Raw genomic sequence first — 72,089 nt, forward strand, 5'->3', positions numbered from 1 at the left:
ATCATAATCACAACACAAACTCCCCAAATGACCCTGATCAGAAGTTTACACACCCCAGTTCTTAATACCATGTATTGCCCCCTTTAACATCAATGACAGCTTGAAGACTTTTGTGGTAGTTGTTGATGAGGCTCTTTATTTTTTCAGATGGTAAAACTGCCCATTCTTCCTGTTGAAAAAAAAAAAATTCCACCACAGTTTTACAGGATTTTTATTTACAACATTTGATATGCAATAAAACTGACTGGTTACTTTTATTCTACAAGTCAGATCGAATCCGGCGATACCTTATATGTATAGTTTTTCTTGCGTTTTAATAGTGATACAATTTTTGATTTTTTTTTTAAATCAGATTTCTTTTTTTGTCGCCATATTTTGACCCCTATAACTTTTTTGTAATTATGTGTACGGAGCTGGGTGGGGGCTCATTTTTTGCAGGGCAATCTGAAATTTTCACTGATATCATTCTGGGGTGTTTAAGACTTTTTGATCACTTTTTATAAAAAAATTTGTAGCAAATGAAGCGACCAAAAACGGCGAATCGGACATTTGGATTTTTTTTTCTTTTCTCTCTGTTTTGCTGTTTGCCGTATGGGGAATATACAGTTGCAAGAAAAAGTATGTGAACCCTTTGGAATGATATGGATTTCTTCACAAATTGGTCATAAAATGTGATCTGATCTTCATCTAAGTCACAACAATAGACAATAACAGTCTGCTTAAACTAATAACACACAAAGAATTAAATGTTACCATGTTTTTATTGAACTCGCCATGTAAACATTCACAGTGCAGGTGGAAAAAGTATGTGAACCCTTGGATATAATAACTGGTTGAACCTCCTTGAACCAAACGTTTCCTGTAGTTGCAGATTAGACGTGCACAACGGTCAGGAGTAATTCTTGACCATTCCTCTTTACAGAACTGTTTCAGTTCAGCAATATTCTTGGGATGTCTGGTGTGAATCACTTTCTTGAGGTCATGCCACAGCATCTCAATCGGGTTGAGGTCAGGACTCTGACTGGGCCACTCCAGAAGGCGTATTTTCTTCTGTTTAAGCCATTCTGTTGTTGATTTACTTCTATGCTTTGGGTCGTTGTCCTGTTGCAACTCCCATCTTTTGTTGAGCTTCAGCTGGTGGACAGATGGCCTTAGGTTCTCCTGCAAAATGTCTTGATAAACTTGGGAATTCATTTTTCCTTCAATGATAGCAATCCGTCCAGGCCCTGACGCAGCAAAGCAGCCCCAAACCATGATGCCCCCACCACCATACTTCACAGTTGGGATGAGGTTTTGATGTTGGTGTGCTGTGCCTCTTTTTCTCCACACATAGTGTTGTGTGTTTCTTCCAAACAACTCAACTTTGGTTTCATCTGTCCACAGAATATTTTGGCAGTACTGCTGTAGAACATCCAGGTGCTCTTGTGCAAACTGTAACTGTGCAACAATGTTTTTTTGGACAGCAGTGGCTTCCTCTGTGGTATCCTCCCATGAAATACATTCTTGTTTAGTGTTTTATGTATCGTAGATTCACTAACAGAGATGTTGGTATATGCCAGAGACATTTGTAAATCTTTAGCTGACACTCTAGGATTCTTCTTCACCTCATTGGGCAGTCTGCGCTGTGCTCTTGCAGTCATCTTTACAGGACGGCCACTCCTAGGGAGAGTAGCAGCAGTGCTGAACTTTCTCCAATTATAGACAATTTGTCTTACCGTGGACTAATGAACAGCAAGGCTTTTAGAGATACTTTTATAACCCTTTCCAGCTTTATGCAAGTCAACAATTCTTAATGGTAGGTCTTCTGAAGGCACTTTTGTGCGAGGCATCATTCACATCTAGCAATGCTTCTTGTGAAAAGCAAACCCAGAACTGGTGTGTGTTTTTTATAGGGCAGGGCAGCTGTAACGAACACCTCCAATCTCATCTCATTGATTAGACTCCATTTGGCTGACACCTCACTCTAATTAGCTCTTGGAGATGTCATTAGTAGAGTTGAGCGAACACCTGGATGTTCGGGTTCGACGAGTTCGGCCGAACTTTCGAAAAATGTTCGGGTTCGGGATCCGAACTCGACCCGAACTTCATCCCGAACCCGAACCCCATAGAAGTCAATGGGGACCCGAACTTTTGGGCACTAAAAAGGCTGTAAAACACACCCGGAAAGGGCTAGAGGGCTGCAAAAGGCAGCAAAATGTAGTTAAATCCCCTGCAAACAAATGTAGATAGGGAAATGATGAGTTAACATAAAATAAATAAAAATTAAACAATATTAATTGGAGTGAGGTCCCATAGCACAGAATCAGGCTTCAAGTCACCCACCAATGGAGAAGGTCACTTACTATTATTTTGACCACAGCACCCAGACAAAGGAGAGAGGTCCCACAGCAGAGAACCAGGCATCATATCACCCACCACAGGAGTAGGCCACCATTTAGTTACTTTGACCCCTACACCCAGACAGAGGAGAGAGGTTACACAGCAGAGAATCAGGCATTTAGATCACCCACCACAGGAGTAGGCCACCATTGAATCAGACCCCGGCAACCATGTCAGATGGCACAAGCATAAGCTTTATATCAATCAGCACAGGAGAAGGTGACTTTGACAGACTTTGACCCCTACACCCGGACGGAGGAGAGAGGTTTCAAAGCAGAGAATCAGGCATTTAGATCACCCACCACAGGAGTAGGCCCCAATTTAATGGGACCCCGGCAACCATGTCAGATGGCACAACCATCAGCTTCATATCAATCAGCACAGGAGAAGGCGACTTTGAAAGACTTTGACCCCTACACCCAGACGGAGGAGAGAGGTTTTACAGCAGAGAATCAGGCATTTAGATCACCCACCACAGGAGTAGGCCCCCATTGAATCAGACCCTGGCAACCATGTCAGATGGCACAACCATCAGCTTTATATCAATCAGCACAGGAGAAGGCGACTTTGAAAGACTTTGACCCCTACACCCAGATGGAGGAGAGAGGTTTCACAGCAGAGAATCAGGCATCATATCAACCACCACAGGAGAAGCCACCATTTAGTTACTTTGACCCCTGCACCCAGGAAGAGGAGAGAGGCACCACAGCACATATTCTGGCATCATATCAGCCACCACAGGAGAAGCCACCATTGAGTTACTTTGACCCCCGCACCCAGGAAGAGGAGAGAGGCACCACAGCACATATTCTGGCATCATATCAGCCACCACAGGAGAAGCCACCATTGAGTTACTTTGACCCCCGCACCCAGGAAGAGGAGAGAGGCACCACAGCACATATTCTGGCATCATATCAGCCACCACAGGAGAAGCCACCATTGAGTTACTTTTACCCCTGCACCCAGGAAGAGGAGAGAGGCCCCACAGCACATATTCTGGCATCATATCAGCCACCACAGGAGAAGCCACCATTTAGTTACTTTGACCCCTTCACCCAAACAGAGGAGAGAGGTTCCACATCAGAGAATCAGGCATCATATCAACCACCACAGGAGTAGGCCACAATTTAATGGGACCCCGGCAACCATGTCAGATGGCACAACCATCAGCTTCATATCAATCAGCACAGGAGAAGGCGACTTTGAAAGACTTTGACCCCTACACCCAGACGGAGGAGAGAGGTTTCACAGCAGAGAATCAGGCATTTAGATCACCCACCACAGGAGTAGGCCCCCATTGAATCAGACCCTGGCAACCATGTCAGATGGCACAACCATCAGCTTTATATCAATCAGCACAGGAGAAGCCACCATTGAGTTACTTTGACCCCTGCACCCAGGAAGAGAAGAGAGAGGCCCCACAGCACATATTCTGGCATCATATCAGCCACCACAGGAGAAGCCACCATTGAGTTACTTTGACCCCCGCACCCAGGAAGAGGAGAGAGGCACCACAGCACATATTCTGGCATCATATCAGCCACCACAGGAGAAGCCACCATTGAGTTACTTTGACCCCCGCACCCAGGAAGAGGAGAGAGGCACCACAGCACATATTCTGGCATCATATCAGCCACCACAGGAGAAGCCACCATTGAGTTACTTTGACCCCCGCACCCAGGAAGAGGAGAGAGGCACCACAGCACATATTCTGGCATCATATCAGCCACCACAGGAGAAGCCACCATTGAGTTACTTTTACCCCTGCACCCAGGAAGAGGAGAGAGGCCCCACAGCACATATTCTGGCATCATATCAGCCACCACAGGAGAAGCCACCATTTAGTTACTTTGACCCCTTCACCCAAACAGAGGAGAGAGGTTCCACATCAGAGAATCAGGCATCATATCAACCACCACAGGAGTAGGCCACAATTTAATGGGACCCCGGCAACCATGTCAGATGGCACAACCATCAGCTTCATATCAATCAGCACAGGAGAAGGCGACTTTGAAAGACTTTGACCCCTACACCCAGACGGAGGAGAGAGGTTTCACAGCAGAGAATCAGGCATTTAGATCACCCACCACAGGAGTAGGCCCCCATTGAATCAGACCCTGGCAACCATGTCAGATGGCACAACCATCAGCTTTATATCAATCAGCACAGGAGAAGCCACCATTGAGTTACTTTGACCCCTGCACCCAGGAAGAGAAGAGAGAGGCCCCACAGCACATATTCTGGCATCATATCAGCCACCACAGGAGAAGCCACCATTGAGTTACTTTGACCCCCGCACCCAGGAAGAGGAGAGAGGCACCACAGCACATATTCTGGCATCATATCAGCCACCACAGGAGAAGCCACCATTGAGTTACTTTGACCCCTGCACCCAGGAAGAGGAGAGAGGCCCCACAGCACATATTCTGGCATCATACTAACCACCACAGGAGAAGCCACCATTGAGTTACTTTGACCCCTGCACCCAGGAAGAGGAGAGAGGCCCCACAGCACATATTCTGGCATCATATCAGCCACCACAGGAGAAGCCACCATTGAGTTACTTTGACCCCCGCACCCAGGAAGAGGAGAGAGGCACCACAGCACATATTCTGGCATCATATCAGCCACCACAGGAGAAGCCACCATTGAGTTACTTTGACCCCTGCACCCAGGAAGAGGAGAGAGGCCCCACAGCACATATTCTGGCATCATACTAACCACCACAGGAGAAGCCACCATTGAGTTACTTTGACCCCTGCACCCAGGAAGAGGAGAGAGGCCCCACAGCACATATTCTGGCATCATATCAGCCACCACAGGAGAAGCCACCATTGAGTTACTTTGACCCCCGCACCCAGGAAGAGGAGAGAGGCACCACAGCACATATTCAGGCATCATATCACACACCACAGGAGAAGGCCTCTTTCAGTGATTTAGGCCTTTGGACCCAGACAGAGGAGAGAGGCACCACAGCACATATTCTGGCATCATATCAGCCACCACAGGAGAAGCCACCATTGAGTTACTTTGACCCCTGCACCCAGGAAGAGGAGAGAGGCCCCACAGCACATATTCTGGCATCATATCAGCCACCACAGGAGAAGCCACCATTTAGTTACTTTGACCCCTGCACCCAGGAAGAGGAGAGAGGCACCACAGCACATATTCTGGCATCATATCAGCCACCACAGGAGAAGCCACCATTTAGTTACTTTGACCCCTTCACCCAAACAGAGGAGAGAGGTTCCACATCAGAGAATCAGGCATCATATCAACCACCACAGGAGTAGGCCACAATTTAGTTTATTTGACCCCTGCACCCAGGAAGAGGAGAGAGGCCCCACAGCACATATTCTGGCATCATATCACACACCACAGGAGAAGGCCTCTTTCAGTGATTTAGGCCTTTGGACCCAGACAGAGGAGAGAGGTCAGAGATTAGCTTCATATCCCCCAGCACAGCAGAAGACCGCTTTATTTGACTTAGGCCTCAGCACCCAGACAGAAGACAGAGGTAGCATGGCAGAGGTTATGGCTTCATGTCACCCGTTAGTTTAACCGGCCACTTTCATCTGGTTAGGCCCCGACGCCCAGACAGAGAAGAGTTTCATTCAACTGTGGGTTTCATAAAATTTGTATCAAATAAAGAAGTGGCCCGTAGCACAACAAGACATGTTTTAGGCAGTTAATAAGGACTACTCTGCACAAGGGAGGGACAGGTCCTGTGGGATCCATGCCTGGTTCATCTTTATGAAGGTCAGCTTGTCCACGTTGGCTGTGGACAGGCGGCTGCGCTTGTCAGTAATGACGCCCCCTGCCGTGCTGAATACACGTTCAGATAAAACGCTGGCCGCCGGGCAGGAAAGCACCTCCAAGGCATAACATGCTAACTCTGGCCACGTGGACAATTTCGAAACCCAGTAGTTGAATGGGGCCGAACCATCCGTCAGGATGTGGAGGGGTGTGCAGACATACTGTTCAACCATGTTAGTGAAATGCTGCCTCCTGCTAACACGTTCCGTATCAGGTGTCGGTGCAGATAGCTGTGGCGTGGAGACAAAACTTTTCCACATTTCTGCCATGCTAACCCTGCCCTCAGATGAGCTGGCCGTGACACAGCTGCGTTGGCGACCTCTTGCCACTCCTCTGCCTTCACCTTCCACCTGTTCCCCTGTGACATGTGGGAATGCTCTCAAGAGCGCCTCTATCAGCGTGCGCTTGTACTCGCGCATCTTACGGTCGCGCTCCAGTTCAGGAATTAAAGTGGGCACATTGTCTTTATACCGGGGATCCAGCAGGGTGGCCACCCAGTAGTCTGCACACGTTAAAACGTGGGCAACTCTGCTGTCGTTGCGCAGGCATTGGAGCATATATTCGCTCATGTGGGCCAGGCTACCCATGGGTAAGGACAAGCTGTCCACTGTGGGAGGCGTATCGTCATCGTCCACCGTATCCCCCCAGCCACGCACCAGTGATGGGCCTGGGCTGCCACCCCGCTGTGAACTTGCGTCATCCTCGTCCCCCTCCACCTCCTCCTCCTCCTCGTCCTCCAGTACAGTGCCTTGGCTGGCGACTTGTGAACCTGTCCTCTGCTGCTTAAACAAACCTCCCTCTGAGCCACTTCGAACAGACTGGCCCGAAAGTGTTAGAAACGAGCCCTCATCCTCCTCCTCCTCCTCCACCTGGGCCACCTCCTCTAACATCATTGCCCTAAGTGTTTTCTCAAGGAGACATAGAAGTGGTATTGTAACGCTGATAACAGTGTCATCGCCACTGGCCATGTTGGTGGAGTACTCGAAACAGCGCAGCAGGGCACACAGGTCTCGCATGGAGGCCCAATCATTGGTGGTGAAGTGGTGCTGTTCGGCAGTACGACTGACGCGAGCGTGCTGCAGCTGAAACTCCACTATGGCCTGCTGCTGCTCGCACAGTCTCTCCAGCATGTGCAAGGTGGAGTTCCACCGGGTGGGCACGTCGCATATGAGGCGGTGAGCGGGAAGGCCGAAGTTCCGCTGTAGCGCAGACAGGCGAGCAGCGGCAGGATGTGAACGGCGGAAGCGCGCACAGACGGCCCGCACTTTATGCAGCAGCTCTGACATGTTGGGGTAGTGGTGAATGAACCTCTGCACCACCAAGTTCAGCACATGCGCCAGGCAAGGGATGTGCGTCAAACCGGCTAGTCCCAGAGCTGCCAAGAGATTTCGCCCATTATCGCATACCACCAGGCCTGGCTTGAGGCCCACCGGCAGAAACCACTCGTCGGTCTGTTGTTCAATACCCCGCCACAACTCCTGTGCGGTGTGGGGCCTGTCCCCCAAACATATGAGTTTCAGAATGGCCTGCTGACGTTTACCCCGGGCTGTGCTGAAGTTGGTGGTGAAGGTGTGTGGCTGACCGGATGAGCTGGTGGAAGCAGTGGAGGAGGAAGCCGAGTAGGAGGAGGAGGCTACAGGAGGCAGAGAATGATGCCCTGCGATCCTAGGGGGCGGAAGGACGTGCGCCAAGGAACTGTCCGCCGGGGGCCCAGCCGCCACTACATTCATCCAGTGTGCAGTTAGTGAGATATAGCGTCCCTGGCCGTGCTTACTGGTCCACGTATCTGTGGTTAGGTGGACCTTGCCACAAATGGCGTTGCGCAGTGCACACTTGATTTTATCGGACACTTGCATGTGCAGGGAAGGCACGGCTGTCTTGGAGAAGTAGTGGCGGCTGGGAACCACATACTGCGGGACAGCCATGGCCATCAGCTGTTTGAAGCTGTCTGTGTCCACCAGCCGGAATGACAGCATTTCAAAGGCCAGCAGTTTAGAAATGCTGGCGTTCAGGCCAAGGGCTCGAGGGTGACTCGGGGGGAATTTGCGCTTCCTCTCTAAGGTTTGAGATATTGAGAGCTGAACGCTGCTGTGTGATATAGTGGAGACGCTAGTTGACGGTGGCGGTGGTGGTGGTGTCGGTGGCACATCCACTGTTTGCTGCTCGGCAGGTGGCAACATTCCTCTCGAGGCGGAAGCCGAGGCAGCAGCGGTAGAGGGAGCAGGGGGAGCCTCAGCGAGTGCCTGGTTTTTAAGGTGTGTACCCCACTGCAGTTCATGCTTTGCATGTAGATGCCTGGTCATGCAGGTTGTGCTGAGGTTCAGAACGTTAATGCCTCGCCTCAGGCTCTGATGGCAGAGCGTGCAAGTCACTCGGGTCTTGTCGGTAGGACATTGTTTAAAGAAGTGCCATGCCAGGGAACTCTTTGAAGCTGCCTTTGTGGGGCTGGGTCCCTGTTGGCGATGTCCAGTAGCAGGCGAACTCTGGGGGCGGCGGCTCGTCTGCTTTGGCCCCCTGCTCCCTCTTTGGCTTCGCTGTTGTCTCGGTCTCACCGCTACCTCTTCCTCTGAACTGTGAAAGTCATCGCCACGACCTTCAGTCCATGTGGGGTCTAAGACCTCATCGTCCTCTGCATCGTCTTCCACCCAGTCTCCCTCCCTGACCTCCTCCTGTTCAGTCTGCACACTGCAAAAAGACGCGGCAGTGGGCACCTGTGTTTCGTCATCATCAGAGAGTCGGTGACTCTGCTGTGGTGGTATTCCCATGTCCTCTTCATCTGGAGACATAAGTGGTTGTGCGTCAGTGCATGGTATGTCTTCCTCCACTGGGGAAGGGCTAGGTGGACGCCCCTGGGAAACCCTGGAAGCAGAGTCTTCAAACAGAAGAAGAGACTGCTGCATAACTTGTGGCTCAGACCGTTTCCCTGATATGCTTGGGGGTGATGTGACAGACTGATGGGCTTTGTTTTCAGGTGCCACCTGTGCGCTTTCCGCAGAAGACTGGGTGGAAGACCATGTGGTGAACGTGCTGGAAGCACTGTCGGCCACCCAATCGATTAATGCCTGTACCTGCTCAGGCCTTACCATCCTAAGAGCGTCATTGGGCCCCACGAGATATTGCGGTACATTCTGCCGGCTAGTTGAGGGAGTTCGTTCCCTACTGTGTGCGCCTGGGGCCGAACGGCCACGTCCTCTACCAGCAACAGAGGCTCCACGGACACCACCACGACCGCGTCCTCGTCCCTTAATAGTATTTTTCTTCATTGTTGCGATTCAACTCGCACCACAATGAAATATATTATTTTTTATAAGCAAAATCCCCTCACTGGAATACTTTCAGTCTTTTGACTGTATGGATTACAGATGGAATGACTGTTATATGTGAGTACCGCTTTCTTTGACAGATTCTAGTATGGGTACATATATGTTTTCCCAACCCCAGCACATTAGTTTGCTAATTCCAGATGTATGAAACGCAGGCCTAACTGTATCTAGTATATTGAACGCCAGATAAACTAACTTGGCCTTTTTTAAATAAAAAAAATTCCCTCACTGGAGTACTTTCAGTCTTTTGACTGTATGGATTACAGATGGAATGACTGTTATATGTGAGTACCGCTTTCTTTGACAGATTCTAGTATGGGTACATATATGTTTTCCCAACCCCAGCACATTAGTTTGCTAATTCCAGATGTATGAAACGCAGGCCTAACTGTATCTAGTATATTGAACGCCAGATAAACTAACTTGGCCTTTTTTAAATAAAAAAAATTCCCTCACTGGAATACTTTCAGTCTTTTGACTGTATGGATTACAGATGGAATGACTGTTATATGTGAGTACCGCTTTCTTTGACAGATTCTAGTATGGGTACATATATGTTTTCCCAACCCCAGCACATTAGTTTGCTAATTCCAGATGTATGAAACGCAGGCCTAACTGTATCTAGTATATTGAACGCCAGATAAACTAACTTGGCCTTTTTTAAATAAAAAAAAAATTCCCTCACTGGAATACTTTCAGTCTTTTGACTGTATGGATTACAGATGGAATGACTGTAATATGTGAGTACCGCTTTCTTTGACAGATTCTAGTATGGGTACATATATGTTTTCCCAACCCCAGCACATTAGTTTGCTAATTCCAGATGTATGAAACGCAGGCCTAACTGTATCTAGTATATTGAACGCCAGATAAACTAACTTGGCCTTTTTTAAATAAAAAAAAAATTCCCTCACTGGAATACTCTCAGTCTTTTGACTGTATGGATTACAGATGGAATGACTGTTATATGTGAGTACCGCTTTCTTTGACAGATTCTAGTATGGGTACATATATGTTTTCCCAACCCCAGCACATTAGTTTGCTAATTCCAGATGTATGAAACGCAGGCCTAACTGTATCTAGTATATTGAACGCCAGATAAACTAACTTGGCCTTTTTTAAATAAATAAAAAATTCCCTCACTGGAATACTTTCAGTCTTTTGACTGTATGGATTACAGATGGAATGACTGTTATATGTGAGTACCGCTTTCTTTGACAGATTCTAGTATGGGTACATATATGTTTTCCCAACCCCAGCACATTAGTTTGCTAATTCCAGATGTATGAAACGCAGGCCTAACTGTATCTAGTATATTGAACGCCAGATAAACTAACTTGGCCTTTTTTAAATAAAAAAAAAATTCCCTCACTGGAATACTTTCAGTCTTTTGACTGTATGGATTACAGATGGAATGACTGTTATATGTGAGTACCGCTTTCTTTGACAGATTCTAGTATGGGTACATATATGTTTTCCCAACCCCAGCACATTAGTTTGCTAATTCCAGATGTATGAAACGCAGGCCTAACTGTATCTAGTATATTGAACGCCAGATAAACTAACTTGGCCTTTTTTAAATAAAAAAAATTCCCTCACTGGAATACTTTCAGTCTTTTGACTGTATGGATTACAGATGGAATGACTGTTATATGTGAGTACCGCTTTCTTTGACAGATTCTAGTATGGGTACATATATGTTTTCCCAACCCCAGCACATTAGTTTGCTAATTCCAGATGTATGAAACGCAGGCCTAACTGTATCTAGTATATTGAACGCCAGATAAACTAACTTGGCCTTTTTTAAATAAAAAAAATTCCCTCACTGGAATACTTTCAGTCTTTTGACTGTATGGATTACAGATGGAATGACTGTTATATGTGAGTACCGCTTTCTTTGACAGATTCTAGTATGGGTACATATATGTTTTCCCAACCCCAGCACATTAGTTTGCTAATTCCAGATGTATGAAACGCAGGCCTAACTGTATCTAGTATATTGAACGCCAGATAAACTAACTTGGCCTTTTTTAAATAAAAAAAATTCCCTCACTGGAATACTTTCAGTCTTTTGACTGTATGGATTACAGATGGAATGACTGTTATATGTGAGTAACGCTTTCTTTGACAGATTCTAGTATGGGTACATATATGTTTTCCCAACCCCAGCACATTAGTTTGCTAATTCCAGATGTATGAAACGCAGGCCTAACTGTATCTAGTATATTGAACGCCAGATAAACTAACTTGGCCTTTTTTAAATAAAAAAAATTCCCTCACTGGAATACTTTCAGTCTTTTGACTGTATGGATTACAGATGGAATGACTGTTATATGTGAGTAACGCTTTCTTTGACAGATTCTAGTATGGGTACATATATGTTTTCCCAACCCCAGCACATTAGTTTGCTAATTCCAGATGTATGAAACGCAGGCCTAACTGTATCTAGTATATTGAACGCCAGATAAACTAACTTGGCCTTTTTTAAATAAAAAAAATTCCCTCACTGGAATACTTTCAGTCTTTTGACTGTATGGATTACAGATGGAATGACTGTTATATGTGAGTACCGCTTTCTTTGACAGATTCTAGTATGGGTACATATATGTTTTCCCAACCCCAGCACATTAGTTTGCTAATTCCAGATGTATGAAACGCAGGCCTAACTGTATCTAGTATATTGAACGCCAGATAAACTAACTTGGCCTTTTTTAAATAAAAAAAATTCCCTCACTGGAATACTTTCAGTCTTTTGACTGTATGGATTACAGATGGAATGACTGTTATATGTGAGTACCGCTTTCTTTGACAGATTCTAGTATGGGTACATATATGTTTTCCCAACCCCAGCACATTAGTTTGCTAATTCCAGATGTATGAAACGCAGGCCTAACTGTATCTAGTATATTGAACGCCAGATAAACTAACTTGGCCTTTTTTAAATTAAAAAAAAATTCCCTCACTGGAATACTTTATGGCTTTTCACTGTATGGATTACAGGTGGACTGGTATTAGTAGGGGTGACACAAGCACACCCAAGTCCCTGATGTAGGATTTCTATGGCACAGACCACTATTACAAGTGATTAATGGACGTTGGGAGAGATTGTGCTGCAGCACTAGTCCCAAGATGGCCGCCGCCTATCAGCCCAGTAACATGTGCCACAAAATGGTCTGCACAACCTTTAAAAAAAATAGCCTTGGACTGTGCTGCTAAATCGCTATTGGTCTGAATCCCAGGTGTAGATGTCTGACTTGTTTGGAGCTTTGGAATGCACACTGTGGCAGCTTCTGCTGCAGCACTACAAGTCGCAAAATGGCGGCCGGCGGTCAGCCCAGGTACATGTGGATGGAAAAATCACTCTGGCCACTCTAAAAATAGCCAATCCCTATCAAAAAAGCAGCTCAGCTGCAGTTGTTCAGATGAATCACAGGTGGAGGAGAGAAATTTGCTTCCAGTTATTCAATTATCCCTGCCTATTCTCGCCCTAGCATCAGCTGCGTCTATCCCTGTTCTATTCACATCGGGAGTGAGCACGTCCCGACGTGCGCACAAGCTTATAAAGAGGCTGAGTCACATGCTGCACTTGGCCAATCACAGCCTTGCCAATAGTAGGCATGGCTGCGATGGCATCTTAGGGCAAGTAGTATGATGCATGTTGATTGGCTGCTTTGCAGCCTTTCAAAATGCGCCAAAATACATGCCGAACGACGAACCCGAACCCGAACTTTTACGAAAAAGTTCGGGTTCGGGTCCGTGTCACGAACACCCCAAAATTCGGTACGGACCCGAACTATGCTCGAACTGTTCGCTCAACACTAGTCATTAGTCTAGGGGTTCACATACTTTTTCCACCTGCACTGTGAATGTTTACATGGTGTGTTCAATAAAAACATGGTAACATTTAATTCTTTGTGTGTTATTAGTTTAAGCAGACTGTGATTGTCTATTGTTGCGACTTAGATGAAGATTAGATCACATTTTATGATCAATTTGTGCAGAAATCCATATAATTCCAAAGGGTTCACATACATCTTCTTGCGACTGTATTTTTATACAATGGGTGTTTTTACACATTGCGACACCCATGATGTGTATTTTTTTTAGTTCTTTTATTTTCAATTTGGGAAAAGGGGGTTGATCTGAATTTTTATGTTTTTTTTACACTTTTTAATAGTTCCCCGGTTACACACACATCTCTGTAACACAGTACACAGCTCTGCTACATGCGGCTACACACACTGCTCTATATACACAGTACACAGCTCTGCTACATGCAGGTTACACACACATCTCTGTAACACAGTACACATTTCTGCTACACAGTACACAGCACTGCTACCTGCAGGTTGCACATACATCTCTGTAACAGAGTACACAGCTCTGCTACATGCAGGTTACACATACAGCTCTTCTACACAGTACACAGCTCTGCTACATGCAGGTTACACATACAGCTCTGCTACACAGTACACAGCTCTGCTACATGCAGGTTACACATACAGCTCTGCTACATGCAGGTTACACATACAGCTCTGCTACACAGTACACAGCTCTGCTACATGCAGGTTACACATACAGCTCTGCTACACAGTACACAGCACTGCTACATGCAGGTTACACATACATCTCTGTAACACAGTACACAGCTCTGCTACATGCAGGCTACACATACAGCTCTAGTACACAGCTCTATTTCATAGCTACAGTTCTGTACACTCTACCAGCTGCTGTGCACATCTGACCCCTACCACACATGTGACTCGTCACATGGTCATGACGTCATCACAGGTCCATTGCCTCTCCAGCAGCTAGCAGCTCCGTCATGTGAAGAGTGTGTGTAGTAGGGCGTATTTTGAGTTAGAGAGGATGGATTTTTGGATGAGGGAGGATGGAGTTTTGGCTGATGTCTGAGGGAGGATGGAGTTTTGGCTGATGTCTGAGGGAGGACAGAGTTTTGGATGAGGGAGGACAGAGTTTTGGCTGATGTCTGAGGTCTGATGGAGTTTTTGATGAGGGAGGACGGAGTTTTGGCTGATGTCTGACGGAGTTTTGGATGAGGGAGGACGGAGTTTTGGCTGATGTCTGAGGAAGGACAGAGTTTTGGATGAGGGAGGACAGAGTTTTGGCTGATGTCTGAGGTCTGATGGAGTTTTGGATGAGGGAGGACGGAGTTTTGGCTGATGTCTGAGGGAGGATGGAGTTTTGGCTGATGTCTGAGGGAGGACGGAGTTTTGGATGAGGGAGAACGAAGTTTTGGCTGATGTCTGAGGGAGGACGGAGTTTTGGCTGATGTCTGAGGGAGGACAGAGTTTTGGCTGATGTCTGAGGGAGAACAGAGTTTTGGCAGATGTCTGAGGGAGGACAGAGTTTTGAATGAGGGAGGACGGAGTTTTGTCTGAGGTCTGATGGAGTTTTGGATGAGGGAGGACGGAGTTTTTTCTAAAGTCTGAGGTAGGAGGGAGTTTTGCCTCACGGGGGATGGAGTTGTGGATGATGTCTGACGATGTCCTAATATGTATGCCGTAACAGTGTATAGCAGTATACAGTGGTATATAACAGTGTATAGCAATATACAACAGGATTTAACAGTGTATGGCACTATATGATACTATATAACAGTGTATAGCAGTATACCGCAGTATTTAACAGTATATACTGTAACACTATGCATCACTATATAACAGTGTATATATATCATATCACTATATATATATCACTATATAACACTATACAGTAGTATATAACAGTAAATCACAGTATTTAACAGTATATAGCACTAAACGCAGCATATAACAGTATATAGCACTATATGGCGGTTTATAACAGTGTATAGCAGTATACGGCAGTATATAACAGTAAATAGCACTACACGGCAGTATACAAAAGTGTATAGCAGTACATAACAGTGTATAGCAGTGTACAGTAGTGTATAGTATTATATAACAGTGTATAGCAGTATACGGCAGTATATAACAGTAAATAGCACTACACGGCAGTATACAAAAGTGTATAGCAGTATATAACAGTGTATAGCAGTATACGGTTGTGTATAGCATTATATAACAGTGTATAGCAGTATATGGCAGTATATAACAGCGAATAGCACTATACGGCTGTATACAACAGTGTATAGCAGTATACAGCAGGATATAACAGTAAATAGCACTATGTACAGCACGATATAGCAGTATATAACAGTATATAGCACTATACAGCAGTATTTAACAGTGTATAGCAGTATATAACAGTGTATAGCACTATACGACAGTATTTAATAGTGTATAGCACCACTATACACGTTCTGAACGGCTGCTGTTGCCATCATACCACTGGCGCTTTCATGCCACTGTTGCCGGCCTGCCAACATCTACTGTCACCACTATTAATGCAAAGCATCTGGCACTACTACCATTACCACCACTACTACTACTACTACTACTCCCCATAGACTGCCGACCTACTGCCTTGTATGTTCCATGCCATACTGCTTCTGCTGCCTCTACTATTGCAGCCACATGCCACTATATCCATACCGTACCCTTTTCACATCCCCGCTGCATTTCTGCCTCATACTTCTCCACATCCATGACAACCACCCCCCATGTCATGGATGTGGAGAAGTATGAGGCAGAAATGTTTAGGATGTTGTCAGATGGAAAAAGAATCCCACAGTTGAGTTTAAATCAGAATTCAACCAGTTTCTGACTAGAGGCTTTAAAAATGAGATCATTAGTAATAAGGAGTTTGAGTTTTTGAATAATAAGTTTCCGGTCACGGCGGTGATATATTTTCTACCTAAAATACACAAGAGTCTGACCAACCCCCCTGGCAGACCCATTGTGTCTGGGATTGATTCCCTTACAAGTAGATTAGGTGAATATGTGGACTTCTTTCTGCAAAAGTACGCCCCACTGATACCCTCTTATCTAAGGTATTCTGGTAGCGTCCTGGATCTGGTTAAAGGGTTTGGTGTGTGCCCTGCTGATATGTGGCTAGCCACGATCGATGTAACATCCCTATACACAGTGATCCCCAAGAACTTGGGTCCTAAGGTGATAGAGGAAGAGTTGAAAAATGACTCCTTGATGACAGAGGAACAGGGGAGGTTTATCCTCGACTGTCTGGATTTTTGTCTCTGTCATAATAAATTTTGGTATAAGGACAGTTATTATCTGCAGCGAACTGGGAAGGCGATGGGGGAGAAATTCTCCCCCAGTTTCGCTAATATATTCATGGGGTCCTGGGAAAAAGAGACCATCAGGCCCGTCCTTAATAAAGTAACCAAGTTTGGTGAGCTTATTATTCAGAAGAGGTTTTTCGATGATTGCCTGATTATTTGGAGGGGAGAGAAACAGGGCCTTTTGAATTTTATAAGTAACCTGAATGTACTTCACAAGTACAGTCAGTAAGAATATCATCAATTTCCTCGATCTAGCTATATTTGTAGAAGATGACCATCTGAAGACTAAAACGTTTTTTAAGGAGATGGATACATAGACACGTCTAGCTGCCATTATAAACCTTGGCTTAAAAATATACCAAAAGGGGCAAATAAAGAGGGTGTATCGCAATTGTTCGAAAGAAGATTTTAAGACGCAGAGTGAGGCTATCAGTGAGCGATTTGTAGGAAAGGGATACCATAGAGAGTATCTAGTGAAATGTAGGAAGGAAATAGAAGGAAAAAGTGAAAAAGAAGGAGGTTCGCTTAAAATAGAAAAAGATTTACGTTTTTCTTTCATTACACAATTTACAGTGCAGGCCGGGATTATTAAAAATGTGATAAGAAAAAACTGGTCAACCCTGAAGAATGATCCGGTGTTGGGGGAAAAATATCCCGGATCAACCGAGTGTGATTTTCAGGGAGGCTCCGAATCTTTGCACTAGACTAGTCCACAGTTCAATACCTTTTGAGGATCGAAGAAAAGGAAATAGATTTACCTGGTACGGGTTTTGCTTGCTGTGTCGAAATAGGAAAAAAGAATAAAAAAGAAAAAGGGATGCACAGATTGTGCATTTGAATCATAAGGATCAGGATTATAAAGTAAAGAGGCTCATCACCTGTGAGAGTGTAGGGGTGGTCTACATGTTGGAGCGTCCATGTGGCCTCCAATATGTAGGCCGGACCATGAAAAAAATTGAAGGTGAGAATTCAGGAACATGTCAGGAACATAAGAAAAGGATTGGAGACGCACAGTGTCTCAATGAATTCTAAAACTATGCACCAGAAAAATCTGAGTGGCTTGTTATTTGTCGGAGTCGAGCTGGTTAAACCGCATTGGCGGGGAGGGAATTCTATTATGCAGATTAACAGGAGGGAGGTTGACTGGATCTATAGGATGGGTACGTTACAACCAAAAGGGATGAATGTAGAATTCTATCTCAAACCCTGCCTTACCTGATAGAAAAGTTCTGCACCGCAGCATCCATCGGAGCCGTTCAAGGACCTTGGTAGTATTATTGAGGTACTCGGATTAGTCCGAGGGGATCATGTGGGCAATGACGTATCCGAATATCTGTGAATGGAAGTAGGAGGTCCTAGAGTGTGTCACTACGAAGGGATGGGGATTGGTTAAAGGAGATCATGTGGGATATGATGTACAGTATGTTTCTATCCGTGAATGAAAGTAGGCGGTCCTAAGATGTGTAGTTCGCTATTGGCTGGAATAGGGGTCATGTGGGAAGGATGGTCCCTTCTGAACGGAATAACATTTTAGAATGTGCCTTGAATTAGGTGTGTTTCGTTTATCCTGAAATTTGAAGGAAGATTATGTATGATGTTTGTTTTTTATGATTTTTTATTTATACCTATAGGATGTATATTTTATTTAGGCTTTCATATATTTATTATGGATATGTATTGTATGGGAAAGAGCCGTATCGGCTATGATGTTTTAATGGAGGTGTGGTGGATTCCCACCTGTGGGTTTAAAAAGACTGCCCCTGAAAGGGCGAGGAGATACCCCTGACGAAGCTTTCCGAAGCGAAACCCGGGTCAGGTGATTGATATCTTGTACACTGCTTGTAACCCGCTTTTTTCTTGTAAGTACAATAAAACCTTTGCAGTTTAAATTCTGTGATTGTACTTCACTATCTGCGGCAACCTTGATCCTCTATAGGAGTGCACAAAGGAAGGAGAAATTGGACCTATGTGACCTGAATGCTTTCCCATATCCAGTGATATTTGTTTGACTCGGAAAGGAGGATTTTCTGTATGCTCCGGAGGAGTGCGGTCCACCTGAAAAACGCATCTATATATGTGAACTGTACCCACTTCAAAATTGGAATCCGCAAAGCACCGTAAAAAGGCAACGTACTAAAGGCTGTTTTATATATTTTTTGTATCATATTGCCATACATGTACGACATTATGCGCCCACATTTGTATTGAGCTGGCCTCTGCAGTAAGCCCGCTTTATACACGGCGGGTTCTGGCTGCATGATGTGGAACTATTAGGGTCAATAGTTAAAGGGATCAAAAGATCCAATGTACTAGCCCTCTAAAAGGGGCTAGAAGGGGCTAATAGGTATTACATAAAAAGTGAAAAAAATATATATAAAGTTTAAATCACCCCCCTTTCGCAATTTTACATATAAGAAATATGTAATCAGTAAAAAAATTAACATATTAGGTATCTCCGTATTCTAAAATGTCTGGTCTATAAATTTTTTATTTAATTTTTTCTTTGCGGTGAACACTGTAACGGAAAAAAAAAATGCAAACACGTGATTCGCCATTTTTTTTTCATTTTGTCCCCCCAAAAAAATTGAACAACAAAGATAAAAAAGTTGTACATACCATTAAAATTGTACCAATAAAAACTAGAGTTCATTATACAAAGAATAAGCCCTCATACAGCTCTGTAGGCCGAAATATAAAAAGGTTTTTTCAAAAGTTTTTTAACTAATTAAAAAAAAAAATTATATTCAAGTTTGGTATTGCTTTGGTATTGTCATTTTTAGCGGACATTGAATGCCGTGATGTCAAAACCCCAAAAACCTTGGCAGAATTTATTTATTTTTTCTCAATTGTACTCTACAAATTAAATGTTTTCCCCGTTTTCGAATACAAGACACGGTAAATGAAATTATGGCATCAAAAAATAGCCCCTCATATGGCTATGTGAATGGATAAATAAAAAAGTTATGGCTATTGGAATGTGGGTCATCAAAAAGTCACAAATGTATGCGCAACACTTTGGGAACTTTTTCAGTTTTTATGCTGCTTGCGTCATTTACTTATTTTTTAAGAAAGTTAGTAGGTGGGAGAGGTGTAGCCTCCTGCATTTCAACAGATTTAGGCCTCTTGCACACGACTGTATGTATTTTTCGGTCCGCAAAAAACGGATCCGCAAAAAATATGGATGACGTCCGTGTGCATTCCGTATTTTTGCAGAACAGAAAAGCTGGCCCCTAAAGTGCGTTATGCGGACAATAATAGGACAAGTTCTATCTTTTAGCGGAATGGATATACGGAAATACGGAAACGGAATGCACACAGAGAACATTCCATTTTTTTGCGGAACCTTTGAAATGAATGCTTCTGCATACGGACCGCAAACAGAAACCGCAAAAACGGAACGGAAACGGAAATAAAATACGTTTGTGTGCAAGAGGCCTTACTATAATGTATATTAGAAACTGACTGGCGTAAATGATAGTGTAAAATACATTAGCTAATAGCTGCCTGACTTGGCTTCCTGGTGCATGGGCAGGCAAAATATGCTACAAATTTATTAAGAAACCTGTTCCTTTTAATAAACGTGTCACATGAATTACTGTATGACGTATGAATATCAAGTATGAAAGAGTGCAATCTGTAGCTTGTGCTTCAAACATGTGCTGCCATGGATGAAATTACTCCTTAAACCTTTTAATACACTGATATAAATATTTTATGAATATCTTACAGAACTTCTTAAAATTGTTAAATAACACATATTATGAAGAACACAGGAAATAAAAATTATTTGAGGCTGCTGTAAAAATTAATTATACAAAGCATCAAGATATTTGGCTCAAATGCTGCTACCTCCAGCCAAAAAGCCTGATATGCATAATTTCACCCCTGGGCATGAAAATGAAAAAAAACAACAACAACAACAACAACTAAATAACAGTTTCAAATGAACTAATGTAAGCACTATATAAATATTGTAAGGAGCAATACACAATGTAGATCCCTGTAACATAGAAACATTGTCAGCTAAACTAATGAATGGTGTATAAAAGATCCCCTTTAATTTCAGTCTGATCTTTAGGTCTTACTTCTACTAGGATGCCACATTATTACCTCACAAGCAATATCACACCATAATTGGTATTGTTGATTCCAGTAGCTGAACACCTTGGCATGACATTGCGTAAGGCAACCTGTTACCTTAGGCTCTAAAGTCCAATTATTACACATGCTCAGGATTAATCTCTTAGTTGCAGAGCTATAAATTTATGACTAGAGATGAGCGAATCAAAGTTGACAAAGTGGAATTCAATCCGAATTTCAGGAAAAAATTTATTTGCACCAAAGCCGAGTTTCCTCACGCTTCATGGTAACAAATAGCTTTTTTTCCTAAAATGGCTGCTGCACATGTTAGTACATGAAGCAAAGAACTCTGGGAACGAGGGATCACCCACAATGCCATGCATGCAGCCAGCTCCTGTGATGTCACAAACCTTATAAATAGCCTCAGCCATCTTGGATTCTGCCATTTTCCAGTGTACCTAATGCAGGGAAAGATGTGACAGGCACTAGGGACAGTGCTAGAAAAGACATTATTGTGCTGAAAAAAACAATTTAGATGTTCAGGGAAAGATTATTCATCGTGTAGGGAAAGGATAAGGAGGCATCATCCATGCTATAAAAGGAGAACAGGGTCCAACAGAGGAGTGTACAGCCTGGATAATAGGAGTGATTCTATTACACCTTGCTGCACTAACTGGAGATCAAAATTGCACTAAATGATAGCTCAGTAATGGAGCAAGTGCTGTGTGATGCAGCCATTTACAGGGTGTATTAATATCAAATATGCGTACGTCTTATTAGCATCTTATTTTGCGGTGATTTTTGATTGTTATACTTTTTTTGGGGGGGGTGTATTAATAGGAGAAAGAATACGTCTTAATTGCCATTCTGCGGTGAAGTTACATTGTACTACAGCCATTTAAGGGGTGTATTAATAGGAAATATACGTACGTCCTATTAGCCGTTCTGCGGTGAACTTTGATTGTTATATTTTTTTATGGGGGGTGTACTATTAGGCTATCAATACAATAATCATAAGGTTTGAAAAGTAACAAATTGGAATATCACAGAGAAAAATTACTTTTCATATAAAATATAACTTTTACTTTCAAATGTTAAAATAATACCCCATATATATATAGATAATAATCATGAACAATGTCAGATATTTAGACAAAGCCTTACTTTGGATGTGTCAAGACCAAGGATAAATAATCCGATGTTCATAGGCATCAATTATGGTAGTCCTTACCATACCAGGATGCCTTTATCTATGCAACTACCATAATTGATGCCTATAAACATCGGATATGCAACTAGCGTAATTGATGCCTATGAACATCGGATTATTTATCTTTGGTCCCCTGATGAACCAGTTTTTACCGACACTGGGGAAACGCATCGGGACAAACATCTAAAAAGGGACAAGAACCTGAAAATTCCATTGGCAGGGTTTTCCCCCTCCCCCTGTCCTGACTTCACCTCTCGTATATCCTCTGGCCAGGTCCACGGTCTCCAAACTGTAAGTTGACGGATTTTTGTTTTATCGGATTGTATTATCCTAGACACGTCCAAAGTAAGGCTTTGTCTAAATATTTGACATTGTTCATGATTATTATCTATATATATATGGGGTATTATTTTAACATTTGAAAGTAAAAGTTACGTTTCATATGAAAAGTCATTTTTCTCAGTGATATTGGGGTGCACTATTAGGAAAAAGAATATGTCTTAATTGCCGTTCTTCGGTGAAATTACATTGTACTACAGCCATTTATAGGAAATATATGTACGTCCTATTAGCCATTCTGCAGTGAATTTTGATTGTTATGCTTTTTTGGGGGGTGTATTAATAGGAAATAGAATATGTCTTAATTGCCGTTACATTATACTACAGCCTTTTTTGGGGTGTATTATTTAAATTTAAATTTAATTCTTTTATTATACAGTCAAGTGACAGGCCCTTCAAAGGGAATGGGCAGTGGCCAAAATGTTTCTGTCGCAGGCAGAAGTAGCAGCAGAAGAATGGGGGGGGTGGCAGAAAGAGTCGCAGCGAGAGTTCTGAGCACCCAGTGTCATCTAACGGTCGTGTCTTGACCAGCAACCCAGCGTCGCTTGAATGGTTGACTCGGTCTTCGAGTTTGTCGCAAGTGACATCAGACACCCCCATCCAAGAGTCGGTGGGTTCCTCTGACATAATGCTTAGTTGGCATGGCCCGGGAGCTGGCCCTGTGCCCCCAACTGTCCTCAACCTGCCTCTGTCATTTTCTGTTTCCTCAGCGCGAAAAGTATTATATGCCGTAGGCGCTACTAGAGGACAGTCAGCAGCTACTGCCCAGCTAAGGTCTGGAGGAGAAATCCGCTGCTTCCTCCAGTAGACGGGCAAGTAGTGATGATGAGACTCGTATGGGAGCAGGTGCTGCCAGCGGTTAGGCTCCTGGCCCTGAGACAGTTGAGGGGGACATCAGTGAAGTGTAGACAGTAGTGGATGATGATGATGTAGCCAATCGCACTTGGGAGCCGCGTGAAGAAGGGGCTTCATCATCATCAGGAGAAGAGGGTAAAAGCTTGCACATGAGGCAGAGGCTGAGCCAATAAGGTGGTAGTGTGGCCGTGAGTCAGAAGGGTGACAGCAGTGGGAGGGCAGGAGCCAAACATGCCCAGGGTAGACCACCCGCTATGCAGGAGCCTACCTGCCTGGAAAGTAGCGGTGCAGGGGTTCACGGAGGCAGCGATAACAGGCAGTCAGCGTGGAGTGTTGGGGAAAAAATGCCATACTCGGCGAACATGGCCAAAAAATGCCATACTCGGCGAGGTGAACATGGCCATTTGCCAAATTTGTGGGCAAAAGGTAAAACATGGCCAGGGTACCAATGTTGGCAGCACGGCCCTGCGTCAACACATGCAGCGTCACCATTAAGTGGCCTGGGAGAACCGCGGCTCCAATGTGGTGGTCAAGCCTGCCGTAGCAGCCACTGCATCACCCAGTGGCATGCACCCGATTTCATGCAGTCAAGGTTCCACAACCTCAGCCGTAGGGAGCAGTCTGTCCTTCCCATCATTTACTGATGTTCCTGCTCCTTCTCTTCCTACTTCTCATCAGTCATTTCGTCAGCAATCGATCACTGAAGTGATGAGACAACAGTATGCGTGCACTCATCCAACGGCGCAGAAGCTGAACATGCTCCTGGTTAAGTTGCTGGTGCTGTAGTCCCTCCCTTTCCAAGTGGTGGACTCTGCACCTTTCAGAGAACTGTCTTGTGCCAAGCCGTCATTTCTTTGCAAAAAAGGCAGTACCAGCCTTGCAAACATATGTAGAATAGAGATAGCCTTGTGGTTCGCCATGGCGGTCATTTCATGACGAACTTTGCTCGTTTTCTGTTCGCCGAACAGCCGAACATATGGCGATGTCCGGCGGCGCCATATTCTTTGCATTGTGCAGAACTTTGACCCATGACACATCTCTCAGGTGGGACAGGACAGCCAATTGAGACGTTTCAGCACATGGACACACCCCTACCCTATAAATAAACCCAATCTAGCAGCCATTTTACATTCTGTTTTCTGCCAGTGTAGGGAAAGGTTGCTGTGTGGAGCAGGGACAGACTGTTAGAGACACCAAACGCTAGCTAATAGGTCCACAAAAGTCCTTTTAAGGACTGGTCTAGGTGTGCTATTGATAGGTGTGACATACTGAGGGGTGTAATATACTTATAATATACTTTCTAACATAGAAAGTATATTATAGTGCATTTGTATTGTGCAGCAGTTGTGTGCGGTTCTGCTGCAATACTGCAGCTATACAGAGGGACAAAAGCTATTGGAAAAACTAATTGCAACTGGTGTGCTATACCAGTTGCACTCAAAAAAATCTGATTGAGGCAGGGATGTGATATACCTATAATATAATTTCTATATAGTACATTTGTATTGTGCAGCATTTGTGTGCGGTTCTGCTGAGATACCGCAGCTATACAGATGGAAAAAACGCCATTGAAACAACTAATTGCAAGTAGTGTGATATAACAGTTGCCCCTCCAAAAATCTGATTGAGGCAGGGGTGTGATATACCTATAATATAATTTCTATATAGTGTATTTGTAATTTGCAGGAGTTGTGTGCGGTTCTGCTGAGATAACGCAGCTATACAGACGGAAGGCAACTAATTGCAACTGATGTGATATACCAGTTGCCCCCCAAAAAATCTTATTGAGGGAGGGGTGTGATATACCTATAATATAATTTCTATATAGTGCATTTGTATTGTGCAGCATTTCTATGCGGTTCTGTTGAGATTCTGCAGCTATACAGAGGGACAAACGCCATTGGGACAACTAATTGTAACTGGTGTGATATAAAAGTCGTCCCCCAAAAAATCTGATTGAGGCAGGGGTGCGATATACCTAGAATATAATTTCTACAGTATATAGTGCATTTGTATTGTGCAGCATTTGTGTGCGGTTCTGTTGAGATTCCGCAGCTATACAGAGGGACAAACGCCATTGGGACCACTAATTGCAACTGGTGTGATACAACAGTCGCCCCCAAAAAAATCTGATTGAGGCAGGGGAGCAATATACCTAGAATATAATTTCTATATAGTGCATTTGTATTGTGCAGCATTTGTGTGCGGTTCTGCTGAGATAACGCAGCTATACAGAGGGACAAACAATATTGGAACAACTAATTGCAACTGGTGTGATATACCAGTTGCCCCCCCAAAAATCTGATTGAGGCAGGGGTGTGATATACCTATAATATAATTTCTATATAGTGCATTTGTATTGTGCAGCATTTGTGTGCGCCTCTGCTGAGATAACGCAGCTATACAGACGGACAAATGCCATTGGAACAACTAATTGCAACTGGTGTGATATTCCAGTTGCCCCCCAAAAAAATCTGATTGAAGCAGGGGTGTTATATACCTAGAATATAAATTCTATATAGTGCATTTGTATTGTGCAGCATTTGTGTGTGGTTCTGTTGAGATTCCGCAGCTATACAGAGGGACAAACGCCATTGGAACAACTAATTGCAACTGGTGTGATATAACTGTTGCCCCCCCAAAAAAACTGATTAAGGGGTTCTATATACCTGCTTCCACAGATACTTCTATTCTATAAGGACTTTGTCACAGGGTCATTTTGAAAATGACAGGCAGAGGAAGAGGCAGTGCATTCCGCAGAGGTGGTAGGGGTCGGGCAGGTGCATCAGGCCAAAGCCTAAGTAGGAAGTTGGAGAAGGTGCGTGCGATTACATCAAAGGACGCACCAGAGTTGGTTGAATGGCTCACTTAGCCTTCCGCTTCTACACCCTCCTCATCCTCTGTTTCTGCATCCTCCTGCTCTCTGCTGTGTGCACCCCCATAGACACCACCACCACCATAGCCCCTCCACTCGAGTCAGAGGAATTATTTTCCAATCAATTGCCAGACCTTATCGATGCATAGCAAATCATAGCATTGGATGAGCGCTGTTGCTGCCTACTCCGAGATCTCTAATGTCAGTGGTGGTGAAGGTGACGATGATGACGTCTCGATGGACGTCACGTGGGTACCCACAATAGAGGAAGAGGAGGGGAGTTCAGAGAGCGAGAGACTAATCAGCAGATAGGGAGGAGAAGCAGGCAGAACTCGCAGTGCACAGGAGGCAAAAAGCAGACTGCAAATATATCTGGGGTGAGCAATCCACCATGCACGGTCACATCTTGCTCTCCCAGGACGCCGGCTCCGCAGTGTGGGCTTTTTTTAACTGGTTAGCTGCTGATAATAGTGTTGTCTTCTGCAGCCTGTGCTGTCAACGCATAAGTTGTGGTAAGCACAACACTCACCTAGGGACGACCGCCTTAAGAAGGCACCTGGCCTCCCATCAGCGAGCCCAGTGGGAGCAACACCGTCAGAACCCACAAAGCCACACTCACGGCGCTCCACGTCTTGCCTCTTCTCCTTCTCCTCTCTCCTCCCATTTGTCCTCCACTCCACCTTCCACAGTGCCATTGTCGTGTTCATCTGGCACAAGGCAGGCTTCCGTGGCCTTGATGCCTAAATGATTACGATGGATAATCCCTTTCCCCAGCGGCTGACCGCTGGCTTGTGGGAACTGCTAGCCCGCCAACTACTGCCATATAAATTGGTGGACTTGGAGGCCTTTAGAAAATTTGTGGCCATTGGCACACCACAATGGAAGGTCCCCGGAATATTTCTCCCAGAAGGGCATCCCTGAACTATATGGCCACGTTCAGCGGCAAGTTAATATATCTCTGGCACACAGTGTCGGTGCCAAGATACATCTGAACACAGACACGTGCTCTAGCAAACATGGGCAGGGAAGGTACATAACTTTTACTGCCCACTGGGTAAACCTTCTGACGGCCATCAAGCATGTAACCCGTGGCACCGTGTGGATTTGGTGTTACCGCCACGGATTGCAAGCAGGCCTGCTTCTTCTTCTCGTCCTCCTACTCCATCCTCCGTCTCCTCCTCGGCTGACTCTTCCTTTTCCACTGCTACCACCTCTTCCGCTGCACCCCCCAAGATCCCCAGAATCTATTCAACGTGCCAGGGGAGACGTTGCCATGCTGTGCTGCGGCTGTTGTTGCCGTGAAGCCAAGAGCTACACCGGTTCTGCACTGCTTTCAGCTCTGCGGTCACAGGCCAATCAGTGGCTAACCATGCTCAATTTGACAGTTGGTAAAGTGGTGTCCGACAACGGTGCCAATCTGCTGAGCGCGCTGAAACAGGGCAAAATAACACACGTGCCGTGCATGGCACACGTCCTAAACTTAGTCGTGCAGCGATTCATTGCCAAATTCTCCGGGTTCCAGGACGTCTTGCGGCAGGCCAGGAAAATCTCTGGCCATTTCAGAAGATCTTACACAGCCATGGCTCGCCTTGCTGACGTTCAGCGGCGACACCAGTTGCCCGTCAGACGTCTGATTTGTGACTGCCCGACATGCTGAAACTCCACCTTGTATATGCTTGATAGGCTTCTTTAGCAGAAACGTGCCAATAACGACTACATGTACGAACTCTGCAGCAGGACAAATTCTTGGGATCTTGTTTTTTTTTCACCGCGCCAGTGGCTGCTCATGCGCGATGCATGCAGACTTCTGCGGCCATTTGATGAGATCACCAAACTGATCAGTCGCAGTCAGGGCGCCATCAGTGAAATCGTACCTTACGCCTTCTTTCTGGAGCGTGCATTGCGTTGTGTCAGTGATCAAGCCGTCGAGAAGCCGGAGCTGGAAGTTGAGGAAGTCGCAATGCTGCAGGAATTCCCAGGGAAGGCTATTCCATCTAAGACAAGTCAGCAGAAGTCTGAAGAGGAGTCAGAGCAGGATAGTGCCTGGGGGGAGGAGGAGGAGGAGCAAGAAGAACTTTTCTGGGATCCCTGGTGTTGTCCGTGGATGGGGGGAGGAGACCGAGAACAACATTCTCCTGGGCGATGAGCAGGAGCCAGGCCGCTCCACTGCTTCCAATTTAGTGCAAATGGGGGCCTTTATGCTCTAGAGTTTGAAGAGAGACCCCCGTATAAAAATCATAAAGGGCAAGGACCAGTACAGGGTGGCAACATACTTAGACCCCCGGTCCAAACACAAAATGGCGGACATGTTACCAGAATCACAAAGGGCTGTCAGAATGCAGCATTTCCAGGCCTTGCTGCGAGAGATGCTGCCTTCTGCATTCACAGAGAAACAATTGCGAGTACCAATCCTACAGCTAATGCAAGAAAAGGGCGGTTTGAAGATGTTTTGGTCACTTCGGATATGAAATCATTCTTGCAACCAACCCATTGACAGCCGCCCTCCAGATCCAGCATCAGGGAACGCCTAGACCGTCAGGTGTCCGACTACATCAGGTTAACGGCCGATGTGGATGCTCTGAGAAGCGAGGAACCCCTGGACTACTGGGTGTACAGGCTTGACCTGTGGACAGAGATGGAACAATTTGCCATGGAACTCTTGGCTTGCCCTTCGTAGAGTGTCCTGTCCGAAAGGATGTTCAGCGCAGCAGGGGGGATCGTGACCGATAAGCGCACTCGCCTAGATCACGACAGTGTGGACTACCTCACATTTCTAAAAATGAATAAGACATGGATCTCGGAGAAATTCAACACCTGTGACCACCAGGTTTAATTGAATTTCCTCATGAAAGCCCACAAATATCCGCCACCACCCAGAACAAATAATGGTCCCTGTCTTAGGTAAATAAAGCGGCATAAAAGGCCTATGTTTGGGACCTCGGAAGAATTCAACACCTGTGATGACCATGTGTTATCGAATTTCAAATATTATCATTTGGGGTTTTTTCAAGAGGGGGGATTTCGTTAGCCATGTTTTTAATCCAATTTTATATTTGTTGTTCTTTTAAACATATGTATTTGAAATCTATCTGTACTGGCCTGCAGTAAAATTGATATCTAATGACCGTCTGATATACCTCAAGCCACATAATTACCTGTTCTTTTCTGTCTGGTGAATGCCTATTGTTTGGGGCCTGTACTACACTGGCCTGCAGTAAAATTGATATTGAATGGCCGTCTAATATACCTCCAGCCACATAATCACTTGATCATTTATGTACGGTGAATGCATAATTTTTGGGGCTGTAATTTAACTGGTCAACAGTAAAATTGTTATACGGTGACCGCCTAATTTACCTCCAGCCACATTATCAATTGTGCTTTTTCTGTACGGTGGATGAATAATTTTTAAGGCCTGTAGTCCACTGGCCTGCTGTAAAATTGATATCCATTGACCGTCTAATATACCTCTGGGCACAAAATCACGTGATCATTTATGTACCTTGAATGCATAATTTTTGGGGCCTGTAATCTAACTGGCCAACAGTAAAATTGTTATACGGTGACCGCCTAATGTACCTCCAGCCACATTATCAATTGTCCTTTTCTGTGCAGTGAATGAATAATTTTTGGGGCTTGTAGTCCACTGGCCTGCAGTACAATTGATATTCATTGGCTGTCTAAAATACTTCCGGCCGCATAATCACTTGATTTTTTATGTACGGTGAATGCATAATTTTTGGGGCCTGTAATCTAACTGGCCAATAGTAAAATTGTTATATGGTGACCGCCTAATGTACCTCCATCCACATTATCAATTGTTCTTTTCTGTCCGGTGAATGCCTAATGTTTGGGGCCTGTACTACACTGGCCTACAGTAAAATTGATATTGAATGACCTTCTAATATACCTCCAGCCACATAATTACTTGTTTGTTTCTGTCCGGTGAATGCCTAATGTTTGGGACCTCGGAGGAATTCAACACCTGTTGACGACCACGTGTTATTGAATTTCAACTATTATCATTTGGGTTTTTTTCAAGAGCGGGGGATTTCGTTAGCCATGTTTTTAATCCAATTTTATATTTTTTGTTCTTTTAAACATATGTATTTGAAATCTATCTGTACTGGCCTGCAGTAAAATTGATATCTAATGACCGTCTGATATACCTCAAGCCACATAATTACCTGTTCTTTTCTGTCTGGTGAATGCCTATTGTTTGGGGCCTGTACTACACTGGCCTGCAGTAAAATTGATATTGAATGGCCGTCTAATATACCTCCAGCCACATAATCACTTGATCATTTATGTACGGTGAATGCATAATTTTTGGGGCTGTAATTTAACTGGTCAACAGTAAAATTGTTATACGGTGACCGCCTAATTTACCTCCAGCCACATTATCAATTGTGCTTTTTCTGTACGGTGGATGAATAATTTTTAAGGCCTGTAGTCCACTGGCCTGCTGTAAAATTGATATCCATTGACCGTCTAATATACCTCTGGGCACAAAATCACGTGATCATTTATGTACCTTGAATGCATAATTTTTGGGGCCTGTAATCTAACTGGCCAACAGTAAAATTGTTATACGGTGACCGCCTAATGTACCTCCAGCCACATTATCAATTGTCCTTTTCTGTGCAGTGAATGAATAATTTTTGGGGCTTGTAGTCCACTGGCCTGCAGTACAATTGATATTCATTGGCTGTCTAAAATACTTCCGGCCGCATAATCACTTGATTTTTTATGTACGGTGAATGCATAATTTTTGGGGCCTGTAATCTAACTGGCCAATAGTAAAATTGTTATATGGTGACCGCCTAATGTACCTCCATCCACATTATCAATTGTTCTTTTCTGTCCGGTGAATGCCTAATGTTTGGGGCCTGTACTACACTGGCCTACAGTAAAATTGATATTGAATGACCTTCTAATATACCTCCAGCCACATAATTACTTGTTTGTTTCTGTCCGGTGAATGCCTAATGTTTGGGACCTCGGAGGAATTCAACACCTGTTGACGACCACGTGTTATTGAATTTCAACTATTATCATTTGGGTTTTTTTCAAGAGCGGGGGATTTCGTTAGCCATGTTTTTAATCCAATTTTATATTTTTTGTTCTTTTAAACATATGTATTTGACATCTATTTGTACTGGCCTGCAGTAAAATTGATATCCAACGACCGTTTAATATACCTCCAGCCACATAATAACTTGATGTTTTCTGTCAGGTGAATGCCTAATTTATGGGGTCTGTACTCCCGTTGCATAAAATAAAAAAATTCTAGGCTCCAGCAGGGCACATTTCAGAAAATTTCCCTTTAAGACGCATAAAAATGGTCCTGATTAAATGGCCCTGATTAAATTACATATTTTTGGGGGGAATTTTTGCCATTGATCCCTCTCTGGTATGTCACTGTCCATGTTGTGGGACGATTTGTGCACTTCTTGTAAGTATTTAGTTGCTGAAAATATGACCTGAAGGTCTTTCAGGTTTGCCTGCCATTAAAGTGAATGGGCCCGCCGCGAACTCGAGGTTCACGAACATTTGATTCCGTTCGCGCATCATCCCGGCCGATGTTCGTACATCACTAATGTAGAACAGAAAGTGGGTCAGTCCTTGAGCCTGTCGGTGTCTGCCACAGTGCACAACAGCGCTGAAGTGTGGAGCTCTAACTATGGTCAATGACAATATATGTCCTTTACGGCCCACTGGGTAAATGTGGTTCCTGTCCAGCCACACCAGCAACTTGGCCAGTAGTGATGAGCGGCAGGGGCAATATTCGAATTCGCAATATTTCGCGAATATTTTGTAGAGTATTCGTCATATATTCACGAATTCGAGAATTCGCAATTGATGTGAAAATCGGCAATGTAATATTTGCGTAATGCGCGCAAAATACAGGCGTGCGTCACTTATGCTACATTTTTCAAGCTGGTATAAGTTTCCTGAGACTGGAAAAAATGGTTGGCACGGCAGAACATTAGAATAGCTTTATATGCAGATAGAGTGCTCCAATATATTTGCGCTTGCGAATTTTTGGCAATTAATGATGCGCATATTTTTTTGCAATATGTGCAACTTGTGACATCACAACACTATGTCTGTAACATGTATATATGTTTCCCATGTCTCGGCTGTGTGAAATGTAGATATATATGTAAAGGCAGCTGTTTCACTCATCCGGACTCAGGCTTGATTTACCCTATACGGTTTTATTTAACATGTAACTCTGACCATGTTATTTATGGCTTATCATGTCCGTGCAATCTACTTTATGTTGGTGAGACCTCCACTGATTTAAAAACACGGTTGAACAATCACCGCAATACCATCAGAAAAAATTGCTTTACCAGTATCCAGACATTTCTCGGAATTAAAACACAAAGAGAGAGATCTGAGATGCTGGATAGTGGCTCATGTCCCAATGCCCAGAAGAGGGGGCAATAGGATTTATATACTCCAGAGAAAAGAGTTACAATGGATTTATAAACTAAACAGCCTTAGGCCTAATGGCCTCAATGTGGATTTTAGGATCACAAGGGTATAGGGATTGTGTGGCCTGCCCTTTGCTCCTGACATTTGGTCGACATGCCCACTGGTGTAGGTAGTAATACTAGGATGAGTATATGTTTTTAACATGATTTTTATTTATTGGCTATACTCATACTTTTTTCTTTCTTTCCCTAGATGAACTATGGAAGAGGGATGGAGATTGGGAATGATCTGTGTTTTATGCTGACAGATAGTGAATGTGACTCCCTTTAGTTATGTTTTATTTGTTTACTGTATAGCATGCCCAAGTTGCGTTCTGAATATATTAGTACAATCTTATGATGAGTTGACATACGTCATAGTATGATTAATTCGAGGTGAACCCTCTGGGGTGCTATGGGACTGGACGTTCGGGATGTAGCGGTAGGGCTGTCACACTGTCATGCGCGGCTCTGCCCCTTTTTTTTCGGGTGGTGAATGGACCACACCTGGCGGTGTGCTCTTTTACCGTTATGCCCATGTAGTCCTTGTTTTCCCCTGTTTGGACATGCATGGTGGCTCGGCCTGGATGTTCTGTGGGGCTATTGGATGTGTCGATGACCGACATGCGCGCTGGGAGATATGTTACCCGTAGCCCTCTTCCAAAATATGGCCACTGGAATGAAAAATACACTATGCGCATGCGCGGTGGGCGCACTAAGATCGTATGACTCCGGTTGTCATACACGTGACTCTGGGCATGCGTGATGCAACCACAGGTACGCCAGGAACGGTGGTTTTGTTTACATGAGGCCGCATCCCATCTGATCAGCAGGTCTATATTGCATCCCTGATCCCTCCCCCTTCTTTGTTTTTATTGATCACATTTGACACTTTATGATACCTAATCATGTTTATTTGCACTGCTGCACTCTACACAGCAATGTATTCATCTATTGGATATGTATTGTTTTATATAAATTGTAAAAAAAATATCTTATTTTTACTGCACGTATTACTACTATGTATGTGCATATATGTATGAGCAAGGTTTGGATTATTATTTTGGGAGTGATTTATTTAATTTGCATAATTGAACACAGGTTGATCCAATTGTGTGTCACATGTTTTTCCCCCTATATATACTGCTCACTTGGTTTTGTAATTTTGCTTGAGAAAGGCTCATACTGAGCTGAAACGTTGCCTAGTCACACGGGTGAATAAAGTCTTGCATATTTTTTCACCTTTACCTTGAAGTGCTGCCTGCTTTTTGGATTTTTCATATTCGGTAAGCTGTATCCCGTTTGGGCTGTGCACCCATTTTTTTTCCTTTTTTGTTTTACTTTCCCAGTGCTGCCATTATATATATATATATATATATATATATATATATATATATATATATATATATATACACTCAGGTCCATAAATATTGGTACATCGACACAATTCTAAAATTTTTGGCTCTATACACCACCACAATGGATTTGAAATTAAACAAACAATATGTGCTTTAACTGCAGACTGTCAGCTTTAATTTGAGGGTATTTACATCCAAATCAGGTGAACGATGTAGGAATTACAACAGTTTGCATATGGGCCTCCCACTTGTTAAGGGACCAAAAGTAATGGGACAATTGGCTTCTCAGCTGTTCCATGGCCAGGTGTGTGTTATTCCCTCATTATCCCAATTGCAATGAGCAGATAAAAGGCCCAGAGTTCTTTTCAAGTGTGCTATTTGCATTTGGAATCTGTTGCTGTCAACTCTCAAGATAAGATCCAAAGAGCTGTCAGTATCAGTGAAGCAAGCCATCATTAAGCTGAAAAAAACAAAACAAACCCATCAGAGAGATAGCGTGGCCAAAACAACTGTTTGGAACATTCTTAAAAAGAAGGAACGCACCGGGTTGCTCAGCAACACCAAAAGACCACAGAAAATAACTGGTGGATGACTGAAGAATTCTTTCCCTGGTAAAGAAAACACCCTTTACAACAGTTGTCCAGATCAAGAACACTCTCCAGGAGGTAGGTGTATGTGTGTCAAAGTCAACAATCAAGAGAAGACTTCACCAGAGTGAATACAGAGGGTTCACCACAAGATGTAAACCATTGGTGAGCCTCAAAAACGGGAAGGCCAGATTAGAGTTTGCCAAATGACATCTAAAAAAGCCTTCACAGTTCTGGAACAACATCCTATGGACAGATGAGACCAAGATCAACTTGTGCCAGAGTGATGGGAAGAGAAGAGTATGGAGAAGGAAAGGAACTGCTCATGATCCTAAGCATACCACCTCATCAGTGAAGCATGGTAGTGGTAGTGTCATGGCGTGGGCATGTATGGCTGCCAATTAAACTGGTTCTCTTGTATTTATTGATGAGGTAACTGCTGACAAAATCAGCAGGATGAATTCTGAAGTATTTCGGGCAATATTATCTGCTCATATTCAGCCAAATGCTTCAGAACTCATTGGACGGCGCTTCACAGTGCGGATGGACAATGACCGAAAGCATACTGCAAAAGCAACCAAAGAGTTTTTTAAGGGAAAGAAGTGGAATGTTATGCAATGGCTAAGTCAATCACCTGACCTAAATCCGATTGAGCATGCATTTCACTTACTGAAGACAAAACTGAAGGGAAAATGCCCCGAAAACAAGCAGGAACTAAAGACAGTTGCAGTAGATGCCTGGCAGAGCATCACCAGGGATGAAACCCAGCGTCTGGTGATGTCTATGCGTTCCAGACTTCAGGCTGTAATTGACTGCAAAGAATTTGCAACCAAGTATTAAAAAGTGAAAGTTTGATTTATGATTATTATTCTGTCCCATTACTTTTGGTCCCTCAACAAGTGGGAGGCACATATGCAAACCGTTGTAATTCCTGCACCGTTCACCTGATTTGGATGTAAGTACCCTCAAATTAAAGCAGACAGTCTGCAGTTAAAGCACATCTTGTTCGTTTCATTTCAAATCCATTGTGGTGGTGTATAGAGCCAAAAATGTTTGAATTGTGTCTATGTCCCAATATTTATGGACCTGACTGTATATATATATATATAAAAACAAAAAAATCAAACAGCAGCACTAGTCCAATAAACCACGGGTGCATAATCCTCAAAACCGCAGGCTCTACAGTCAATATAAGGCAATATGTATCCAAAAATGAGACAGCACTCCAGAGTAAAGGGAAGATGGTGGACCCTTTATTGACCCCTCTGCAATGTTTCAACCGCTCAATGCAGTCTTTATCAAGCATATAAAATGGTGTCTCACACGGATATTTATTCCCAAAATGCATAGCATCAAATTAAGTGACAATTAAACAATCATATCATATAATAGTGTGTAAAAATACATAAAACCATTTAATAGTGAAAGTAAAATCACGAGTACGGTGCTAATATAGCGCTAATAAAAAATTTGCAAAATGTGCAAAATATTTTTTACAAACATTAATAATTCATACAGCATATAGTGTGTAAATTATACCCAATTAATCATATGTGCAAGTGTTGATACCAGCAACAGCTGTTTTAGATATACATACAAAGAACTTACACAGCGGGGACAAATATGCGGCGCCAAGATCTGCGTCCTATAAACGCGACTGCGCATGTCCAGCAAACTACCGGGATCGGGAGACGCCAACCCGGTCACATGATCAATCACATGAGTGACCACATGACCCGGGCAGACATCGCGAGACCACGCAGAGAAGAGCGCTGGCAGCTACCTGGATACGCCAAGCAGACGGGGAGGAGTCAGCGCCACCAGGTCACAACCACTGTTGCAGAAATCACCAGCGTCGTAACCATGGCAACACCCGACCACAAACCCTTAGAGCATCTGGACACAGCAGTCACACATAATAAAAGGACAACATTGGGCACAAAAAAAGAATAAAGAAAGAAAGAAGGTCAAACAACCAATAAATACTGTTAATTATAGATGTCTGGCTCAAATAAGTAGAGACATAAATAAAGCCGCTGTACTAAAGATAAATAATATGGGGTAATCATGGCACAGTAGTTTTTATAAATGAATAAAACTAAAAAAAGAGAACAACAAATACTTAATGGTTATAACATTATCCATGATCCTCACCACAGACAAGGGAAGAAATTAGACAAGGGCAAAATGGAGGGGGCACTGTGGTCGTATCAAACGCCAAACGTCATCTGACCCAAGATCACCCCCAAACCCTATTTGAAAATTAGACTTCAGCCACTACTCCCAAAATCTACATGTACATGCGGCTAACAGTATAATCAAAGCAAGATGTAATTGTGCCCAATGGGTCCCCCTATATATATATAAGTTAACTGTCTAATGTAATACAACAAAGCACAGAGCACAGCAATGAAACTGCTGTCTCTTTCATAACTGCAATAAACTTTAGAAAATAGCTGCTGAGGAGATTCTTATATAGTAAGGGGTAGGCAACTTTCCTATTGGTTACTAGGGATGTTGCTAAGCTCAGACAAAGACATTGAAGCCTTCTCATTGTCCCACAAGCAAGAAGGGAGAATACTGATGAAAAAAGAAATCTAGAATATTCGAAATATATATTCTAAATCTTCGCAAATTCTCGAAGTTGCAATATTCGCGATTCAAATATTTGCACACTATTGGCCAGGTGACGCCGCTTCCGCCTCCACGTTCTCACATTTTCCATGTTGTCACCGTTGGTCCTCTGACAATGTCCGCCCCTGCCTCTTCATCCTTCACCGTAAACCTCAGCCTCCACTGCAAGGACAATTCACAGTGCTCCTCCGGCATACCACATGTGTAGGGCACAGCGGTGTCAAGCTGTTCTGCACCTAGCTTGCCTGGGCGAGTCACACAGGGGAGGAACTGCTCCGCATCCTTCATCAAGAAATCAAATTACCGGCTTTCTCCTCGACAACTCAAATTCGGAACGATGGTGACTGACAAAGGGAAGAACATGGTGTCGGCGCACGTTTTCAGTCTGGTTGTAAAGTGGTTCCTGAAGGCTTCACCCCATCTGCAAGACGTCTTAAAAATGGCTATGAAACGTTGCATGCACTTCAGGCACTCGTACACTGCAAAGCACACCCTCTTGGAGCTGCAAAGGCAGAACAGCATCCCCCAAGATAGGCTAATATGCCCTCCATATGTTGAACCGATTATATGAACAAAGAAAGGCCATAAACGATTTCTTGATGATACAGACGGACAGAGGTACCCTCCTGTGTAACTTTAATGTTAGGCAGTGGCAGCTCATGCTTGACACCTGCCATTTGCTCTGTTCCCTTTGAGGAGGCCACTTTATTTGTCAGTCTCCAGGACTACAGGATGAACAACGTCATTCTACCGATTCATGTCCGGGAGCAGATGCTGCTAAATCTGGCTGTCCAGGGGACAAGAGACGTGGCGCCTAGATCTCACAGCCACATTAGCCCTGTGGGTGCTGAACTAGAGGAGGAAGACATTTGAGCACAAGCAATGTGTAGAGAAATGGGTGGTTTTTCTACACAGGTGACAGGAGAGGAGGAGCAGGAGCAGCGATGAGGAAGACGATGCAGATGACCAGACACACCGTGGCAGTATGCAGTGGTGATGGAGGATAGGAGTTCCTCCGAGTCACTTGCGCAAATGGCCCGATGAAAGCTCACTTGCTTGCGTAGTGACAGCCAAATTATCACCATTCATGACTACTGGTTCTCAACCATGTTAGACCGTTGCTAACGGTCCAAAATAGAGGCCTTTTTTACACTCGCTGAGAGGGAGGACAAACTGAACTACTATCGAGACATCCTATGTAGTCAGTTGGTCGCTGCCTATGTGCACCATCGCCTATCCTTACACTGGTCTGATTGATGGTCCTCTGTGCTCACGTTCCACTGCCTTGGCTGCTGGGGGGGTTGGGGGGGCAGGAGCAGTACCAGCTCCATCAGCAGCAACTTAATTCTAGAGTCACTGATGAGCAGTTTTCTTCACCCGCCTACTGAAGAAACTACTCACCCGCAGCATCAGCTAGACAAAGAGCAGAAACTGAACCAGTAGGTTGTGGCATACTTGGAGTGCACCCTGCTGCCCCACATCGAAGATGCAATTAGACAAGTTTGCCCTGGAAAAGCAGTCTGACATAAGAGAGGGTGCGTAGTGCGGCGGGGGCCATAGTTACCCCAAGGAGAACTCACCTGTCCACCCAATATGTGGAAAAACTGACCTTTTGTGAAGATGAATCAGGCGTGGATCAGCCAGGATTTCCACACACCAGTGCCTGATGCATCAGACTAGATCATCCATTGTGCCATACCTAAACTTTATCAAAAGAGACCTGTTTCTTTTGGCTACCTGCTTCAGCTACTATTGTGATGCTGCCACCCGCCTGATGCCACACACCAGCTACCAGGTGCTCCTACTGCCACCCACTGAATTCAGCTGGTACTGGTATTGCCCCCCATCTCACCACTATGTCACTGGGTCACTCTGTGGTCTCCTCATGCTGCTGCCACCTCACCACTCTGTGTTCTCCTCATGCTGCTGCCAGCTCCCCATTCTGTCGCTGGGGCACTCTGTGGTCTCCTCATGCTGCTACCATCTCACCACTATGTCACTGGGCCACTCTGTCATCTCCTCATGCTGCTACCACCTCACCGCTCTGTGGTCTCCTGATGCTGCTGCCACCTTCACACTCTGTCACTTGGCTACTCTGTAGTCTCCTCATGCTGCTGCCAGCTCACCACTATGTCACTGGGCCACTCTGTGGTCTTCTCATGATGCTGACACCTCACTGCTCTGTGGTCTCCTCATGCTGCCACCTTCACACTCTGTCACTTGGCTACTCTGTGGTCTCCTCTTGCTGCTGCCAGCTCACCACTATGTCACTGGGCCACTCTGTGGTCTTCTCATGATGCTGACACCTCACTGCTCTGTGGTCTCCTCATGCTGCCACCTTCACACTCTGTCACTTGGCTACTCTGTGGTCTCCTCATGCTGCTGCCACCTCACCACTCTGTGGTCTCCTCATTCTGCTGCCACCTCAACACTGTCATTGGGCCACTCTGTGGACTTCTCATGCTGTTTCCACCCTCCCCACTCCATGACTGGGCCAATATTTTGCCTTTTTTGACCTGGATGACATCACCATTTATTTGACCCTTCTTCTTCAGAAGAAGACACACAACAGACACACAACAGATCCAGTCTATGTAGCAGCTGTAAGGCCTGTATAATATGGTCCCTATTTTGCATCAGAATTGGCATGTGATTTGGTAGCCAAAAGCAAGAGTAGGTACAAAACATAGAAGACATGCAAATACTCTATTCACGTGTCATCTCTGTTTTGGATCCACTCCTGTTTTTTTTGGCGGCTTTAGCAATACAGATGGATTACTGACCAAATGCTGACCGAGTGAAGGCGGATACTCAACAGACAGGATGCGTTTTTTGGGGGGTCATTGTTCTGACAGATCAGAGGAAGGGCAAAATAATCAGTGACGTCAACACAAACTTACTGCTGACATTCTCTCCACTCTGTCGGGGGGCTCTACTTGTATAAGTATTTAAAAGAACAGGTTCTCTATGTAGATTCAGCTGACGACAGTGTAAAAAGAGTGTGCTCTTTCACGCTATAGTAGGATCTTGAGTTCACACTTAAGTTATGTGGTCAGTTTTGGCCCCATGAAGTGTGCGGTGATTTTAAGAGTGACACCTGTTATTTGCGTGTCATACTCACAGACTCACAGTATTATTTCACTACCACAGCAGACTCCTTATGCGTGTTTCTGCAAGGCACAGTGTTCTACACCACTATACAGGCTCTCTGCAGCCAGGAAATAGCTGTTTTTTAACGAGATTCGCCATAATGAAATTCTGATCGAATGGAATCTTTTTGGAAAATTTGGCGACCCAACCGAATCGAATTTTTGAGAAATTCGCTCATCTCTACTTATGACACCGCTCTAACGGAAATTCCACATAGTTTTTGCTGTCAACACAAGCATTCACCTAAATTAATATAAAACAAGGGCATCCTTGTGCAAATAACACTGAAAGCTTTTTTTATGTAATTATTATACATTTTCTGGTCGGGAAGTTGTGTTTCATGAGTCAAATGGAGATTTTCAGCGGAACGGTACCTCGTATTCTGGGTTTACGTGACCTGATAAATTAAACCGAACTTCGTTCGTTGTGAAGTACAGCGATGGGTCCAAATGTCTGTCAGCAATCATAGTCAGCAACTAAGTCCAGTAATTTACGCGTTTAGCTTTGTCAGACTCTTTCTGAGAAAAATCGGCATGTTTGGTACCCAGATCCGAACTTCTTCACAGAAGTTCTGGTTTGGGATCGGTGTTGTGTAGATTGCATTATTTTCTCTTATAACATGGTTATAAGGGAGAATAAGAGCATTCTTAATACTGAATGCTTAGTACAATAGGGCTGGAGGGGTTAAAAAAAATAAATAAAAATTAACTCACCTTAATCCACTTGTTCGCGCAGCCCGGCTTCTCTTCTGTCTTCTTCTTTGAGGAATAGGACCTTTGATGACGTCACTGCGCTCATCACATGGTCCACCAAATGATCTTTTTACCATGGTGATGGGTCATGTGACGGACCATGTGATGAGCGCAGTGACGTCACCACAGATCCTTTTCCTGTGCACAGCAAAGATGAAGACAGAAGAGAAGTGGATTAAGGTGAGTTAAAAAAAATAATAATAATTTTTAACCCCTCTAGCCCTATTTTACTAAGCATTCAGTATTAAGAATGCTATTATTTTCCCATATAACCATGTTATAAGGGAAAATAATAAAGATCGGGTCCCCATCCCGATCGTCTCCTAGCAATCGTGCGTGAAAATCGCACCGCATCCGCACTTGCTTGCGGATGCTTGCGATTTTCACGCAGCCCCATTCACTTCTATGGGGCCTGCCTTGCGTGAAAAACACACAAAATAGAGCATGATGTGATTTTCACGCAACGCACAAGTGATGCGTGAAAATCACCACTCATGTGCACAGCCCCATAGAAGTGAATGGGTCCGGATTTAGTGCGGGTGCAATGCGTTCACCTCACGCATTGCACCCGCACGGAAATCTCGCCCATGTGAAAGGGGCCTAAAGGTGTCATTGAACACCCGATTAATGAGCAAACACTAATTCATAGGGTGAAAGCATCACTGGTGTGGACACTAAAATAATTGTTTCTGAGCAGCGAATTGAACAGCGATCTGCTGCCCAGAAACAGTGAATGTGTATGGGGGCATGCAATCACTCTAGCGACTGATTGTCCCCATACAGCAGAGATCATTACTGTATGGAAATTCAACTCTCACCTCCTGTGACAAGCAGGCAATTATCCACAATGAATGGTTTGTTCCCTAAAATTGCCTGCTGTATCAGCCTGGGTAAACTGGCCTTTAGACACCTGGCCCAGGTGTAATTGTACCTCTGCATGATCTGTAACTTTGCCACTGTAACTATGTAACACTGGCATCTACTTTGTCCACCCAGGAATTATACTACCACGACCGTTTTGCCAGAATGATACCCCAAAACATCGATAAATACTGATATGCTGATTACTGGCAGGTTATTTTCCTTCAAATAGAAACTTTGTAAAAACCTGAAAATAGTTATATTATTAAAATTGACAGGTTTTTACTAGATCGAGAATATATTTTAGCAAAGTGATAACATATTTTCTGACCAGGCATAACAATTCAAGTTATGCAGAGATAGTGACCACATGTGGTCTCACTGTTACTGATTCTGCCTTTGATTTGCTCAAATAGATCCCAGCCTTATATTTCAATTTCTGATATCATTTAATATGTCTTTTCTATTTATCCATAGCTTGCAGTGCAGAAAATTGCAATAACATTCAAAATATGTAGGTGTAAAAGATTTCAGATATCTAACATGTGCCATGCTATGTTATTTTCTACAAAAAAGATTAATATTTCAAGCTTTCCTGTTGCTGTAAAATTTTCATTTTGAAACCTCTACTCTAAATGATTTGTTTCCTTTAACTTTTTTCAATGTCGTTATAAAGTCAAAAGAAGGAATTTATTATGAGTCTGCATTGTCATGGTTTGCACCAAATTTATGAGAAATTGCAAGTATTGTAGTTTGCTAAGTCTGGTATATCTTTAAATAAACCTAGAGATGTTACTCCAATTTTTTATGCCACCCCTGCCGGAGTGAACTTGCAAAATTTGTGCAACTTTTTAATTTCTTAGATCCGACCTACACCTCATTAACACAGCTAAGGCTACTTTCATACTGGCGTTTTTTGCGTATCCATCGTGGATCTGCAAAAATGCTTCAGTTGCAATAATATAACCGCCTGCATTCGTCATGAACGGATCCGGTTGTAGTATGTCTTATATAGCCATGACGGATCCGTCATGAGCACCATTGAAAGTCAATGGGGGATGGATCAGTTTTCTATTGTATCAGAGAAAACGTATCCGTTCCCATTGACTTACATTGTGTGTCAGTACGGATCTGTCTTGCTCCGCACCACATCGCGGACAGGAAAACGCTGCTTGCAGCATTATTCTGTCCGCGATGGGGATGCAACCAAATGGAACGGAATGCATTTTGGTGCATTCCGTTTCGCTAAGTTCACTGAAAACTGAAGCAGAATTGAAAACGCTAGTGTGAAAGTACCCTCACCACAAACACTGTTAAAAGTGAAATGAGGGGAAAAAGCCAAACATTTTTGTGCAGGGAACCTCAGAAAGTTGCAGGAGTCCTTGTTTGTGACTTTTTGAAGTGAGAATTCTGAGTGCAGGGTGTGAGAATACTCCAAAAAATGTTTCCAATAAGGCCTCATGCACACGACCGTTGTGTGCATCCGTGGCCGTTGTTCCGTTTTCCTTTTTTTTTTCGCGGACCCATTGACTTTCAATGGGTCCGTGGAAAAATCGGAAGATGCACCGTTTTGCAGCCGCATCCGTGATCTGTGTTTCCTGTCCGTCAAAAAAAATGACCTGTCCTATTTTTTTGACGGACAATGGTTCACGGACCCATTCAAGTCATTGGGTCCGTGAAAAAACACGGATGCACACAAGATTGCCATCCACGTCCGTCATCCTTGTCCGTAGGCTACTTTCACACAGACGGATCTGCTGTGAAAATTCAGATCCGACAGTATATTCTAACACAGAGGCGTTCCCATGGTGATGGGGACGCTTCAGGTTAGAATATACTAAAAGAACTATGTACATGACTGCCCCCTACTGCCTGGCAGGTGCTGCCAGGCAGCAGGGGGCAGACCCCCCCCTCCCTCCCCCCCTGTATTTAACTCATTGGTGGCCAGTGCGACCCCCCCTCCCTCCCCTGTATTTAACACATTGGTGGCCAGTGCGGCCGCCCCCCCCCCCTAATTAAAATGACCGACCCCCATCATTGGTGGCAGCGGAGAGTTCCGATCGGAGTCCCAGTTTAATCGCTGGGGCTCCGATCGGTTACCATGGCAGCCAAGACGCTACTGTAGTCCTGGCTGCCATGGTTACTTAGCAATTTTAGAAGCATTATACTTACCTGCGATGTCTGTGACCGGCCGGGCGCTCCTCCTACTGGTAAGTGAAAGGTCTGTGCGGCGCATTGCTTATAGCACAGACCTGTCACTTACCAGTAGGAGGAGTGCCCGGCCGGTCACAGACATCGCAGGTAAGTATAATGCTTCTAAAATTGCTAAGTAACCATGGCAGCCAGGACTGCAGTAGCGTCCTGGTTGCCATGGTTACCGATCGGAGTCCCAGCGATTAAACTGGGACTCCGATCGGAACTCTCCGCTGCCACCAATGATAGGGGGTCGGTCATTTTAATTAGAGGGGGGAGGGAGGGGGGGCGGCCGCACTGGCCACCAATGTGTTAAATACAAGGGAGGGAGGAAGAGGGGGCCGGCCGCACTGGCCACCAATGTGTTAACTACAAGGGATCTTGGTAACCACGGGCGAATCTAAGTTCCCCTCGGTCACAAGGGGAATGTAGAGACAAAAAGAGAGAGGGGTGGGGGCGCACAATAGGGTAGTACGTTCAACACAAACTGAATTGTTTGAAAAATAGAGGTGCTCACCTTTAAGGGTTGTGCAAATATAGACACAACTCTATTGTAGATTTGTAGGTAGATATAGACCTTTAGGATCCGTGAGTGCAGCCACAGAAGAAATGTCTTTGTAGTAAGAGGAAAGGATGCTTGTAGTAAGAGGAAATTCTGATCAGGCGCAAAATCACTGGTTCCAATATGTCTCTGTGGGTGAATCTTCTTTATTTACATAATAAGTAATTATGCATAAAACAACGCGTTTCGGGGCTCAGACTGTCCCCTTCATCAGGTTAGCATATAGTCACAATATCTACTAGTAGTTATAGGTTTATATAGATAGAAAAAAACGCCAAAAAACGGGTTACCTGGGGGCTGCCCACAACTGGGAGGGGCTAGCCCCAGGTATACTATCACATATTCCATCAACATATCAAAATATTAAAAAATCTAAATATATATCATTAGCTACTAAGGGTAGTGAATTAATAAAATGATACTGGCAGTATGAGTAATTATAAGAAACTTTAAATAAATAAATGAAGTCAGGCCGGCAGACTAGAGTCACATGACCGCTACACTGCGATCATTAACTACAAGGGAGGGAGGGGGGGCCGGCCGCACTGGCCACCAATGTGTTAAATACAAGGGAGGGAGGGGGGGCCGGCCGCACTGGCCACCAATGTGTTAAATACAAGGGAGGGAGGGGGGGCCGGCCGCACTGGACACCAATGTGTTAAATACAAGGAAGGGAGGGAGGGGGGGCCGGCCGCACTGGCCACCAATGAGTTAAATACAGGGGAGGGAGGGGGGGGGGGTCTGCCCCCTGCTGCCTGGCAGCACCTGCCAGGCAGCAGGGGGCAGTCATGTACACAGTTCTTTTAGTATATTCTAACCTGAAGTGTCCCCATCACCATGGGAACGCCTCTGTGTTAGAATACACTGTTGGATCTGAGTTTAACGATCTAACTCAAATCCGATGGTATATTCTAACATAGAGGCGTTCCCATGGTGATGGGGACGCTTCAAGTTAAAATATACCATCGGATTGGAGAAAACTCTGATCCGATGGTATAAAAGGGACTCCTGACTTTACATTGAAAGTCAATGGGGGACGGATCCGTTTGCAATTGCACCATATTGTGTCAACGTCAAACGGATCGGTCCCCATTGACTTGCATTGTAAGTCAGGACGGATCCGTTTGGCTCCTCAAAAATCAAGGAAGACCCACGGAAGAAAAAACAGTCACGGATCACGGAACAACGGAAATCCGTTTTGCGGACCGCAAAAAAGAACGGTTGTGTGCATGAGGCTTAAGTCACTAAATGGCTTGTAAGGGCAGAGGAGGACTGTTAACAATGTCAATATAATTCTTGCCCTACTGGGGTGGTAAGCATGACAAAGACAATTGTAAACTTGTTTTCTTGGCGCTTTCTTTCTATACTGAAGAGTTTTAGTCCCAGAAAGTAACCAAATATAAATGCTCAGAAATAAACCCTACTATCAATAATTCCACAAATGCATAAAAATCTCTCTTTCTCTCTCTGAAAACTGTTTTACCCAATTATTTGCTTATTAAAGGATCCATAACTCAGAGTGGCAATACATATAATCAAAATCCCAGGTAATGAAAAAGAAGTGCGCAAACCTCAATAATAGAACATGAAAGCAAAATGCCAAATAATAAGGAGGAGGTGCGCAGACCTCTGCAGCCAGCCTACACAGGTAGACAGAATAGGGAGCCTACATTTTTAACAATATATAATAAAAATAACAAGAAAAACTGTAGAGAAAGAGCTCTAGGTGCACAATACTGTGCCCACATGGCAGACGTTGAGCCCCTAGCAGACCCTAAGTGTTATAAAGTGGGTCATATTACAAAAGCTACACAAAGGAGGAGAAAACAGTGAAAGGCATAATTCCAGAGCTACAGGCCTATGAAGAATTCCTATGGGGAATCTCTAATTTAAACCCAGGAAGCCCATGTTTTCAATGTATTGGGAGACCTATTCTCCCAACTGTCAAGCTCTTCTAGTCGGTATATTTGGTTTACTCGCAATCCATTGAGGGATCAAGGGCTGTTCTTCCAACCTCCATAGCATAGGGCCAAGTAACTTAGGCCTATTGCACACGACCGTATGGCTTTTTCAGTGTTTTGCGGTCCGTTTTAAACGGATCCGTTGTTCCGTTTTTTGTTTCCGTTGTGTTTCCGTTTCCGTTCCGTTTTTCCGTTCCGTTTTTCCGTATGGCAAATACAGTATACAGTAATTTCATAGCAAAAATTGGGCTGGGCATAACATTTTCAATAGATGGATCCGCAAAAAACGGAACGGATACGGAAGACATACGGATGCACTTCCGTATGCATTCCGTTTTTTTGCGGACCCATAGACTTTAATGGAGCCACGGAATGTGATTTGCGGCCAAATATAGGACATGTTCTATGTTAAAACGGAACGGAAAAACGGAAAAACGGAAACGGAATGCATACGGAACACATTCCGTTTTTTTTGCGGACCCATTGAAATCAATGGTTCCGTATACGGACCGTATACGGACCGCAAAAAACGGCCAGTAAACGGGAAAAAAAAACGGCCGTGGGAAAGAGGCCTTAGTTGAAGTGAGTATATAAGTGCTCAGTAATCCTTTGATTGGACAAAAGACGTTGAAAGGGTCCAAAGCAAAATCAAGCCTGGCTAGATGGTAAAGGAGGGTTTTCAAATCCTTTTAAGTGCAGACTTGATAAACTGCCAAAATTTTGAAATCCTGGGGCAATCCTACTAGATTGAGATAATTGCCGGGGTGCACACCACAGCGGCAAAACACATTGGGCCAGATTTATCATTAGCTCAGGTCAGAATAATGGAGTGAAAAAGTCCCAAAAAAGTCCCAAACGCTAAAACTGCGCACAAATTTGCGACTTTTTTCTGCTCTGCACTATGCTCGCCAGTTTTCTGAAAGTGGGCGTGTCTTCTTATGTAAATTAATCTCTAGACAGATTTACTATTGGGACTATTTAAAAAAGTCGCAAAAAAGTCGCAAAAAAGTCCCAATTTCACTCCAGTGAGGACCATGCTTATCTTATGAGACTTTTTAATAGAACATGCGACTTTTTCATAAAAACGTGCGACTTTTTCGTAAAGATGTGCGACTTTTGTAAAGCTGCTTACTGACGGATAAACTGCTACCGTCAAACCACATTTATTACAGTCTTAAAGGGCCGATCATAAATCTGACTTGGCTAAAACTGACTTTAGCCATATGTTAAAGTGGAGTGAGCTGTCAGAGGAATGATAAATCTGGCCCATTGTCTGGGAGAAGATTAATCTTTTAGAGAAATTCTAGTGTCTTATACCATCTCGTCAGGAGTTTAAAAGTGTTCTCCTGTGCCTGGACACATTGAGAGACCATCTGAGTATGTAATGAACTTAAAATACAGTATTCCGTTCATTTTCCATGCCAATAAATAACTAGGTTTATTCTGAGACCTCCATAGCAAGTAGATTTGTCTATAGCTTAGAAAAGAATTGACTTGCTATTTTAAGGAAGAGGAGAAAGGCTTCTGGCCAAGACAATTCTTTATCGTCTTATGGCCCTGGGAGAAATTAACTGAACTGAACCCAGACATAACCCCTTCTTCACCACCAATGACTGGGCCTCCATGCGAGACCTGTGTTCCTTGTTGGGCTGTTTCGAGTACTCCACCAACATGGCCAGTGCTGATAACGCCGTTCTCAGCGTTACTATCCCACTTCTATGCCTCCTTGAAATAACGCTGATGGCGATGATGGAAGAGGATGTGGCACAGGAGGAGGAGGAAGAGGGATCATTTCATAGGGTTTCCGGCCAGTCATTCACAAGTGGCTCCGTGGGTGGGTTCCTGCACCCACAAATGCCAGGTACACAATCGTCCAGCCAGGGCACAGTTCTGGAGGATGATAAAGTGGAGGATGAGGAGGAGGAGATGGAGGAGGAGGAACCGTGTTCACATCAGGGTGGCACCCAAACCAGCTCATGGCCATCACTGGTGCGTGGCTGGGGGGATTCAGAGGACACAGACAATACACCTCCCATAGAGGTTGCCCACATTCTAACTTGTGCTGATTACTGATTGGCCACACTGCTGGATCCCCGTTACAAGGACAAAGTACCGTCCTTAATTCTGTCACTGGAGCGTGATCGTAAGATGCGCGAGTACAAGCGAACGCTGGTAGACACGCTGCTGGTGGCATTCCCACCTGACAGCGGGGGCACAGTGGAAGCACAAGGCAAAGTCAGATGTAGGAGGAAGAGGTCGCCAACGCAGCTGGGGCTCCACCAGACCCCAGAAGACAGGGTTAGCATGGCCAAAATGTGGAAAAGCAGCACCACCAGCTGATATGGAACATCTTAGCAGGAGGCAGCAATTCACATGGTGGAGCAGTATGTGTGCACATGCCTACACGTACTAAATGATGTGTCTGCTCCCTTCAACTTCTGGGTCTCCAAATTTGGCACATGGCCTGACCTTGCCCTTTACGCCTTGGAGGCGTTATCACAGACAAGCGCAGCCGCCTGTCCACAGCTAATGTGGACAAGCTCACGTTCATTAAAATTAACCAGGCATGGATCCCACAGTACTTCCAGGAACGGACCGAGCGGGGCACATAACAGTAAGTGTACAGCACTACCACAATAGACCGCAATAGTTTTATACTTTGTTGCCACATGTACCGTATGTACCCCTGACAGGACAAGTTAACCAATTCACTGGATGCCATAAAAACTAATGAGAATACAATCACCCTAACAGCAAATAGAAACTATATGGTGTTATATGCTTTAATTAGGGTGACATTATCAGCAAACTCACAGGGAGGAATCCAGTCAGCGCGGGTTCTTCTTCTTTTTTACTTTTATTTTACATCCCACAGTACTTGTCTAAACCTTGTGCAGAATAGACATGTATAACGGCCTCAGCCAGCCATTTTTATACTACAGCTCAATTGCTCATTGTTGTATTTTGGATATTTCACACTCTTTTGGAGTGTACACTAATAAAAAAAAAATTAAAACAAAAGCCAATGTTGGCTACCTCGTCCTCCTCCACCGCGCTTCCACCTACACCGCTACGTCCACCGCCTCCTTAAACTCCTACTCCATATGGACCTCCACCTCATAAATCAAGTTAATTATTTTTTATTTGTACGTATTTTATTTTGTCATTTCACTAATTTGTCTTACATTTTTGGGTGAAATTCCCCACTTTTTGGGTGTGATATACCCTGGCTGTACCTAGTAGACAGGAAAAAACATTTCACTAATTTGTCTGTTACATATTCGGGTGAAATTCACCAATTTTTGACTGTGATATACCCCTGCTCTACCTAGTAGACAAGTTAATAAATTTAAAATTAGTTACATTCTTGGGTGACATTTTACCTTTTTTGCCTTGAATAAATCCCTGCTCTGCATAGGTGACGGAATAAAATTTGTAAAAATTCGTCTTTAATTAGCCCTTTCATTCGATCCTTCTGCTTTAATAACTTGTCCCACATTTCAGCTCGATCACATTGCAGCCATTGACCTCCCTTGGATGAGGTCTCCCTTTCTCACGCTCCCTCTCTGGTGTGGAATCCTGATTCGCCGATAACCAGGATCAACATGGTAGGCTCAGAAAAGAACATCGAAAGTTGATAGAGAAGATATCCAATTGGATCGTGGACGTCACGGGGATGTGCGATCAGGCAGAAGTTATCTAGAGTCAACAAAGCGGCAGCAGGGCCTCTTTTGTCTAACTTTTACAAATCCAAAATACCCCAGTGACATTCCCTGTAATTTTTTATTAATCATTCAAATAACAGGGCATCTTAAGAGTCCTGTATTGTTATTCATCGTCACTACCTCCCCGAGTTGGGAGTGGGTAATTGCCGCGCGCCACCTCCTTGTCCCACATTTCCGCTCAATCGCATTTAATTTCATCCATTGACCTCCCTTGGATGTGGTATCCCTTTCACAACCCGTCGAACCCGAACATCCAGGTGTCCGCTCAACTCTAGTTAGTATTCATTTAGGAAACAGAGATTTCTCATTCAAAATAATTTTTTAAGTTCTACGAGTAGTGTGTTTTTGTTCTTCTCAAATCATTTTCCCCGATGTGAACAATAAGTACATCTGGTATTTGTCATATTTTAGATAGGTTAACACATTGTAATAATACAGTTTTTATTTTAATATCTTTTATTCCTTTTCAAAACAAATTAATATTCAAATCCAGATTCAAATAGTTCTTATAGCCACGTTCCAAAGCTCTCTTTTCAGCCCCATAAATGATAGAATTTCCGATGATCTATATTATGCGACTTAAGGGCTTGTTCACACAAACGTATTTTGCGTTCCGCATACGGACCGTTTTCTGATTTCCGCATACGGTCTGTATACGGAACCATTCATTTCAATGGGTCCGCAAAAGATGCGGACAGCACTCTGTGTGCTGTCCACATCCATTGCTTTGTCCCGTGGCGCCGCAAAAATGATGAGTCATGTCTTATTCTTGTCCATTTTGCGGACAATAATAGGCATTTCTATAATGGGCCTCCTGTTCCGTTCTGCAAATTGCGGCAGGCACACGGGCGGCATCCATTTTTGCAAGAACAAGACCTTTACCTGTGAGAATTAACCCCTTCTACCCCCGGGGCAGTTTTTATCCTCCTGCCCAGGCCATTTTTTTGAAAATCTGACATGTGTCACTTTAACTTTGGAACACTTTTACTTATCCAAGCCATTGTGTTAAGCAATTCTTAAATTTTTTAAGAAAATTTCCATAACCCAATTTTTAAGGACTAGTTAAGGTCTGAAATCACTTTGTGGGGCTTACATAGTAGAACCCCCCCCCCAATGAATGACCCCATTGTAGAAACTACACCCCTCAAGTTACTTAAAACTGAGTTTACAAACTTTGTTAACCCTTTAGGTATTCCATAAGAATTAAAGGAAAATGGAGATGACATTTCTAAATGGCACTTTTTTGGCAAATTTTCAATTTTTTTCTTGAACACATCGAGGGTTAACAGCCAAGAAAAAGCTCTATATTTATTACCATGATTCTGAGGATTACAGAAACACCCCATATGTGGTCGTAAACTGATGTAAGGGCACACGGCAGGGCGCTGAAGAAAAGTAGAGCCATATGGTTTTTGGAAGGCAGATTTTGCTGGACTGGTTTTTAGACACAATGTCCCATTTGAAGCCCTCCTGATGCACCCCTACTGTAAAAACTCCCAAAAAGTGACCCAATTTTGGAAACTACGGGATTAGGTGACAGTTTCATTGGTACTATTTTGGGGTATATATGATTTTTAATCGCTCTATATTACATTTTTTGTGAGGCAATGTAACAAAAAAATTATTTTTATTTTTTGTCTTTTAAAATGTTCATCTGACAGGTTAGATCATGTGCTATTTTTTTATAGAGCAGGTTGTTAGGGATGCAATGATATCAAATATGTCTACTTTCTTTGTTTGTTTTTAGTTTTACATAACAAAGCATTTTTTTTTTTTTAATGCTTTTGTGTCTCCATTTTCTAAACTCCATATTTTTTTTATTTTTCTGCCGATCGTCTTGTGCAGGGGCTCGTTTTTTGCAGGAAGGAGTTGACGTTTTTATTGGCACCATTTTTGGGAACGTGTGATTTTTTTGATAATTCATTATTACACTTCATGGGGCAAGATGGCCAAAAAATTGGTTGTTTTGGCACAGTTTTTATTTACTTTTACAGTGTTCACCTAAGGAGTTAGGTCATGTGATATTTTTATAGAACAGGTTGTTACAGATGTGGCAATACCTAATATGTGTACTTTTTCTTATTTATTTAAGTTTTACACAATAATGGCATTTTTTAAACAAAAAAAAGATGCTTTAGTGTCTCCATATTCTGAGAACTATAGTTATTTTTTTATTTTTTGGACGATTGTCTTATTTTTGGGATGATTGTCATTTGTTGTGGGATGAGATGACTGTTTAATTAGTACTATTTTGGGGGGCATACGCCTTTTTGATTGCTTGGTGTTGCTCCTTTTGTGATTTAAGGTGACAAAAATAGCTTTTTTTACACAGTTTTGAATTTTTTTTTTTTTTTACAGTGTTTATAGGACGGGGTGGATCATGTGATATATTTATAGAGCCAGTTGTTACGGACGCACTGATACCTAATATGTGTGTTTTTTCTTTTTTTCTTTTTTTTTTTTTACTATAAAATCAGGGGAAAGGTGCGTTTTTTCTTTTTCTACTTGAAACATTTTTTTTTTAATTAAAAACACTTTTACTTTTTTTAAACTTTATTTGTGCCCCACTCTGGGACTTCAACTTTTGGGGGTCTGGTCCTCTCTGCAATACATTACAATACATCTGTATTGTAATGCATTGCCTGGGGCTGGATCTCCTCGAACTCCGTAGAAGAGGTGTAGCACGTGTCTTTTAGACACAGCTGGCAGCATAGAAGACGGATGCATGAAGAAATTGTAGGGAGAGTCTGGATAGGCAGGAAAAAGGTGTGTGTGATGGCTTTATACACTGCCTGTCCCAAAAAAAAGTCGCCACCTGGATTTAACTAAGCAAATAGTTATGAGCCTCATATTGGATAATTACTGCATGGGTGATTATCTTTCAGCTGGCAATAAGTTATTTAACCCCAACGGGTGCAATGAGTTGCTTCTCATTTCTTAACCCCTTCAAACCCGGGCCTGTTTTCCCCTTTCTTCCGAGGCCATTTTTTGCAAATCTGACATGTGTCACTTTATGTGGCAATAGCTTTGGAACACTTTTACTTATCCAAGCCATTCTGAGACTGTTTTCTCGTGACACATTGTACTTCATGCTAGTCATAAACTTAAGTAAATATATTTCACCTTTATTTGTGAAAAAATCCCAAATTTACCCAAAATTTAGAAAAATTCCCAAATTTTCAAATTTCAATTTCTCTACTTTTATAATATAGTGATACATCATATAATAGTTATTACTTTACATTTCCCATATGTCTACTTCATGTTTGGATCATTTTGAAAATGACTTTTTATGTTTTGGGGTTGTTAGAAGGCTTAGAATTTGAAAGCAAATCTTGAAATTTTTCAAAAAATTTCCAAAACCCATTTTTAAAAGGACCAGTTCAGGTCTGAAGTCACTTTGTGAGGCTTACATAATAGAAACCACCCAAACATGACCCCATTTTAGAAACTACACCCCTCAAGGTATACAAAACTGATTTTACAAACTTTGTTAACCCTTTAGGTGTTCCACAAGAATTAATGGAAAATGGAGATTAAATTTCAGAATTTAACTTTTTTGGCAGATTTTACATTTTAATCAATTTTTTCCAGTAGCAAAGCAGGGGTTAACAGCCAAATAAAACCGCAGAATATTTATTACCCTGATTCTGCGGTTTACAGAAACACCCCACATGTGATCGTAACCTGCTGTACAGGGACACGGCAGGGCGCAGTAGGAAAGGAACGCCATGTGGTTTTTGGAAGGCGGATTTAGCTAAACTGGTTTTTAGATGCCATGTCCCATTAGAAGCCCCCGTGATGCACACTGTTAAGGGAAATATGGCTTTCAGCCAGAACCTCATCCTGATGACCACACAAATATGCCTAATAATTGGACCCAGTGGTATTCACCCATTCAGTATGGCCAGTAGCATTGTGTCCCTTGTTAGCATATCCTAGGCAGTTGAACAACATCCTTTTGACCAAGAGATGGGGGGAGATATTTGGGTGGTCACAGGGTGGAGTCGATGGTGGGGGGCTGGGACACAGCAAGATATAGGTGAAAGTTGGGAGTGAGGCGGGGGCTTCTCTTCCTGGACACCGATGGATGCAGGAGCAAGCTAAGTTATATGTGTGCGTATGTGGGTATGTATATAGGTATAATATCCCAGTAGACTTTATATGTGTACATATAGATATTAGCAGTCTGCATATGTATTACCAGTTAGATTATATGCTGTTTATGCATGAGTCTCTATATGTACATGTACTAATGGTCAGGTACTGGAGGTGAAGAGTAGATCCAGTAGACTGTATATTGGTAGACTCTGGATATACTGTATATACATACACATAATTAGCCGCATTTGCTTTGCATCCAGGGTGGACAGGAACTGAGGTGGCTGTGTGTGGTGGTGTCCTCTATGTATTGTGTTATCTGTATCTGTGTATATTGTCCATTGCTTTGTCATCTCCATGTTATCAGTAAACTATTTTTATATGTAAGTATCTGCGAGGGTTGTGTGTTGCTCCTGGGATATATGAAGGACTGGAAGAGGTGTAATTTTACACAGGATATTCGGGTTGTATGGGAAACAAAGGCAATTTGCTAGGAATAGAATAGAAGGGATGGAAGACGGAGATATACATAAATCTCCATTTTCCAAGAGACAAAATCCCCTCTTCAATGGCGAGCTAGGCCCAAATGTTTTAATTGATCTCTGTTAGGATATACTGTTGAAATTGCTGTTATACTGTGAATTTAGGTTTTTAGACCTGGGAGATTTGGACAGGTAACACAGTTTCATTGATTCCTAGTGTGAGCTCAATTAATTACAGAGAACCTATTTAAGTGACATTCCTAGGTTACTGACTGTTTCCCATTATAACCTGTGAGGTACTTGTTTTTGTTGGTTTTTTATTTTATTTTTTCTCCAGTCCTTCAGTAGAATCTGCTGGTTGGTAAAAGATTCTTTCAGGAGTAACACACAGATTGCAGGGATAACCATGAGTGACAAAGCAGGACATGGGACTTTTGAAAAGTTAAGTAGATACAGTACGTTTAACCCTGTATTGCCTAGATTAAATGAATCTGTGCAAATGTTATGGGAATCTCTGGTAGATCAAGCTGATTCCTATGACAAATTACACATTGCTAAGCGTGGTGTACTCAAACAAACTTCCAAGCGCCTTCACATGCTTGCTAAGCTGATGTGCATATTTGATGATGCCATTAGCAAGCTGGAGAAGGTGGAATCCTTTGAAGAGCCAAAGCCCCCTGTAAATTTGCATTGTTATTGTTGTGCAGAAGCTGTTAAACAGGTTTCTAGGCTAGAAACACAACACAAAGAAAAAGTCAGTCAATTCAGCCTGCTGCAGTCTCAGTTAGCTGAGAAAGAAAAATACTATACAGATGTTGATAAAGTTTTTATACAGCTGTATATAGAGATAACGGGCTATAAGGAAAAAGCAGCCTCTACAGAGGTGATAATTGCTGATCTGAGGACCGAGTTAATAAAGAGAAATGAGACAATTAGTAATATGCAGAAGACAATAACTGAGCTCTCACATCAAAAAGATTTGCACTCAAAGCAAATTTGTGTTTTGAGTGCAAACAGGGGGACAGCTCCTATGGCTGCCTCCAATCAGACTGATTCCACTCCAATAGCTGTACAAAGGGCTGCTGGTGACACCGTTCGTGGATTAGGAGGTGGCATGGGACAGACCACTTCCAACTCACAGACGTGTCACAGCAATGCGGCAGAATTGCATTCTTTCCATAACATGGAGAGGATGCAATTTCTGCTAAAGATATGTAAACTGATTCCTACATATAATCCAGACGCAGATCCTTTCACTTCCTGTGATACTTTTGAGGGACATTGCCAGAAATTTTCTGTCCCTCCAGAATATCGCATGGAACTGTTCAAGCTATGGTTGCCTACACATCTTTTTCAAAGATATGAGGTCATAGAAAAAATTGCCTCCAGGAATGGCCTATTTCATGATGAGGAAGACAGGCTTTCCATCCTCATGAAATTGGTAACAGGGCATACGGAAGTCAGCCCAGAGGTCCTAAGTAACTTCAGGCCTACCATCCATGATGAGCCCTTGTCGATTTGTGGAAGGTTTGAAGTTATGTATAGGAAGGTGACAAAGGATCATGGTGTAGGAGCCCCACAAGGCATGATACGTATGTTTGTGGAGAAGTTTCCATATCTTGATACCACAATTCGTTTAACTGCAGCTAAGGACACATCACTGATTGAAGCAGCAATGGTAATAGAGCAGGTCAGGCAGGATTTGCTAAAGAGTCACAAATCTATAAAAATCAGGAAGAAGGTAGCATTTAATAAAAAAATGCAAGATGGCTGCAAGTTAAAGGGGATGGCAGCTAACAAAATATCTGTGTATTCTAGTGCTCTTCAAAGAAAAAAGTGGGAGAATATACAGTGTTTCCAACAGGCTACACATGAAACAGGGCTGCAAAAAGACACCATTACAACAGATATCCCTACTGGGAATCTGTTATAATAGATTTGTGGTGGGGATCCCTAAAGATCTGTCCATAATATGTAACTCAGGGATCCCCCATATACTGGCCAGAGCAGGAAATCAATGTAAACCCATAATAGCCCCCAGTGCATGGTCACCAACACAGAGAGGGGGGTTAGGTTTACTGTTGCAGAACCTTTTGTTTGTTTGTCCTCAGTGTGTAATGCAAATGTGATAGAGTTCTTGTCTTTAATCTCTACACCCAGGTGTCTGTTGGGGGAGCTGTTAGGAATTTATGACTCTATTGTAGGGGTAAGGCCATACAGCTCACAAACAGATGGTATTGTCCCTCAACCATGAGGAGACAATGGATCTTAGATTAGCTCTTTTGCTTGAATCAATTGGCAATACTGTTGGTTCATAAAGCATAACTTCTTGCATAATAAGACAGTTCAGTCTGGGAGTGCTCTTTTCATGTTGGGCAGGTACCTTAAAATAAAAAATAAAAAACAAATTTTTCGTGCCAAGGTCTGTTGCTCCCTTAACTTGGCTCAGAGTGTCATCATAAGGGCATGTTCATCATAAGGGCATGTCGTTGCATATATCCAGTGTGTCTTACTCAAGTAAACCCTGTACTGTCAGCTTCTGAATTGGGTCACTAAAGAGTATGGAGAAATGGCAGTTTATCTCCCTGTCTGTCACTGGCACTTATAAGTAGGCGTTCAGTCAGGCCAAAACTGACTGGGCCCATTTACGGTAGTAACTAACTACCATGGATACATGCCGTGTAATTTGGGTGCTAGCCCACAAAGTCCGCGGCGCAGCCAGTAGGTTGTGGGGCATAGCTCTCCCTATTGGGGATTCTGCGAGGGAGTGCGATGACCCCACAGTGATCCGCAGAGGCGCTTTCTATAAATTGCGACTGTCCAGTCGGACGTTGAACTTGGGCGCAGCCGTTGCATGTGGGAGCTCCCACTGGGTTGTGATATATAGCCTCAATTTGTAATATACCTACTAAGAGTGCCAAGTGTTATCTACAGATACTGTCAACAGGGGGAGGCCATGATATCGCCTGATGGATTTTCAGAACTGCAGCTGTTGAGGTGTGCTCACCTGAGGAGCAGACTGTTTAATATCATTCCAGGTGGAGAAATGCCTAGAGACACAATGATTGCCCTTAAACTAAGAAGATCACAAGAGTTGAGCGAACACCTGGATGTTCGGGTTCGAGAAGTTCGGCCGAACTTCCCGGAAATGTTCGGGTTCGGGATCCGAACCCGATCCGAACTTCGTCCCGAACCCCATTGAAGTCAATGGGGACCCGAACTTTTGGGCACTAAAAAGGCTGTAAAACAGCCCAGGAAAGAGCTAGAGGGCTGCAAAAGGCAGCAACATGTAGGTAAATCCCCTGCAAACAAATGTGGATAAGGAAATGAATTAAAATTAAAATTAAAAAAATAAAAATGAACCAATATCAATTGGACAGAGGTCCCATAGCAGAGAATCTGGCTTCACGTCAGCAGAGAATCAGTCTCTTCATACCATAGCATAAAATCTGGCTTCATGTCAGCAGAGAATCAGTCTCTTCATGCCATAGCAGAGAATCTGGCTTCATGTCAGCGCAGAATCAGTCTTCATGTCATAGCAGAGAATCAGACTTCACGTCACCCACCACTGGAACAGGCCACTGTCACACATTTAGGCCCCGGCACCCAGACAGAGGAGAGCGGTCCCGTAACAGAGAATCTGGCCTTATGTCAGCGCAGAATCTGTCTTCATGTCATAGCAGAGAATCAGGCTTCACGTCACCCACCACTGGAACAGGCCACTGTCACACATTTAGGCCCCGGCACCCAGACAGAGGAGAGCGGTCCCGTAACAGAGAATCTGGCCTTATGTCAGCACAGAATCTGTCTTCATGTCATAGCAGAGAATCAGGCATCACGTCACCCACCACTGGAACAGGCCACTGTCACACATTTAGGCCCCGGCACCCAGACAGAGGAGAGAGGTCCCGTAACAGAGAATCTGGCCTTATGTCAGCGCAGAATCTGTCTTCATGTCATAGCAGAGAATCAGGCATCACGTCACCCACCACTGGAACAGGCCACTGTCACACATTTAGGCCCAGGCACCCAGGCAGAGGAGAGCGGTCCCGTAACAGAGAATCTGGCCTTATGTCAGCGCAGAATCTGTCTTCATGTCATAGCAGAGAATCAGGCATCACGTCACCCACCACTGGAACAGGCCACTGTCACACATTTAGGCCCAGGCACCAAGTCAGTGGTGTAGTACAGTCGATATGAACCACATGAAGTTTCACCAAATATCCAGTCTGCAGGTTTGCAATAGGGTCATACCAATATACAGGAGCTGCAGCAATAATCACTTGTTAAATATAGTTCCATATATTCATAAGCTGTTAACAGAGAGTCAGGACATGCTAAATAAACCTCTTCAAATGTGCTATTAGATAACTGAGGAAAGTTTTAACAGACAGAGTCTTTACAGTGGACTCTTCCAGAAAGCCCCCTGTGTATTCTGCTACTTGGTTTGGTCTCCTCAGTGCAGACATTTACTGTGAAGGAGGTAGGATCTCTGTCTAAGTTCTCTAAAGCTAAAGTTCATTTATCTATTGTAAAATGTTATAATATATACCCATAATAGTTCTGTAGAATGTAAAGAGGTGACTGTATGTTTTTTAGCAGCCTTTAAACCCTGCAGCACATGCTAGGCTGAGTAGATGATGTACAGTTAAAGAGACATGTGTTTTTCCTAAAATGGCTGCAAGACATGCTGTATTCCAGGTCACCCTGCTGCAATATCTTTGTAAATGATTTTCTCTTGTTCATTTTTCTGTATGCTTTGTTATATCCTGTAACATGTATGTGGGAATGTAATATAATGACTGCCTGTTATGATATAGGTGGGCTGGTGACCTGGCTGTATACCACATAGTGGCAGTGTTTCCCTGTTGAATTACAGGCTCCAGCCAAGTGCACTACACCTCAATAAAGCTTTAAACCACAGAAGACCTGAGTGTCGTCCCTTAGAGTCCACTTAGAGTTTATGCCTGGAGGAGCTGGAGACCGAGTGAGTGTGAAAGCTGGAGGTGTCGCAGATGGTGCAAGGAAAAGAGGGTTACATTTGGTGCCGTGACTCGGATGTCATCATTCTGCTCAAAGTGACCAGTGAAGATACCTAAAGTCACCAGTGTGCGAGTTCTGAGGTGATTGTGCCACGGCGGAGCTGCTAGGCGGCAGATTGACCTTATTAGCGGTTTATATCCTCTCAGAAAGAGAAGATGAGTGGACGAGCCAGAGCCCGCGGAAGAGCACGTGCCAAGGGGCAGCCCAGCCAAGGACAGCCTGGACAGGAGCAAGAGGCTCAAGAACCTAGACGCATTGAAAGACCCCAGCAGCCACCAGCCGAGCCTTTGCTTGTGGGAAGAGGGCGCCAGAGAGGCCCGCCAGTAGTGGAGAGACCTCCGACTGATGTTCTGCAGCTTTCAGCTGGATTTCAGGACATATCCCTCGGAGAACGGGGTGGCCGCAGGCGTGACTTCCATGACCTTGGAGTGAACACCCGGCAGACCATTGAATAGAAATGTGAGACCTGTTTTTTTTTTGCACTGTGTGACAGGTTAAGGTTTAATCACAGAATCAGACTTCTATCTGCACGGTAGCGTGTGTCTTAGGTTTTTCTGAATGACACTATCAGTACCTTCAATGTAAGATATCCTTTTTGGGATAGATTTCAAGTAGGCCTCAAATACCAGAAACTAGTTATTTTGAGAATGGCAAATTTGGGAATGCTTTTTCAACCCAGAACAAAAAGTCTGCTTTGACGGTCACTACAAATAACTTGACCAGCTAAAACTGTGCAGATTTGGTTGAATAGAGATGTGAGACCTGTTTTTTTTTGCGCTGTGTGACAGTTATAGGTTTAATCACAGAATGACACTTCTATCAGCACGCTAGCATGTGTCTTAGGTTTTTCTGAATGACACTATCAATAACTTCAATGTAAGATTTTCTTTTTGGGATAGATTTCAAGTAGGCCTGAAATACCACAAACTAGTTATTTTCAGAATGGCAAATTTCGGAATGCTTTTTCAACCCAGAACAAAAAGTCTGCTTTGACGGTCACTACAAATAACTTGACCAGCTAAAACTGTGCAGATTTGGTTGAATAGAGATGTGAGACCTGTTTTTTTTTGCGCTGTGTGACAGTTATAGGTTTATTTACAGAATGACACTTCTATCAGCACGCTAGCGTGTGTCTTAGGTTTTTCTGAATGACACTATCAATAACTTCAATGTAAGATTTTCTTTTTGGGATAGATTTCAAGTAGGCCTGAAATACCACAAACTAGTTATTTTCAGAATGGCAAATTTTGGAATGCTTTTTCAACCCAGAACAAAAAGTCTGCTTTGACGGTCACTACAAATAACTTGACCAGCTAAAACTGTGCAGATTTGGTTGAATAGAGATGTGAGACCTGTTTTTTTTTGCGCTGTGTGACAGTTATAGGTTTAATCACAGAATGACACTTCTATCAGCACGCTAGCGTGTGTCTTAGGTTTTTCTGAATGACACTATCAATAACTTCAATGTAAGATTTTCTTTTTGGGATAGATTTCAAGTAGGCCTGAAATACCACAAACTAGTTATTTTCAGAATGGCAAATTTGGGAATGCTTTTTGAACTCAGAACAAAAAGTCTGCTTTGACGGTCACTACAAATAACTTGACCAGCTAAAACTGTGCAGATTTGGTTGAATAGAGATGTGAGACCTGTTTTTTTTTGCGCTGTGTGACAGTTATAGGTTTAATCACAGAATGACATTTCTATCAGCACGCTAGCGTGTGTCTTAGGTTTTTCTGAATGACACTATCAATAACTTCAATGTAAGATTTTCTTTTTGGGATAGATTTCAAGTAGGCCTGAAATACCACAAACTAGTTATTTTCAGAATGGCAAATTTGGGAATGCTTTTTCAACCCAGAACAAAAAGTCTGCTTTGACGGTCACTAAAAATAACTTGACCAGCTAAAACTGTGCAGATTTGGTTGAATAGAGATGTGAGACCTGTTTTTTTTTGCGCTGTGTGACAGTTATAGGTTTAATCACAGAATGACACTTCTATCAGCACGCTAGCGTGTGTCTTAGGTTTTTCTGAATGACACTATCAATAACTTCAATGTAAGATTTTCTTTTTGGGATAGATTTCAAGTAGGCCTCAAATACCACAAACTAGTTATTTTCAGAATGGCAAATTTTGGAATGCTTTTTTAACCCAGAACAAAAAGTCTGCTTTGACGGTCACTACAAATAACTTGACCAGCTAAAACTGTGCAGATTTGGTTGAATAGAGATGTGAGACCTGTTTTTTTTTGCGCTGTGTGACAGTTATAGGTTTAATCACAGAATGACACTTCTATCAGCACGCTAGCGTGTGTCTTAGGTTTTTCTGATTGACACTATCAATAACTTCAATGTAAGATTTTCTTTTTGGGATAGATTTCAAGTAGGCCTCAAATACCACAAACTGGTTATTTTCAGAATGGCAAATTTGGGAATGCTTTTTCAACCCAGAACAAAAAGTCTGCCTTTAAGGTCACTACAAATAACTTGACCAGCTAAAACTGTGCAGATTTTGCTGAATAGAAATGTCAGGTCTATTTTTTAGGCGCTGGGTGACAGGCTCAACTTGCCCCTGATGTAATATATGGCCAAAAAATAACCACACTGTTGATGGTTAAATGCACTTGGGTGACACAGGCTCAGCCTGCAGCTGATGTAGTATATGGCCAAAAAATAATCAGACTGTTGATGGTTAAATGCACTTGGGTGAAACAGGCTCAGCCTGCAGCTGATGTAGTATATGGCCAAAAAATAACCAGACTGTTGATGGTTAAATGCACTTCGGTGACACAGGCTCAGCCTGCAGCTGATGTAGGATATAGCACAAAATAACCACACTATCGATGGTTAAATACACTTGGTGATAGCTCGTGCTGGCGCACCACAAGTCACAAAATGGCCGCTGATCACCCCAGAAAAAAAGTGATCTAAAAACGCTCTGGGCAGCCTCAAAAAAGTGAGCAAGTCAATAATAGCACTTCAATGATCCACAGCTGCAGATCGATCACAGAATGAAGTCTTTTGGAGGAGTTAATCTGCCTAATCTCGCCCTAACGTCGCAGCTGCAACCTCTCCCTATGCTTGAATCAGCAGAGTGACGTGCAGCGCTACGCGACCCAAGCTTATATAGAGGCTGGGTCACATGCTGCACTGGCCAATCACAGCCATGCCAATAGTAGGCAAGGCTGTGATGGCCTCTTGGGGCAAGTAGTATGACGCTTGTTGATTGGCTGCTTTGCAGCCTTTCAAAAAGCGCCAAGAAAGCGCCGAACACCGAACCCGAACCCGGACTTTTACGAAAATGTTTGGGTTCGGGTCCGTGTCACAGACACCCCAAAATTCGGTACGAACCCGAACTATACAGTTCGGGTTCGCTCATCCCTAAAGATGACCAGACATCTGTACCCATCATGAAGCCACCAGATGATCCCAGATGAAATCCCAGATGAACATCAGAACCACCCATACACAAGAAGATGAATCAACCGATTGGCCAAAGATGCAACATAAATGAGCTTATAATGTATTGTGTTTGTTATTGTAAACACCTCCACACACAGACCAGGCTTCCAACATAGTGTGTCGGTATACCGACAACAGGGGGATATGTTAAGGGAAATATGGCTTTCAGCCAGAACCTCATCCTGATGACCACACAAATATGCCTAATAATTGGACCCAGTGGTATTCACCCATTCAGTATGGCCAGTAGCATTGTGTCCCTTGTTAGCATATCCTAGGCAGTTGAACAACATCCTCTTGACCAAGAGATGGGGGGAGATATTTGGGTGGTCACAGGGTGGAGTCGATGGTGGGGGGCTGGGACACAGCAAGATATAGGTGAAAGTTGGGAGTGAGGCGGGGGCTTCTCTTCCTGGACACCGATGGATGCAGGAGCAAGCTAAGTTATATGTGTGCGTATGTGGGTATGTATATAGGTATAATATCCCAGTAGACTTTATATGTGTACATATAGATATTAGCAGTCTGCAATTGTATTACCAGTTAGATTATATGCTGTTTATGCATGAGTCTCTATATGTACATGTACTAATGGTCAGGTACTGGAGGTGAAGAGTAGATCCAGTAGACTGTATATTGGTAGACACTGGATATACTGTATATACATACACATTATTAGCCGCATTTGCTTAGCATCCAGGGTGGACAGGAACTAAGGTGGCTGTGTGTGGTGGTGTCCTCTATGTATTGTGTTATCTGTATCTATGTATATTGTCCATTGCTTTGTCATCTCCATGTTATCAGTAAACTATTTTTATATATAAGTATCTGCGAGGGTTGTGTGTTGCTCCTGGGATATATGAAGGACTGGAAGAGGTGTAATTTTACACAGGATATTCGGGTTGTATGGGAAACAAAGGCAATTTGCTAGGACTATTCCTAGCAAATTGCCTTTGTTTCCCATACAACCTGAATATCCTGTGTAAAATTACACCTCTTCCAGTCCTTCATATATAGAAGGGATGGAAGACGGAGATATACATAAATCTCCATTTTCCAAGAGACAAAAATCCCCTCTTCACACACCTACAGTAGAAACTCAAAAAAGTGACCACATTTTGGAAACTACAGGATAAGGTGCCAGTTTTATTGGTACTATTTTTGGGTACATGATTTTTAATTGCTCTATATTATGTTTTTTGTGAGGCAAGGTAACCAAAAAATGTATGTTTTGTCACAGTTTTTATTTAATTTTTTTAACAACATTCATCTGACAGGTTAGATCATGCATTATTTTTATAGAGCAGGTTGTTACGTAAGCAATGATATCAAATATGTCTACTTTCTATGATGCTTGTTTCAGTTTTACATAATAAAGCATTTTTGAAAACAAAAATTTGGTTTTTGTATCTACATTTTCTGAACGCCCTATTTTTTTTATTTTTCTGCCGATCGTCTTGTGCAGGGGCTCGTTTTTTTCAGGAAGAGTTGACGTTTTTATTGGTACCATTTTTGGGTACATATGATTTTTTGATCATTCATTATTAAACTTTATGTGGCAAGGGGACCAAAAAATTTGTATTTTCTGCACAGTTTTTATTTATTTATTTTTACAGCGTTTACCTGAGGGATTAGGTCATGTGACTTTTTTATAGAGAAGATCGTTACGGATGTGGAAATACCTAACATGTCTACTTTTTCTTATTTATTTAAGTTTTACACAATAATAGCTTTTTTGAAACCAAAATAATGATATTTTAGTGTATTCATAGTCTGAGAGCTATAGCTTTTTTATTTTTTTACTAATTGTCTTAGGTAAAGACTCATTTTTTGCGGGATGAGGTTATGGTTTGATTGGTACTATTTTGGCAGGTATATGCCTTTTTGATCGCTTGGTGTTGCAAGTTTTGTGATGTAAGGTGACAAAAATGGCTTTTTTTTACACAGTTTTTATTTATACGGTGATATTTTTATAGAGCTGGTTATTTCGGACATGGCAATATCTAATATGTATACTTTTTAAAATTTATTTCACTTTAGCACAATAATAGCAGTTTTATTTTTTGACCGATTCTCTTAGGTAGGATCAATTTTTTTGCGGGATAAGGTGACGGTATTATTGATACCAGTTTGTGGGACATACGCCTTTTTGATTGCATGGTGTTGCACTTTTTGTGATGTACGGTGACAAAAATGGCTTTTTTTACACCGTTTATATATTTTTTTAAAATTGTATTTATCGGACAGGGTGGATCATGTGATATATTTATAGAGCAGGTCATTACGGACGCGGCAATACCTAATGTCTGTGTGTTGTTTTTTTTCTTATAAAATCAGGGGAAAGGGGCGTTTTTTATTTTCATTTTTACTTTGTTAATTTTATTACTTTATTAATTTTATTAAAAACACTTTTTTTAAACTTTTTTTTTTCTTTGCTTTATTTCTGATGTTCAATTTTTGGGGTCTGATCCCCTCTGCAATGCATTACAATACATCTGTATTGTAATGCATTGCCTGTTCGTGTACTACAGTGAGTAGTACATGAACAAGTTGCCTAGGAGACCAAGCCTGAGGCTGGATCTTCTTGGCACCTGCAAGGCATTGGGCAGCCTCTGCATGGCATCGGGCTGCTTTGTCACGCATCGAGTCCCCGCCACAGCAGCGCGGGGACTCAATGCGCTCACTCACCTGACACAAACCCCTTCTATGTCGCGGTTAGCATGGACTGCGGCATAGAAGGGGTTAATCCTTAATGCTGCCGGAGGATACAGCAGGGAATCGGCTACCAGGGACTGCTGGGCCCCTGCAGTGATCGCGCGCAAACCGGTATGATGCCTGCACGATCACCATGACGTACTATTACGTCAAATTGCGGGAACGCAGTGGTTCCCATGACGTAGTAGTACGTCATGGGTTGAGAAGGGGTTAAACAACCATGTCGAAAGACACATCTCATGGTCCTGAAAAAGATGTTAGTCTGTTTGAGAAGCGTCAAATCATTGGCATGCATCAAGCAGAGAAAACATCAAAGGAGATTGCAGAAACTACTAAAATTGGGTTAAGAACTGTCCAACGCATTATTAAAAACTGGAAGGATAGTGGGGACCCATCGTATTCGAGGAAGAAATGTAGTGGAAAAAAAATCCTGAATGATCGGCGATTACTTAAATGTTTGGTGAAATCAAATCGAAGAAAAACAACAGTAGAACTCAGGGCTATGTTTAATAGTGAAAGTAAGAGCATTTCCACACACACACACACAATGCGAAGGGAACTCAAGGGATTTGGACTGAACAACGGTGTAGCAGTAATAAAACCACTAATCAGTGAGTCAAACCGTAAAAAAAAGACTTCAATTTGCTAGGGAGCATAAAGATTGGACTCTGGAGCAATGGAAGAATGTTGTGTGGTCTGATGAGTCAGATTTACCCTGTTCCAGAGTGATGGGAGCATCAGGGTAAGAAGTAATGCACCCATCATGCCTAGTGCCTACTGTTAGAAGCCTGTGGGGGCAGTGCTATGATCTGGGGTTGCTGCAGTTGGTCAGGTCTAGGTTCAGCAACAGTATGTGCTCCAAGAATGGAGTCAGCTGACTACCTGAACATACTGAATGACCAGGTTATTCCATTAATAGGTTTTTTCTTCCCTGATGGCACAGGCATATTCAATGATGACAATGCCAGGATTCATCAGGCTCAAATTGTGAAATAGTGGTTATGGGAGAATTAGACATCATTTTCGCACATGGATTGGCCACCACAGAGTCAAGACCTTAACCCGATTGAGAATCTTTGGGATGTGCTGGAGAAGGCTTTGCGCAGCAGTCAGACTCTACCACCATCATCAATGCAAGATCTTGGTGAAAATTTAATGCAACACTGGATGGAAATAAATCTTGTGATATTGCAGAAGCTTATCAAAACAATGCCACTGAGAATGCGTGCCATAATCAAAGCTAAAGGCGGTCCAACAAAATATTACAGTGTGTGACCTTTTTTTATTGGTGGCGGCTTTTTTTTTGGACAGTGTATTAGCAACAATGTCTCCACATCAGGTTATGGTTCATGTAGCGATATTAAATAAAAAGAGGAAAGAGATTGTGTAGCAAACTATTAGGAGAAAGGGATCACCGTAAAGCTTCAAAAGTAGCAGCAGCACTGTATAGAGCAGCAACTTTCGGCACTCCAGCTGTTGTGAAACTTCAACTCCCAGCTTACTCTTTCCACTTGTGGGATTTTAGAGAGCAGCCAAGCAAGTGTGCATGATGGGAGATGTAGTTTCACAACACCTGGAGTGCCGGAGGTTGCTGACCTCTGGTATAGAGAGAGCATAGACTGTGACTAAGGTATGCAAAGTATACTACAGTGCATGCACTAAGCGATCTTATTGTTCAGGAAACTGAACAAAACGTTTAAATAGCAATCCATGTAGTAGCTACCTGCATAGTGTGTTACAGTGCTAGGTTGCACAATATACTAACGATCTCTGAGGCAAAGGGGATCATGTAGAAAAGCATTGAAAATATGGACTGCTATTTGTATAAGAGATCTATTACCCTAACTGGTATAGTGCCCCCATTTATAGCATCATACCTGTGAAATTAAAAGAGACAAAACAAATATAAAGTTAAATCAAATCAGGCAAATAATAAACATAGCCTAATTGGATCACACACACAATCCCTGCTGTATCTACAGATTCCCTTTTTTTTTTTTTTATAAATTCTTTATTGTTTTTCTGAACCAAAAATATGAATTCCATTACATATAGTTTAAAAACAAACGGATAATCATACACCAATTCACATACTTGACCCCGTTATACCCACCCCCTCCCCTTGATTCACTGCTGTGGGATCCAGCCGTCTCCTGTTGCTACTCGTGGTCATTCCCCAATACCACAAACAACCAGGCTCTTTGGAACGAAGAAAAAACATCAAAGACCCGACCCTTCCAGGACTATTCTGCCTTTCTTACCATTCTTCTATAAGCATCAATGGTATCTATCTGAGCCCTCCACTCGGAATAAGTAGGGCTGTTTTTTGTGCCCCAATATTTAAGGCCTTTGCGGCCATGAAACTCTCCAGAGAGATTCTAATCTGATAGGGTGTTAGATCCGTATGGGAGAAAAGACCTAATATTGCCTGCGCAAAACAGAGATTCGATTTAATCTTATATCTGCTGTGTATTTCTTCATAAATGCTGGTCCAAAATCCATTTATTTCTGGGCAATCCCATAGTAAGTGACCTAGACCAGCATTTTCAACCGAACACTTCCAACGCGTATCCCTTCTTTCCCTATATATTTTGGCGAGGAAGGCAGGGAGTAATACAGGCGATGTACAATCCTGAACTGGATCAATCTATATTTTTGGGATATCGATGCCCTTTTTATATTTCGATATACTATATCCCAATCAACAGTACTTCCTACGCCTAATTCGGCTTCCCATCCTCCCTCGCTTTTAAATGTTGTTGTTTTTCCTAAGCAGTCCCGAAATCTATGATATATTTGTGAGAGAGTGAGTTGTGTATCCCTAAATTTAAAACAATAATCCAAGAAGGAGTTTGCCCTAGTAATCAAAGAATCTTTATCCTGAGTGTTCGTATATGCGTGTCTAATTTGTGCATATCTATATCTATCTAAAGAAGTGACATTTATACCCTTTATTAAGTCGTCAAAAGGGACAATACTTCCATGCGATATTATTTGGATTAGACGGTTAATGCCACGTGATTCCCAATACTTATAATCTTCAATTAACCTGAACTCTTTTAAATTGTGATTGTGCCAAAGTGGAGTAAAAAGTGTGGGGCTGCTTACACCCAATATCTTTTTAGTTTTATTCCAGACCCTATCTAACGTGTCACTGATTAAACACAGTTTTTTTCTTTTTCCCGGATGCCCAGTCTCCAAAATAGAAAAAATGTCTCCATGTGGCCCCAGAAAGTCCCTTGACAGGATATTCAGCAGCGTCGTAGACTGGTGGCCCCCCCCCCCCGCCCCACCCACCACCTTATCTGAGCTGCGATGTAGTATCCCTGCAGGAATGGAAGGGAGAGCCCACCATCCCTCTCAGAGATACAAAGATATTTTTGCTTGATCCTGACCCTTCCCCACCCCCAGATTAGCTCATTTAACAATCTATCTAGCAGCCCGAAAAAAGAATCATCAATCCATATCGGACATGCTATCAAGGGGTATAGGGCAATAGGGAGGACCACCATCCTGACCAGTGCAATCCTTTCTGCCTGTGACAGAGGTAACTTCTGCCAAGTTCGGATCTTTTCCTTCACCTTATTAATCATGGGAGTTATATTTAGGAGGTTATATCTAGTCAGATCTGCACCAATTCTAATACCCAGATATCGGATAGAGTCGGTAAGGCCAAGTGGCCTAATACCTGATACTCCGTCAGGGGGAGTTCGAACTAGGGGGAGGAGTATAGACTTATCCCAGTTCACTTTATAGCCTGATAAGGCCCCATATTCTTCCAAAATATTGATCAAGGGTTGGACGCCCCCTTCCATCCCTGCCTCTAAAAAAACAAGGATGTCGTCCGCATACAGGCTAATTTTATCTTCTTCTCCTCTCCCTCCAAAGCCTATGATCTCTTTAGACCAGTGTTTCCCAACCAGTGTGCCTCCAGCTGTTGCAAAACTACAACTCCCAGCATGCCCGCACAGCCTTTGGCTGTCCCGGCATGCTGGGAGTTGTAGTTTTGCAACAGCTGGAGGCACACTGGTTGGGAAACACTGCTTTAGACTGTCTGATTCTGCATGCAAGAGGCTCTAAAACCAGGGCGAATATCAGAGGTGAAAGGGGACATCCCTGCCGGGTGCCTCGCTGTAGGGGGAACAGTTCTGAATCAATCCCGTTTATCTTAACACTGGCCGTAGAACCAGAGTATAGCAGCTGTATCCATTTAGTAAAATGTTCACCCAAGTTTCTTCTAGTCAGGGTTCCCCATAGGAAGGGCCACTCCACCCTGTCAAAAGCCTTCTCGGCATCCAAAGACAGGATGGAGCGGTCCTCCCCGTCCCCGACATATATGTTAAGAAAGGCTCTACGGATATTAGATTGTATATTTTGTTTTGGGATGAACCCCGTCTGATCCGGGTGGATCAGACAGTGTATAACCCCCCTCAACCTATTAGCAAGCAGTTTGGCTAGTATTTTGTAATCGGTATTGAGTAATGAAATTGGACGATACGATCCAACTTCGGTCTTATCTTTATCCTTTTTCAGAATTAGAGAAATGGAAGCCTCCCTCAAAGAGGGGAGAAGTTAGCCGTTCCTCCAAGATTCATTAAGCATTTGAAGGAGAAGAGGCAATACCGTTTTACGGTGTACTCTATATATTTCAAAAGGCAGGCCATCTCGGCCCAGGGCCGTATTATTTTTTATACTATCTACCGCAGCCTCCAACTCTACAAGAGTTATTGGCAAATTTAATTTAGTACAGTCTTGGTCGGAGAGGCAAGGGAGTTCCACTTTATCCAAAAAGTGAACCCGGGCTCCACCCTCTACCCCGAGATCCGACTGGTATAATTTAGTAAAGTATTCTGTAAAGGCGGATTTGATATTAAGGTAGTCATTAGTTAAGGTGCCAGAAGGTAACTTAATTTGGGTCTTTTGATTAGCAGTTTGGGTCTTTTGATTAGCAACTACAGATGCCAGCAATCTGCCTGTTTTCCCTTTTTCTAAAAAAGCACGCTGTCCTGCAAAAAAGGCCTTATGTTGCACTTTTTCCTATAAAAAAGTCTGATGTTCCCTCTTAGCCTCTATTAATGATGATCGAACGTTTTCCCTGTTCTGTCTGGCCAACTCTGCCTCCAAAGCCCCAACCCTCTCTGCCAATTCTTTTTCAGTCTTGGCATATTCCGCCCTTTTTTTTAATCCTCTTACAATATACCCCTCTTATCATGGCCTTCAAGGAGTCCCACACAAAATGTATATGTGTGGATCCGTAGTTTAGTGCCCAAAATTCTGAAATATCCTCCCCAATACTTTCTTGGTCCCCAACCAGATGTATCCAGTGTGGATTTAACCTGAAAGGTTTTCTGCTCTTTTGCGCGGAATCAACCATTGATAACAACATTGGAGTATGGTCGGATATACCATGCGGCTCATACTTCATTTTTTGTATCCGTTCCAAAAGTCCTGGGGTCGCCAGGGATATATCTATCCTAGACATGACCCTGCAGGATCTGCTAAAACAGGAGAAGGCACTTTTTTTTCCATATAGAGACTGCCACACATCTATGAGGCCCAACTCCTGGCAGATCCTGCTGAGGGCCGTAAGCTGATCGTTTACACTCCCCTCTCCACTGATCACAGATACCCTATCCTTATTATCCATAATGGCATTGAAATCTCCCTGAACTAATATGGGACACGGGTCCCATTTACCGATATATTCCGCAAGTTTTCTCAGCACCTCGGAAGAAAAGGAGGGGGGGGGATATATACAAACGCAAGCACGCACACCAATCCCATCCATTGGCCATATAGAAATACAAATCTGTATTCTTTATCAATCCATTGATCATATGGGTCATAATCCACATTTCTGTGAATATAAACACTTACTCCCCGCGAATAGGCCGAATAATGGGAGTTGTACTCGTACTGCGCCCAGGACTTTCGCATATAGTGCATTCTTTCAGCAGTTAAAT

The sequence above is a fragment of the Bufo bufo genome, chromosome 4 (assembly GCF_905171765.1).
Source record: "Bufo bufo chromosome 4, aBufBuf1.1, whole genome shotgun sequence".
Taxonomy (NCBI): domain Eukaryota; kingdom Metazoa; phylum Chordata; class Amphibia; order Anura; family Bufonidae; genus Bufo; species Bufo bufo.